Source organism: Hyalella azteca, unplaced genomic scaffold, assembly GCF_000764305.2.
Source record: "Hyalella azteca isolate HAZT.00-mixed unplaced genomic scaffold, Hazt_2.0.2 contig13120, whole genome shotgun sequence".
In the NCBI taxonomy this organism is placed as follows: Eukaryota; Metazoa; Arthropoda; class Malacostraca; order Amphipoda; family Hyalellidae; genus Hyalella; species Hyalella azteca.
The window spans coordinates 134,744-206,832 of NW_025943054.1; the positions used below are offsets into that span (position 1 = coordinate 134,744).

The 72,089-nt window shown below is 37.3% G+C and overlaps 4 protein-coding genes across 4 annotated transcripts in view; 1 reads left to right on the forward strand and 3 right to left on the reverse strand.

Moving 5' to 3' along the window:
• Positions 1-6,614, reverse strand: part of LOC108670286 (midnolin homolog) — a 42,934-nt gene extending 36,320 nt beyond the window's left edge. The window contains exons 1-2 of the mRNA XM_018157745.2: positions 5,810-6,614; positions 941-1,028 (exon numbers count right to left, since the gene is read on the reverse strand). Of these exons, the coding sequence (XP_018013234.1) occupies positions 941-1,028; positions 5,810-6,024 (303 nt within the window). The 5' untranslated portion in view covers positions 6,025-6,614. The remainder of the gene's footprint in view (positions 1-940; positions 1,029-5,809) is intronic.
• An 11,314-nt stretch (positions 6,615-17,928) lies between these two features.
• LOC108670281 lies at positions 17,929-24,576 on the reverse strand. Its single transcript, XM_018157741.1, has 6 exons — positions 22,084-24,576; positions 21,468-21,905; positions 20,983-21,137; positions 20,369-20,525; positions 18,610-18,750; positions 17,929-18,188 (listed from the first exon to the last, which is right to left on the reverse strand). Exons 1-6 carry the CDS (start codon positions 24,357-24,359, stop codon positions 18,140-18,142), a joined length of 3,216 nt encoding a protein of 1,071 aa, XP_018013230.1. The 5' UTR covers positions 24,360-24,576; the 3' UTR covers positions 17,929-18,139.
• Positions 24,577-25,218: 642 nt separating this feature from the next.
• LOC108670293 lies at positions 25,219-38,262 on the reverse strand. Its single transcript, XM_018157753.2, has 10 exons — positions 38,109-38,262; positions 35,860-37,740; positions 34,697-34,779; positions 34,132-34,242; positions 33,542-33,681; positions 31,321-31,577; positions 30,269-30,535; positions 29,882-30,007; positions 29,017-29,150; positions 25,219-28,588 (listed from the first exon to the last, which is right to left on the reverse strand). Exons 2-10 carry the CDS (start codon positions 37,565-37,567, stop codon positions 27,458-27,460), a joined length of 3,957 nt encoding a protein of 1,318 aa, XP_018013242.1. The 5' UTR covers positions 37,568-37,740; positions 38,109-38,262; the 3' UTR covers positions 25,219-27,457.
• Positions 38,263-48,229: 9,967 nt separating this feature from the next.
• On the forward strand, positions 48,230-56,206 carry LOC108670283 (3-hydroxybutyrate dehydrogenase type 2). The gene is made up of 9 exons (XM_018157742.2): positions 48,230-48,253; positions 49,891-49,954; positions 50,668-50,769; positions 51,734-51,830; positions 51,997-52,105; positions 52,596-52,750; positions 53,278-53,356; positions 55,318-55,410; positions 55,820-56,206. Exons 2-9 carry the CDS (start codon positions 49,891-49,893, stop codon positions 55,877-55,879), a joined length of 759 nt encoding a protein of 252 aa, XP_018013231.1. The 5' UTR covers positions 48,230-48,253; the 3' UTR covers positions 55,880-56,206.
• The last annotated feature ends 15,883 nt before the right edge of the window (positions 56,207-72,089 follow it).

Consider the following 72,089-nt stretch of genomic DNA (forward strand, 5'->3'; position numbering starts at 1 on the left):
AACAATGTCAGTGGCAGAAGCAACTTCAGTGGCAATGACAAAAATGACAACAGAACGCTTTAGACGTGGTGCCCTGTGGCTCTAACACAGGCCCATGAGGCATGCCAGGCTGCCACCTGCTGCTGCTGAGGCGTTCTCCGCGTTAGCACTAAACAATTCGAAACCGTCTCATTACGGCAACCCTCGAGCCGTTGCACAAAATAAAAATTACAAACTGGGGGCAACAGACTACAACAAAGAAGACAGATGTAATTCACCTATATAGTTGCGCGCACTTCGTATTCAGTTCAAGCTTACTTTCGCATAACTTATTTTTAAGAAAATTATTAACGATACGAAGATTACTTAGAATGTGGAAAATAAATCCATTTGAGATACAAACAAAACTCCAGGATGAGACACCTAAGAGTCCAAGAGCGAACAAACCAGGAGGGTCCAAGAAAGGACAGGCAGGGCAGAGATCTGCTACGCTCGAGAACAGTACAAAAAAGAGAGGTCAAAGAAGCGTAGTCGGCGCCTGTAACATTAGCTGTAGGCCTACCCATCGTCCGGAGCGTCATGCCCGCCATCTTCACGTCCATGGCTCACTAAATTATGCTAATTCAAGAATTCGTTGGAAAGAAACTCATTTCATAAGTGATCCTAAAATTAGTCTATGTTCAAGCTGAGTGTAGTGTCAACGTAACGAGCATCAGAGCTTGCTGCTGTGTTTAGAGATAATCGTTGATGTGGCTACAATTTTTCATTGCCCCTAATTGAATTAGGTAAAGGCTAATATTATTAAGTTATTTCACGATGAAACTAGTTAAGTTTAAGGTGCATATCGTTAGGCTCAATATAATTTAAAATAAATGCACACAAAATAAGAATCGTACGCGGAATTGTTTCCAACAAAAGCGGAAAAGTAAATGATTCATACTAGGCAGGATTAAATACTCACCAAGAGGCCAGTCTCCACTGAAGGAACGAGATGGAGCTTCGCCCCATCTCTAACGTTGTGTTCTTCAAGGCTGCCGTCCCGTAATTGTCTGCAAAACATAACAAGTAATATAACCGCTAATAATTTATTCATTTCCAGATACATTAAATTGAAAATTTGACCGTTATTATTTATCAGAATTTTAATATGACGGAATGATAACAGGAATAACAAAAACAGAGACACAACAATTTTAGATGACACATGCCATAGATTAATTGCTAAATCAAGTGAAAATTATGCTCAGAAACCATAGGCGGGAGGGTTCTGAGAAGACACTATCTCGTCCGGATACCCAAGACTCATCGGATATCCCGACGAAGCAGAAATTCCCAAAAGCCTCAAGTAAAGGCTTGGATCAGCAGACGCCCCAACCGCAACGCCCATGCGCGACGCCGCGTATAACTGTGACGTCATAGGAATACTGCGGCGGTGCCAAATTTCAGGTGCATCACCACACTTTACATCGCCTCAAGACTCTAAGGAACTTTGCGATTTGCTTCAGACTGGGAATAAAGAATTTATAAAATTGATTCGTGCCGAAATAAACGAATCCAATATTGCAGCTGGATGCAAAATTTCTTAAAATACCATCGAACCATACCTTATTGAGAAGATTTTAACCTGCTCTGAAGATCTTAACTTATGGCACAGATTGAAGTTCAAGTAACGCAGAATACATGCTTTTAAAACCTTTATCCAGGATACGCGTGAACCATAAGAAATTTATCACACTGAAAAAGACGAAGAACCTGAAAGACGAGTAAGGTTTGAATCGAATTCTGTATTGTGCTTTTCGTGCGGCAGCTACTTAGCAACTTTGATCCTATGAACAAGGAGAAACCGATTGGTTGTGGTTGAGAGGTTTGAAAGTAAACCTCAGCACGCGGCTACACGGAGTCCGGAATGTTCAGATGTCCCTTTATGCTCAAACCTGACAGGTTGAACAATGAACTATGTCGAATATTTCAGTATCGTTAGAGGCTAGTCATCGCAGTTGGAATTTGAAGGTTCTAGATAATTTAATGCTCGTTACGCGATGAAATTAAAAATGCAAGTATAGAAATCCTCCTTACACAGCTGTTTATAAATCTCCTGTTCATTAATATTTTCTGCTAAACGTTAAACAAAAGGAAGCAAATTTCAAAGTTATGGAGCTTATATACTGACGTCATGTTAATAGTGCCAATATTTTAACCACGTATTCTAAAGAATAAATGCTTGACTTCTTGGCACCTAATAGACTAAAATTTAAACACTAACACGAAGAAAATGTAAAATTTTCAACTCGTGAACTTACCGTTTGACAGAATTACAATCCCGAAAAGCAGGCCTGTCTTGGGCCAGTGTTGATAAGCAACGGTCAAGAAGGAGATTTCTGGTTGATACGACCTACCACGCAAATGAGACAACCTCCGAAAGGACATTTCTGGTGGTTACGACCTACCACGCAAATGAGACAACTTTCGAAAGGGCATTTCTGGTTGACAAGACCTACAAATTTTTTGGTTGTTACGACCAACCACGCAACTCCCGAAAGGTGGTTCGTGAGTTAATGTGACTGACGGTAGACAAAGATGACGCGCGGTGTCGGCAGAGAACGCAGGAAACGCCAGTGTTAAACTGAGATAAGCAACGCGAGAAATGGAGCGCACATGGCTTACTGGCATTTTATCTGTAAACTGAAACGTCTAGCACGGCACGTGAGTTTCCTAGGACTGAACATGTTAAATGCTCTCGTCTTTAGGGCATAGATTTTAATGGCCGGCATACGCATGATATACCTTTTATAAAATCGTGAAAAAAATTAGTGCATGGCAGATAGAGATAAAAACTAGATAGTTGACCAAGAATTTCATGAAATAACAGAGAAAGCGTACATTTATGAAAGCAAAAGGACCACGATATGTCAGGTTCTAATCTTCTATCAAATAAACTTATCTGTTGCAGCAACATACTATATCTGTGCAAGTTGTAATTGTATTGGCAAATCTGCCTCGCTTACGATTCGTGAGAACCACGTCATCTTTTTATTATAATTGTTAAGAAATCGAACGGAAAGTACGTAATAAATTATCAACTTCTTCAGTGAATGAGAACAGTGTTACCTGCAAAACACGCTGCAAATGATAAAATACAATAAATATTAATAAATAAGACAATTTTCCGAGAGAATAAATTCAGATATTCGCAGTGATAAGTGGCAAAGAAAGACTATGTCGTGAATCAGGAGCTAGAAGCAAGAGCGAGTAACTGGTGAAACGAAACAACAGTGCTGCAGCGATAGCTAGTCGCCGTAGTCGGAGCTCGGCCAACGAACTCTCCTGCCAGCGGAGCCTGCCACGCACAACGCTTTGGGCCTCTGCGACCACTACGTTCGTATCATACATACCGTACATGCTCAGCTCTAAACTTGATTTTATTGTCTATCGAGTGAAATATGCCTTCAAACTATGAAATGGGGATAACAGTACAGGATGGCAACATTTCTTCCTTTAAACGAGTTTGATTGATGACCAGAGAATGAGTTTTATTTATCAACTTCCAACTGGCTTTCTCAATAAGTCAAATTATTTTTCTCATATGTGAAGGTACGGTACATTAAAAATTATTCTTTGACCTTCAATAAAACTTATTTAACATAATAAACACGAACTCTACCTATTTTTCAGATGTCGACATAGATATAAGCTGACAGACATAGATATATGCTGACAAGTATCGTACGAAGATATGATATCTGTGCCAGCTGTGGTTCTAACTATTGATATCATTTAAACCAGCACGCGATTTCTTTTTTATAATTTTATCAGAGTTTGAATGACATGTTAATTCGAGAAACTTCATGAACGAAAGCCATGTCTTTCACAGGAAGAGTGATGACGAGGCCAACATAAAGAGCCAGGTTTAGTTATGCGTGGTCGTTTGAGGCAGCGGCGGAAATAGAATGACGTAAAAGATAAGATTTTGAGACATAGAAGTGAAAACATCCATGTTTATTAATGATGAAATATTTGGACAGATTTACTTTCATTGGAAAGTTATATACTACAGTAACTATATAGAGAAGACTGCTACCAATACCGAGGTTGCGTGTTCATAAAATTTCATCATATTTCTACATCTTTAATGAGTTTGAGTGTCGAGTAAATAACAAAATTACACAAACCAAGGTCCAGTGGACTTTGGAGCCCTGGGAAAGTTAAACTTATAAGTACATACAATTTGGTTATAAGCTATCGGTTATTACTCAATATCACCAAAATGATTATCAAGATTAAATTTCTGTTTACATTGAAAATTAAAATTTATTTAGCAGCAATAAATCCACGAAAATAAAAAAATCACCTGAAAATAAAAAAATCACCGTCTTCTCAATGAAAACATTTTGAAGACAAACTCTCTCACCCATTTAAAAACCACACCTCCAAGCTCACCTGGAAGCTGGACAACAAAAATGTCTTGGAATTAATGTTTTTAGATGGCCTAAAAGCTCAGCTTGGTCTGAAATAGAGCTAGTTCCATGTCCAATTTGTATCATGCAAATCAGGAAACCTTATCAATACCTAGTGGATATGGTTGACTCTCAGTTTCTTTCGAATGCTATGAAATGGTTCAGCTACTCAATTGAAATATGTGGAGTTGCCAGTGAGTGCCCAACTGGTGGAAAGTGGCACTGATGCAACATCATATATACTGAAGACAGTGTAAAAACAAAGGTTATTCATAACAAGTCAACATAAGGTTCATTCGAACCTCCAAAATAGTTTGGTTTGCACAGTACCTATACACAATCTAGATGGTACAAATGGTTAGAAAGGTATCTTTCTCAAACATCCAATACAATTTGATCACAAAATATTTATCTAGTTTTAAATTAAATTACATTTCATTTCAATGGTATTGACTAATGTTGAAAATTTGCTTGAAAAAATCCTAACTGTGGAGGATGTGTTGTGGGCTAACACCTTGCAATTTCAGCTCATACATAAATAAGGGTGAAGTCAAAAGCTCGTGTCATCAGCTCTCCAATAGAAACAATATTCTTGTCATTGGGACTGAAATAGAACTTTCTTGAAATATTTAAGATTTTGTAAATTTTAAATAAGGAGCTTTTGCTTGAGCTATTGGGGTAACCACTTCACCCAGAAGAAAAAATGAAGCTTGAAAAAATTCATTTGTACAATTCAAACATTAGTATTTCATACTAATTTTATAGGATTATGTGGTTTTTGTTAGAGGGGGGCAAGTTTACTGAGGTAGAATTGCTGGGGCAACTACCTAATGTGTTGTTGACGGTAGACGCATACAAAAATTTTCGCGCGATAATACCTATATGTATCCTGCTATTCACAATGCCAAACTGAACAAGACGCATTATTATTCTTGCTACTGATGAAATGTTGATATATAATTCATCCTAGTACACATTATACACATTATTTGAGTATATATAATACAAACGTGAAAGGTAACAAAGTGATTTCCCCAATTAATTAGATCCCTTTCTTGAAAATCTTGACTTTCTAAAATGAAGTAATTTGTCGAAATTTAATTAATACATTACGGTGCGAACGTCTCTGGCTTTGAATAAGTTATAAAGAGTTCAAAACAAAGAATAATACTAAACGCTCGCAAGATCAATGTTCAACACTAGTTTTCATGTCTCCAAAATCGTTAAGGCAGACTGTTCAAAACGAAATGTACATCCTAGGTATTAGCGTCTAACATCAATAACATATAAACATGAACAAAACGAAAAACCATACACAATTTTACCGGCAAAAATCGGTCGAAAGTTCATAAAGGCTGACGATTCTTTATAATTACCTGTCTTTATACAGAAGCAGAATTCGCTCTTTCGAGAGTTTGGTCTTCTTGGCTATAATTCTTCGAATGTAGTCTACAGTGTCGGAGTGCGCGACTCTGAGATTGTAGATGTTGCCCGTTGTGGCTTGCACTTGCACACTCAGCATGCTCAACGGCAGCCCGCACACACATATCGACGGCGAGACTAGCACATTGCTTGGGTCACACGAGCTCATTTTGTACGTTGTACGATCAACAACGCTGCGAATTTGTTAGGCCTCCGTACCGAAAACAAATGAACGGCTGAAAAAATGAATGTCAATTTTTCGGATGATAAATTTGATATCACTTTGGATGAAGAGAGATTAAAGATGACTGTAAAATTGGAGCCATATAGTAGACCAAGTGCAAGTTATACTTGGTTGCCAGAACTCTCAAGTGAAAACACTTGTAAAGTGGCACAGAAACTCACGTTCTGAATTAGTTTTAAAAAAACGGAGATACATTAGTCAGGGATCCTATTCTAAGCATTGAGGTAACCGTTTCTAAAAAAAAAATATTGTACTGTTGAAACTTGAAAAGCTATTGAAAGAAAAGTTCACCTTCCCAGGAAAACTGAAGCACAAAAAGCCCGGAGCTATTTCTTTGCCACATTGATTAATACTGAAGCTATACTTTCCTATTCGATAGATCAATTTAGATTTTCGAATCCGTTACACTGGTGTAGATATTTTTAGTTCACAGTAAACCTAGCATACTTTCATGAGACCATTTCACAATACTAGTGTATGACAGAGCTTGAACGCACCACCCTACCTCTGCACAGGCCAAACGCCGACTGGAGGCTCAGACCAGTGTTGCCAGGTTTTTTCTTGGCGAGAATACCAGATTGCCTAGCTCAAAATACCAGAAATATACCAGAAATTCTATCGTTCAAAAACAGACTAATACCTCCAAATTTAATAAAACTATTCGTCAGAAACGTTGGTTAGAAAAAAATTATCTTATGTACTGTGCAGTTATCTGGCTTGACGATAATTAACCAAATTGAACACATTATATTTTTTCCCCTCTGTTTGGAACATTTTGACACTTTTCTTTTCCTGTGTTTGATTACATTGACACCTTTTCCTTTTTTTATCAGTGAGTGTTATTGTGGCACTTTTTCCTCTTCGCTCAACATGAGCAAGCCACGGAAACAGGTCATCTTCATTTTCGTACATGCTTGCATATTGCATTAATCTAACATTTCGGGTGTGATCACTTGTTGCGGTTGAGCAGGTAGCTTTTGGTCCGAATAAGAGACTCCAGTACGGTACCGTAGTTGAAATTTTATTCCGTAGGTTGTTTTTCACATAGGTGACTAGTGAAAACACTTGCATCACGAATGCTTTGGAGACAGGTCAAAGTAGACAAGTGATGCAGTAGGCAGCCAGTTCCCTGAATGGATGATAATTGTCAAGATCAGTGCAATATTGAATGGCACCCCAGAATTCAAGTGGCACCCCAATAAGTGGCACTCTAGAATTCAAAACCACCAAACAAAAATGGTGGAGCTTGCGTCGCAGATCGGTTCGACAACCTCACTCGTCCAAGGCCATATCATCAGTTTATCACTGATCAGTAATCAATCGAGGATGGATCATCACTCTCATGCTCATATTGCACTAAGCACTTTTGTTAAATGATAACAATTAAATTGGGGTTATTTTATCAAGCGGTAAACTTGCGGTTCCAAAAATGGCGGGAAACCTCTAGTCGCGCCACTCTGATGGTAATCTATATAATCCACGCCTACGTTGGAGGAAATTCAAACTTCTGAGGTGGAACTTAATGCAGTAAATTTGCAATAAGTCAGAAAATACCAGAAAAATACCAGATTTAGGCAATATACCAGATCTAAAATGTTCATACCAGACACCTTCTGAAAATACCAGATTTGTGAAATCTGGTATAGAAATATACCATCTGGCAACGCTGGCTCAGACTTGAGACTTAAAGCGAGGCTTTTAAGCACTTTAATTATCAGTGTTGTCCAATATCCTCTGTGGTATTTATCTACTAAACAAAGAAAAATACATTAAAAATGTGCAAAAATCGTTCGGTGAGAATCATTGACAACTTTCCGATGCGAGAAAAATATCCTTTTTCTCAATAAAGTTTAAAGAATCTTGCGATATCTACGAACATGTGTGATTTGCGTTCACAAAATGTTAAAATAATTTCAAATGATTTGTTTTCTCAAAGAGTTAGTGGAATAAAAATTAGGAATTTAAATCAAAATCGAATCATTTGACTTAGATATCTATATATATTCAGGAAAGAATTTACTGACATACTCAACAAAGGCCGCTAAATAAAAAAAAGCTGACGCAGACACGTGACATTCTGTGATAAATACCAAATAACTTACCTAAAAATACCAAATCCTACTGGTAAATGAACCTGGATAAAAATATAACATTGTGGAAACGGGAAAACTCTTAAATCGTAAATGACTCCTCGTCATCATGTGATGAACGAAAGAAGAGATAATTTCACTTACGAAAGGCGCCGGCAGAGTTTCGTCTATCGCGTTGATTATATTAAAAAAATTAAGGAAGGCACAAAAATCGCAACTAAAAAGTTTATCAGACGATCGCAAAAGCTTGCGAGTATATATTTCAATTTTTAATCGCATGGCAGGAGCTCTAGATTTAAGATTTACCATTACATCGAATTAAATAATATGATACAGATGACTACTTGTTATGGTTAGTTGAAGTTCCAGCATTTTATTTGCTACGCATACGTATTTGTCGAACAACTTACGTGACGCGCGCCTGGCAGAGATCTTATTGCGGTCGTGATAAACCAGCGCATGTGGCGTTGGAGTTCAGTGATGCACCAGCGCATGTGGCGTTGGAGTTCAGTGATGCACCAGCGCATGCGGCGTTGAAGCTCAGTGATGCAGTGATGCACCAGCGCATGTGGCGTTGGAGCTGTCTCTTATACACATCTAGATGTGTATAAGAGACAGGTTCAGTGATGCAGTGATGCACCAGCGCATGTGGCGTTGGAGTTCAGTGATGCACCAGCGCATGTGGCGTTGGAGTTCAGTGATGCACCAGCGCATGCGGCGTTGGAGTTCAGTGATGCACCAGCGCATGTGGCGTTGGAGTTCAGTGATGCACCAGCGCATGCGGCGTTGGAGTTCAGTGATGCAGTGATGCACCAGCGCACGTGGCGTTAGAGTTCAGTGATGCAGTGATGCACCAACGCATGTGGCGTTGGAGTTCAGTAATGCAGTGATGCACCAGCGCATGTGGCGTTGGAGTTCAGTAATGCAGTGATGCACCAGCGCATGCTGCGTTGGAGCTGTCTCTTATACACATCTAGATGTGTATAAGAGACAGGCGTTGGAGTTCAGTGATGCAGTGATGCACCAGCGCATGCGGCGTTGGAGTTCAGTGATGCACCAGTGGCGTTAGAGTTCAGTGATGCAGTGATGCACCAGCGCATGCGGCGTTGGAGTTCAGTGATGCACCCAGCGCATGTGGCGTTGGAGTTCAGTGATGCACCAGCGTATGTGGCGTTAGAGTTCAGTGATGCAGTGATGCACCAGCGCATGCGGCGGCGTTGGAGTTCAGTGATGCACCAGCGCATGCGGCGTTGGAGTTCAGTGATGCAGTGATGCACCAGCGCATGTGGCGTTGGAGTTCAGTGATGCAGTGATGCACCAGCGCATGTGGCGTTCACATTAACCGATACAGTTACCTGCTAACACTTGTGTTCATGTTCAGTGCTACAAAAACGCACCAGCTCATGTAGTGATAGAGTTAAGCTTCAGCGCACTTGGCGTTCGCTATCATTGATACAGAAGAGAAACAGCGTACGTAACGTTAGCAGGTAGGTAGCATTCGCGTAGAAAACAGGGACCAAATTTCGTTCATTTATTTTACAGCGCATCATTTGTAATAAATGGTTCATATTATTTCTTAATTTCCTAGAAATTTCACGCTATAAGAAATCATTGAAAAACATGAGGAAGGAAAAACTTTCTTTTGATTTCCGGTGACGTGTTTGGGAAGCTGACTTTTGCCTCATGCCAACCTCAGCTTTCCACGTTTTGATTCTTGCATCACTTCCATCCCGTCGCTTGCTTCTCCCATGTACTGGAATCTCAGATCAACGCTTCCCAGAAAAAGTCGCATGAGTCGATCCTGGCCACTCGTGTCTCACTGAGGGCACCGAAGCTGGAACAGGTTTCTGGAGGCTGGATTCTCATAAATGGGTAAGAAATGGCAAGCTCAGCGATGATCTAATTCCTGTTCATGCGGTCAACGGTGATCGTGAATTCGAAATAATGGCTGTTGGCGCTTGACTTTCGCTACCCGATTGATGAGAATTGGTAAATTCATGTTTGGTATTTGTAGGTTGATCGACCATCGTGAATCGTTGTGACATGATCGATGATCGAAGATTCAAGTTTCATGTTCATGACCTAATTGATAATAAATAGGTTTGCAACGACTCCTGAAAAACAGTAAAGGCTGTATATAATAATGTATGTACCAGAGTATATCAAAACGTACTAAATATATTAAAATTGGGAAATTGTAATAAAGGAAATAATGCGAATGTCAGGAGAATAAATCAATTCTGTGGTAGCAGTAAGACATAGATTTCTTCCTAAATCTGTCCTTGTATGCCAAAGCCCAATTCCATCCAAAGCGGAAAATTGTGCAAAAGTCACCCATGAATCAGAGAAAAATGCGGGTGAATCCTACAAATTTCTCCTGTTGCTATGGCCTTTTACCAATTCCATCACTGCATCATAATAAAAATGACATATTTTCACCTGCAATTTTAAAAAATTACCTGTGAAATAATTATTTTTACTTTTTACAATGAAATGACCATTTGGCTGATCTGTGTTCGAAACTGCAAACATTTTGCTTTTTCCAACCAACTTATCAACTACCTCGAATCGCAACTGCTGGCCGGAGCCAAATCACAGTCTTAGGTGAAAAATACTCAGCGATTTAAATCAATATAATAGTGATCCGACTTCGAAATTCGCAGGTAAAGTTTCAGCCTAAATTTTTAGCAAGCCCAACGAAAATATATCCTTGAGACTGCGATGTATCATAAACGTCAAACACGTTGTGTATGTTTCGTTTTCGTGTGGTGCATCTCATCTTGCATATAGGGATTAGGATGAAGCACTTTAATATTCTGTCATTAGAAACGTAAAAAGGAAGTGAACAAATTTAAGGTCGAGCAATTTTTCATCGTTTTCGGTCAATTGGAGGGACTTGAACTGGAATGCATGAATTCAGCAATTATCGCCATGCATTCCTACGGTTTTCGATTAATTTTGAACAATGAAACTATATTCTTAATTTACAAACAGGATCACATATGAACACAATATAACATACCTTCAAGTTGGTTCTGGAAAAAATGATGAAACTTGTTATTATGATCTGTATTTTTAAAGATCACATGTATAGAGCGGTGGCTGCGCAGGGAACAATGCTTGGATGAGTTACGAAATTTCTTTTATTCAGTCGTTATGGTGACGCGAAGGTCTACATTAGCTGCCATGAGTGGGCCAGGATCTCAATAATGCATTGCATTTACATGGTACGGAGAGAGTCTGGAATATAGCACGCGGACATTATTCCTATTTTTTCTTTAAACTGGACGAAATAGTGAAAATATTCAAACAGTGAATCCAGTTATTTATCGCGTTTTCATCACAATCATGGAAAGTAAATCAAAACTGGTAAAAAATGAGGTTAGTGAACGAGTAAGATGAACATGATGCTTCTTTCAATCATGAGGCTTTATAAACAGGGAAAGAAAAAGAGAGAGCTGCTAGTGATTTGTGGAAGTATGAACACTTATGTAAGTAGACTATAGAGTTGAATAAATGGTTTGCGAATGGGCAGCAGATTCACATCCATATGCAGCGGTGCATTCGTCGTGCCTGTCGTTCATCCCATGAGTTGGCCGTTAACATCATTAGCATACAGAGCTTATATCAGAAGACGAAAGTCATTGTGTTACAAATAACATTTCATCGATAATAGTATGTAGTTTGTTACATTATTTTATTTAAATAAATTTAGTAATAATCTGATGTGCGAGTTTCCTTGACCGAATACGAGAGCTGAGGGACACACTAGCTTCGAGCACCTGTCGTTCATACTAACGTCCGGCAATTATGATACATATAATTAATTTCAGACATTGCATTCTAAACTAATGGTTCTTATCACGAATGGAAAAAAATCAACCGAAAAATTACTCTTAATTAGTGCAAAATCGACTAATTGACCTGGTAAATGAGCGTGTAATTATCTGAACTGTCGTTCACCGAAACTGCTAGTGAGTGATCAGGCTACAGGTTCATTATGACTATCGTGTCAGACTAGGTTTTTTAGATTCGTGCCAGATCAGACTATTCAGGTTAGATCAAAATGCTGAAATTGTACTCGAAGCCCGATAAAATTTTAATGGATGAATAATATTAATTTTAAGATTCATTGATAAAATACTCACCAAAGGGATTTATTTTCACTAATAAAAAAATTTCAAACGGATGCATTTTAAAATTGCATTATGGTTATACTTATGGTATAATGATCAACTGAAGAATTTGAATTATCGCATCAAAAATTTTCTAATACTTTTCCCCGATAAAATGTTTTCATGGAGATATCTTATTCTATAACAGCTGACTAGAAACATTTTAAATGAACGAAATTTCGTCATCTAATCGACATATCTCCGAACTCACAGGCACCGATTCGACACTTTTACGAACTCGCCTTCGCACTCGAACGCAAAACCTAACTTAACGCTCAACTCGCCCAGTCATAACTCCTTCAATACTGAACGGATTTCATTCAAATTTGAAATATAAGTAGGTACTACCAATGCGCTGTGATAGAAATTATTACAGATTTTTACATCAATTTGTTTTTTATTAATATGGAAAAACTCAGTGTTGGGGCTGTTCGCCCAGTCCTAATTTTTTAAATAACGAATGAATCCAATTGAAATTTGGAATATGAGTAGGTATTATCAATGCGCTGTGATCGAAATTATTACAGATTTTTTTATCAATTTGTTTTTTATTAATATGGAAAAATTCAATGTTGGGGTTGCTCGCCCAGTCATAATTTTTTTAATATCGAACGAATTTGCTTGAATTTAGAAACTTATGTAGGTATTACCAATGTGCTGCGATAGGAATTATTGCAGGTTTTTACATAAATTAGTTTTTGATTAATACGGAAAAACAAAATGTTGGATTAACTCACCCATTCATAATTCTTTCAATACTAACGGATCGCCTTGTTTATAGGAATATAAGTACCACTTGCTGTAAGCATTTACAGTAAGTACTTATATTCCTGCTGTAAATGCTTACAGCAAGTACCTCTATTCCTGCTGTAAATGCTTACAGCAAGTACTTATATTCCTGCTGTAAATGCTTACAGCAAGTACTTACATATTCCTAAAAACAAGGCGATCCGTTCAGGATTGAAAGAATTATGAATGGGTGAGTTACTCACACATTTCGTTTTTCCGTATAACCAAAAACGACTTAATGTAAAAATCTGCAATAATTCCTATCGCAGAAAATTGGTAACACCTAGTTAAGTTTCATGTTTGAAACAAATTCGTTCTATATTAAAAAAATTCTGACTGGGCGAGCAGCCTCAACATCGAGTGTTTCCATTTTAATAAAAAAAAATTGATGTAAAAAACTGCAATAATTCCCATCACAGCGCATTAGTAATGCTTAGTAATATTCCAAATTTCAATTGGATTCATTTGTTATAAAAAAAATTATGACTGGGCGAGCTGCCCCAACATTGAGTTATTCCATATTAATAAGAAACAAATTAATGTAAAAATCTATAATAATTTCTATCACAGCGCATTGGTAATACCCTTAATTCAACCATGGGTAATACCTACTACCTTTCACAGGCCAACTCATTTCTTACAATTGATCAATGAAACTCCATGAAAAATTCATTAACCTAATTTCCTCGAAATATGGTAGCTGTTTGGCTCAATGAAAACGGATTTACTTCGAGGCAAATGCGACTCGTGGAATACAGACGAAGATTTCCATTGATAAGGAAATATGCGAGTTATAATTCTTCATTTGCTAGGTGCAAAGTTGGGCCAACATTAGGCTTAGATTTGTTTTCAAAATATTTTAAAAAATGGGAGATTTATCCGGCGACCGAAATTACTTTATGTATATTAATCGTTAAGGACATTTATCTTGGTCACTATACCTGAATTGAATTTAAATGAAACGGTCGTGTTTTAGATGAAATAGAAAAGTTTTGCATGTAAATTTCTTCCGGGAAAGGAATAAGAAAAATTTATTGCAGTAACTTCCATATTTTGTAGCGCCTTAATTATTTTCGCGCAATTATAAGTCTGGATCCATTTTGTTTATATACTCATATTTTTACGAACAATTAACTGAATAATGTAGCTATTTATAGTCAAGCAGTGAATCCCAACCCGAACAACTGAGCGGTGGGCAGTAGCTAGCTACATTTTCAGTAGCGGTAGCGGTAGCGGCGCTACATTTAAGCAATTGTTGCGGTAGCGGTAGCGCCCGCTACATATTTAAGTAGCGATACGAGGTTTTGCCGCTACAGCGCTACCGCTACATTTATAGATAAAGCCTTTTGATTTTACTTAATAGTATTAAATATTATTTAAAAACCAGCATGATACATATATAATATAAATTACAGAATAAAACTGTACGAAAGATTTCGGTGTAATGTTGTCAACCTCAGCCTAGCTGTTAATACTGTCAACATGTTAGTTGTTATTTGTTAAGTTGTTACCAGTTACCACTTACAGGTATTTTTTCATGTTTCAGTTTGCTTAGTTATTTTTACACAGTTATTTTTATGTTCACCTTCCCTACATGGATGACTACTTTAATCTACCATTCTCAAAAATAATCCACATATACAGGGTGACTCCCAAAAAATTTGCTGAAGGTAAAGGCTTATGACTCGAAAAGTATTAAACATAGAAACATTAAATAAAAAAAACACATGAAAGAGTAGGTATACCTTCAAGTTTTATTCAGATTACTATAAATGTTCAAAATGCCCACGCCCAGTGGTTAAAGTTCAGAGTACCAAGATTGACGCACTAGAGAGGCGCGGGTTCGATCCCAGCTCTGTGCGCCAGTTTCTGATCAGAATCGGCAAGGAGGCCGGGCGGGCAAAGCAGAATTGTAGCAGTGCGTTGCGAGTTCGAGACCTCAAAATGCTGTGAATGTTCTGCGATGTTAAGAATCGGCGACAGGCCTACGGCCTAATAAACGCTGAAACCGCTATTATTATTATTATTATTATTATGACCTCGCTGTTGAATACGCAGGTTAATACGTTTTTCAAAATTTACGGTTACTGTAGACAAGGTATCCTGGTCAATAAGTGCCAGAGCTTCACGAATTGCTATCTTCAGATTGTCGATGCTGCTTGGCCTTGTACTGAATACTTTTTCTTTCACGTAACTCCATAGGAAGAAATCCAAAGGCGATTCATTAATTCTTTCTTCAATCATGGCAATGTTTTCTTCTGATTTTCCAGTTCTTTGCTGTCCAGAATGACCTTTATTTTGATTCAGGATCGTTCCTTTATCTTTCCACTGACGTATCCAATTCTTGATTGTGTTGAGACTAACTTCTTGTCTGTATTTTGTGGAATCCCCTCTCTTTATTTTGGTTGGTGAAGTTTTCAGGTAAAATTGTTCGATAATGAATACTCGTTGCTCAGAATTTAGCTGCATTGTAGGGGAATCGTGATCTTAAAAAAATAATGAGTTTTATATATGAAATATATAGAGAACTTTGGTAACATGGATAGTATCAAATAAAACTTGAAGTTATACTCTTTCAAGTGGTTTTTCTTTCATCTTTCTACGTTTAATAATTTTCGAGTTATGAGCCTTTACCTTTAGCAACTTTTTTTGGGTCACCCTATATATACAAATAAAAGACTGATTTTTATATGTATATGTGGATAATTTTTGAGATTGGTAGATTAAAGTAGACATCCATGTAGGGAAGGTAAAACATAAAAATAACTGTAACTTTTATTTACTGTATCTAACCCGTACTAGTTCGGTTAGGTTAATTGTAATAAAGTTGCATTGATATGTTTTGAAAATGTTTTATTAGCATTAAATGTTTATGAGTAAATCCCAATAGCAGAACAATAAATATGTAGAGATTTCCAATAATTTTGGCCATTGTAGCGGCTCATGTAGCGGCGCTACATTTTACTGTAGCGGTAGCGGTAGCGCCCGCTACATTTAGAGCATGTAGCGGTAGCGGTAGCGGCGCTACATTTCAAAGTTGCGCTGCCCAGCTCTGGGTATGCCCACCACTACCGACTGGTAAGCGTGGTTTGCATGCTACTCGTAACTTTACACTACAGCGTGCCGCGGGCATTGTAGGCCAAGGCAACCATGGGCCAAGGCCCCTAGGGTTTCTTACGGCTTATGTACGATTTCTAGTTAGTTATTTCTAGCAATAAAAAAATATGTGCTTCCTAACGCATGATAATCTGGTAACCATTTACAATAGCTGCTACACGCCCCTCAACGAGTCCCAGAGGCTCAATATTTAATTCGCAAATCACACTTCATAAATGTGCCTATTATTATTCGTTCATTGAAGAAGATAAAATAGTACCATAACGTTAGCGACTTACACGCAGTGTTACTAGAGTGTGCATGAGTATACCTGGTGGCAGGCTTGCACTGTGCAGGACATGTAAATTAGCAAAATTGTTGAGCAAAAATTGTTGGGAACGACTGTATTACAACTGATTAGAACTGGTCACAAAACTTCGTGTGGTCGCGTAACTCTTGGGGGTTCCGTGCAGTCTGTTATCAAGGCGTTAGCAAATAGACCAGGTAGTTCCCAAACTTTTACAGGCTAGCTCCCCCTTTGGCTCCCCAGTGAATCTCTAGCGCCCCCCTCCCTCGACAGACACATATAAAAACAAACGCCTCTTTCTTGATATTTAGACTTTAGTACGCTGCAATTTTAAAGAGAAAGGTTAAACACAAGTGTTTATTTCACAAATAGAACCCCATTTAGTAAACCAACATATTTTTTTACAGTTTTAACTGTTTCAGCACTAGAAATTCAAGACGGCTCAGACAAATTTACGGCCGGACTCGTGGCCGGTCTCACGGCCAATCTCCAAATTTAGTGACCAAGAAATATCTCTCAAACTGAGCGCAGCTCGGTAAAACTTGGAACACCTATTAATTAGGACCTAATAACGGTGATGTTAAGCTCGTGAAAAAATTTTAAATTTCACCTTCATTCGGGAGTTATATGGCGATAAGGGCCGTAATTCGCAGTGATCAAAGAATTTCTTCTGAACTACTGAACAGATTCGAACGAAATTTTGAATATAATTCCTAACTACCAAACGGTGATTTTTAGCTCGTGAAAATTTATTCGAATTGGAGTCATGTTCTGCATGTGTTGTGTACAAATCGTCAAACAAACGTACAAACTTCTGACTTCGACTTCGCGGACTGCCGCCCCCCTACTGCCCCTTTCTTCCTCACCGGCCCCCCCAGATCTTTCCACCGCCCCCAGGGGGCGATATCGCCCACTTTGGGAACCACTGAAATAGACAGTGCCCCGTACGTTCAAATTAGATGCATCTTTTACATACTGACCACAACACGTCTACAATGTGGGAAATGTTCTCATGGATGTTGCTCATTCTTAATTACATACACATACTCCTGTATGGATGAAGTAATTAAGGTAATTTTTAGTTGTTGTTAGGCGTGCTCAAACAACTTCGGTTCGCCGCGTGCTGTTGAGACTCAGAGAGGGTAGCGGTTTTTTTTTGAGTAATGTGTTATACAAGTGAAAATCAGTAGTAAAATATTTATTGAAAAGAATGCGTATGAAACTAAGTAAGTATTTACGACTGTAAAAATATCCGTACTAATTATACTTTCTCAAATGCAGAGTGATTCATGATAACATGATACCTGTTGAATACTTAATTATTATTAATATTAAATATATTAGGATTTTAATTATTATAGATAAACCCCAAAACAATTAATGATAATAATCTGTACACTCAAATTATTTAGTGCCTCCATAGAAACCATCTGCAAGACCTTACAAGACTTTCCAAACTTAAAATAAAACTGAACCATGGGAACATTAATGAAAATAAGCACACTTTGCGGTTTCATCGAAAAATCCACACGATTCGAATGTTGCACGACATCACTGAACATCACGATTTGAATGTTGCTTCATCAGAGTCCCAGCCTCAGGTGTATATCGCGAGTGTCATCTTGGTGCAGCCTGGAAAAACATCATTGTTATTGACACGTCTACTCTATTCATATAAAAACTTGCGTTACAATAATATATTTACAGCAATTTTTTCAGTTACCAAGATCATTGTTCTCGTCCGAACAAATTTTGAACTGACGTAAATTTCCTATGACCACTGGTGCAGGAGACGCTCCACTTTTTAGCGCATTTTCTCATTTATGGAAAAAAGGCGCTATTGTGCTCGTCATGTCCGTCCGTCCGTCTGTCTGTCTGTCCGTCCGTGACCTCACGTGTTCGTCGACGAGAAAATGCGCTCTCTGTCACTCACTGCAGTGAGTACTGAGTTATATTTTTTACTAGATGTCTTCATTCACCTACCACAGGGCGGATGACACGCATATCCAGAAAGCGTTATCAAGAGGAAATACGTTGACCGGATTTAACTTACGTCTCTACCGTCCATCTGCAGGGTACGCGGATGCCCTGCTGACAGCAGACGTTCGCTCTGTTTTCGTGGGGGAACTCGTCGCTTAGGAACTGAAGCTCCTGGTCGGACAGGCCGCAGCGGAGTAGAAAAATTTCGTCCAGTCTAACATGAGACACAAGGGTGGGACAAAATGAGGGAAACTCCTTAAAAATCCACAAAATATATGATATGCAGGTTTACCTTTTGTGGCAATTGCAACCTCTATTCTCTGAAGTATATTCATACAACTTGTGAATCGCTAATTTTTGACTAGCACCTGCTATATACGAGCACCAACAATTTGACCTCTTTCCAATTTATTAAAAATACCTGTAGAAGCATAAAATATCAATTAGCAGAAATAATAAAAGATAAAACATTAAAATATGTCACTTTCTTATTGATAATAACATGTTCAAAAATTATGATCGTAAAATGTTAATTGTTTCCATAATTTTTCATAACCCCTGCATGTACTAATTCATTTAAATAAATAACTGATGAACGACATCATTGGAGATTTAGGTAACATCGAGTTTAAATTGAGACTGATGAAAAAAGTTCCTATAATTTAAGAAATTCTTTTGTTGCAAATCTCTTTAAATAATAATAATATAATAACTGCATGACCATTGTTATTAGGATTGATAAATATCAAATACGAAATTTTTTAGAATGAATATAACATTTAAAAATGCAAATAAAAGTTTAGAACAAGGACTCATTTTCAACGAAGTAAGAACGGCAAAAAAGTATTCGTAAATACCAGAGCTATGTGGTTCCTAATCGATATCTACCGTCAATGCTCTTTATCAGCATCTAGTGATAAGAAATATTGGGCTGCCCAATCACGATTATTTTCAACAAGCTTGTTGTTCCTAAATGATCAAGTCATGCAACTAAATAACAACGCAGTTGATTATAAATAATTAGGATAAAGTTCGCGATGATGTTCATATGGTAACAATATAGTATGATCTCAGGTGCTTCGTTTACATGTTACTTGACGATGACCAATACAAAATGTTCCCTACACGAAAGATAAGTAATGTGGACTCGCCCGCCACAAAGTGTGACGCATTAAATTCACAGAAAATTATAGAGCGCACTCTCAATTATGCAACGGAATTTAACAGGGCTTTTGTTATCATGTGAACAAGTTCTTGATAAACTATGATGAGAGGAGCTCACTTGAAATTATCCAGACTTTATTGCAGCTGCAGAAACCTTTTTAACATTTTTTGCGACTTTTAACATTTAATTATATTATTTTCATTTAGGCACTAATTAAAGCATTCAACGTATTTGATTAATTTGATCAGATTTTATAAATTACTACCGTCAATGCCGATAACGTTGCCACAAGTCGCCAGCCTTCAAAAGAAACAATACATTTTATAAACAAAACTGAATCTCATCTCTCTAGTACGAACAAACGATCAAAACAGCTTCGTAGTTATCTTGTGGTTATCGAATCCAACAAACCGTATTTCTGACCTGTAGTATTATAGGTTTTTAGTGACAAGCGGCGAGGTAAGTGCAGTATCTTCTGAGTGGCGTCTTATTTGTCATTAGGGGTAGTGAACTTCCATTTATAAAGAAATCTAGGCACAAGAATTAAAATGTACACAGTTTTGTGCTAATGGCATCGGCCATTGCTTTACACGCAGGTAACATTAAGGGAATCAGCATAAAAACTTGAGTATAAAACGAAGAAATGTGTTTATATTGCAGTAGTCACCCGCAAGTGGGAGGAGCGAGAGCCACCAAAGTGTTGAGTAGCCACGGTGCTGCCCCAGCGGGTAAGTCTCTAACTCCAAGGCCGAGCTCTACGTCTGGCAGCGGGTGGGGAGGCGCGTCAGGTTCTGAATCACTGCCTGGCCACTTGATGGAGACCTCTGTAACCATGAGCTCGATTGACGAAAGCAAGTATTAATCCATTCAAACTAAATCTCAAGACTTCAATCTCGGCATTCAATCAGTCATGAAGTAAAAGGCACTAACTAATTTTGCTTCGCGAATGAATATTGAAATTGTTATCGTAGATGTTGGTCATTGTGCATCACCTACTAATTTTTTCCTAAATAGGCCTCTATGACCCGACTTTATTAAATTATTAAGTAAAAAGCACTAATTCTACTTTACGGATATAAATTCAAAATTTTCACGGTACGTAGATGTTGGTCATTGTGCATTATCTATGAACTTTTCCTAGACAAGCCTTGAATATTTCGACAAAAATGTATGTAAAGGAACTCTGGATATTTGAAAGCGGCTTCAATTTGATTCAAGCTTTTTTAAAGTTCTGGAAGACAACATAGACAACGAAACGTCAATAGTCTGAAGCCAACGAACCAAGAATGGCGAGTTTGTGAGCAGGTAGGAGGTGAAGATCATGCAGGAGAGGGGGCACCAGGGCCACCACGAGGGTGCATCGTCTTGTGAGCAGAGGGGCAATGCAGGCACCTCCGCTCAGCGACACGCATCCGATCAACCGCCTTATGTAGCATCTGTTATCACGCAAATACCAAATTTTTGCGTTTGAGCGCACATTTTAAATCATGATTTCCAAATACATATAAATAAAAAAATGTTGTAAGATAAAGTGTGGCAGGTTAAGAGATATAAAGTGAGCAAGTAATAATATGTTTTGTAATAATAATGTAAATGGAATAAAAATGGTGTGAGAAATTCACGGTGATATTAGAAATATTTCATAAACTTTCTAAATTTCGAATGAAATTTGAATAATTCAAAATTAAAAACATTTATCGGAAAAAAGTCTTATATAAAAACTTTTAAATGGATATAACCATACGGTTTTTAAAATTAACACGCACTGGCTTCCGCGCAAGTTCTCGAGGAGGTCATCGATGGGCGTCATGGTGCTGTAGGACCTCCAGAGATCCAGCGTCAAGCCCCCGCTGTACTTAGAGTCCCGAATCGTAGCTAAAAACTTCTTCAGCAATTTTGGAGTTCTTTCTCCCTCACGAAATTGAACGTTGATTTGTCGCGGGTGTTTAATGGGGAGCATGTGAATAGCAGCCTCCAGAGTTCGTTTGGTGATTCTCCATTCACCAATTTCAACAACTTTTGAGGCTTGAACTACGATATTTTTATGGTAGTTACACTTAGATAAGACTTTACTCCAGAACTCCAACTCATCTTGTCCCGCTTCCTCCAAAACAAGAGCTAAATCCCTGATTTTTTTCTTCAAGATGTTTTCTTTCCTCTGGTTAACAAGATCAACGATTGCGTAGGCAAACACGTTCCCAAACCTGAAAAACACACGCAAATTATTGTTTATCGAAAAACTTTTCAATACTATAAAGTACAATAATTCAATAATGTTATACTCTATGCGCTGAGACTGGCAAGCTCAATGATAATATAGATTAATTCAGTGCCACAAACTGGCAGATGAAAGCATAATTTGAATTTGTTCTTGACACTCACTTGTGGATGTCTGAACCCTGCACCGGCTCTCCGCTAGTTTCCTCTAGAATATTCCTCACAGATTTGTTGGTTTCAAGCAGACGAAGTAAGGCTCTCGATGCCATGAATTCTTGCAGGTTTCTTTCCGGAAACTGATACGTGTAATTGTGGAACGCTTTTGGTCCCGAAATGTAGGATCCGTTGTACAAGAAGATTGTCGACAGTACGTCTTCGATTGGGAGTGGGTTTCCTGGAAATTTTTCAGAAAAAGATCTCTTAAAGTTCAAGCAGTCTTCTGCAGTTAGAAACAAGGTATTCTTATGAACGCATTTGAGTGACAAAATGCAAGTTTCGTTTATCAAGGCGTCAATTAGAACATCCAAGTTTGCAATTCTTTTCCCACAGAAGCGAACATCCAACATTTCTTTGTAAAGTTTGAGAACTTCGTTGTAGACGTCATATTCTTGAGACCATTTGCAGATTGATTCAGTAGTTGACTGATCGAAGAGGCTGCAGAAAAGAACCAAATTTGTGGGACGATTGAAAAAAGTTCTCAAGCTCCGGTCTGTTTTTTTGAATGCATTTGTCAATCCCTTCATTTTCGGATTCTTTTCACTAAGTGCATTTTCGTACAATGTTAGAAATTGCACCTGCTCCTCTTCATGCTGAATTCTTTCCATCGAGAAGGTTCTGTAGCTGAAACCAAGGATGTTCGCTCTTCGGTAGACGTGTTGAGTGAAGGAGGGGCGCATCGCAAATAAGAAAGTGCTATTCTCCTTAGCGGTTCTCAGCAGCAGATCTTGTACAATATGTATGCATTTGTCACTCAGTTCGTCGAGTCCATCGAATATGAATAAGTTGTTGCTAGAGAGAATGGCATTGAACACGTCTTCTACTCTGAACTGAGAACAAAGATCAGGATACGCTGATCGAATGAATTCATAGTGGGTGTAAATATAATTTTCCCTGCTACTGTGGTAGTACACGCAATCAAACTCATTCAGCATATCGAACTTCTGTGAGGATTCATTCAAGAAGTCGTGAATGAGCATTTTGAGGAGAGTCGTTTTTCCGGTGCCAGCCTCTCCTTCCAGGACTATTATCTTGTTCAAGGGATCGATGTCGGGTTCTTTTTCCAGCAATTTCCATGGGTCGACAATTTTCGGGTGGACCGTGAATTCTGGTCCTTTGACTGATAGTTGAACAGGAAAGAATACACTTCGTAAAGGTACTTGATAATCGCAGAGGTACAAGTTCTCATTGGTGCAGAACATTCCGCAAAGTTTATCAATAGAACGTCTGCATTCTGCCTGAAGTTGATTTTTCAGAAGGATTAAGTTCTTTTCCTTACTAGTCATTAGAGTTTCCCTCACAGTTTTCATTTTTGCAACTAAAGTTGATTTTTCATTCTCGATCTGATCTTCGGATAACGAATAAACTTGGCCAGCCAATATGATGGCTTTCTCAATAAGAGTTTCAATTTGATCAGTTAGTGTTGGACACGTTGCACCAGTTTTTAAATTATGTGATACTTCGTTTCGGATTTCTTTTAACGCCGTCAACTGACATTCTAGTTTATCTTCTCTTTCTTCCTTCCACACTAAATCTTTAGGAGGAGCGAGATGATGACAAGCCACTTTGATTAACGAATACAATACACATACATCGAAGTCCTCAGGAGTTTTCTCCACACTCAGTGTTTTCAGTTGCCAGTTCGGGAATGAACGTATGCTTAATTTCCGTCTTTCTACGTATTGGAGATAAGTCTCTTCTGGTAATTTATCGGGGCACCCCCATTCGAGTATTTTACGCAAAAAATAGGGAACCACTTCATCGACCGCTTTTTTGTTCTTGAATCTATTGATGTCACGACTGGAAAGTACAGGAAGAACAATTTTTTTTGATGCATTACTTCCCACAGACGTAGTTCGTTCTGGCGACTCTGGACTCCCTAGAGCATCGAAGGGTGAATTTACATCAACAGTGCCAGGCCCTGATTTTTGTTCGGTTGGCAAAGAGACAGAGCGAGTCTGATAATATTTATCTGCCGGAACGTCTATAAGTCCGGTACTTGAAAGCTTTCGGGGTATTACTATGCCAACGTCAGTGTCATCGAATTCGAAGTCCAAGGATTTTCTAGAAATTGCGGAACCATTCCTATTGTAGTCTGAAGTCGGCGACAACGGCAGACTGGTGGAGGAATATTTAAGGCTGTCAACCCTGTTCTCTCTAGGAGTAACTTTAGAATTTTCAGTCGACTTCAAGTGATACTTGGATTTAGATGGTTTTGTACCCATTGGAAAGTGGAGTCGATCGAAAATGACATGTAATTATATTATATTTAATTCTTATACATTTGGGTTTGAAGGACGTCAACGTTGTCGGCCAATCGGAGTTTTCACTTACAATCTTCTAGAAAATTTTATACGATAAAGCTCTTGCCTTGTGTCTCTGTCATTACTGGTCACCAAGAATTTGTCGTTGGGCAAACCTCATGCAGGTTTGTTTGTTCCTGGTCCGTTGCTGCACCTGAACTGCAGGCGGCAGAGAACTGCGCCTAACTTGAGCCTCATATCTCGATGTGCCTTCACACTCCATCAGATTAGATATACAAATCATGAATAGAATCAAGGAAAGTTCCGGGTCACCATTTGCACAGGTAATAACATTATTTTTATTCGTGGTCATTTATGTCTGAGATATCAGACCAAATTAAAGTGTTAATGATTGAATGAAAGTTTTAAACTTTTGTTAAAAACAGAATCACTTCACGCAGTTGCTTAGTCTTCAAAGATATAATTATAGCTTTGCCTGAAGATGACTGATGAAAATAAAAGTTTATGGAACTGTATAAACTCCCAACAAACTTTAATTGGTTTGCAATAAACCTGGAAAATCTAACAAAATCGAAAAATTACTACAATTAATCACCAATAAATTGCTCTATTATAGGATTATAACCCTGAATAAAATTTAATCCATGTAATTTTGTGCACCACATACTTTTATAAATATTATTAAAATCATTCCCTCCTCAAAAAATGTCATCAAATCGATTGTTGAGCGGCATAGACGTATTGTTTACTCAGAACCCTGTCATCAATAACGATCAAAAACAGTCAAGTCTAGGAGATAAAAGGACAAGACCGAAACAAATTACCATCATAAAATATCTATAATTGGGGCGGACACATTTAAATCTAAAGAGCATAATAGTGGAACATCGACTGTATATGAGTACAAGGTCGCCCACATACGTGAACACAAAACCATTATGATATCAATAATTGTTCTACATAACACAGTTAACCATTGCGATTTCCTAAGATCGTCTGGAGACGATGCGATGCAGCTACTAGGTGCCCCAACGCGTATATTTTTTTATCAATGTAATAATTTATAATATTTTCTTTTATGCTTATCGCTCAGCAAGAAATGCAAATTAGATGCCCAAACGCACAATTTTGAGTATCCTAATTGAATTTATTGATTCTATTCGTTACAATCAATAGAACTTTATTCAATACATTAATGCTCGAGAATCACGCAGTAATAATTCATTAGCATTGTGTCCAGAAAATGGATGATCAAGCAAGGCCTGTATCATTTAGTGAGTACTAGATGCTGGTGCTACAAGTGAGAAGACCGAGATTTTTCGCTTAACTCTCAATAAATATAACGGTTTCGAATGCTAAAATCTTAGGAGTCGTAAGAAAGTAACTATTTATGCGTGAGAAAATGTTCCCAATTTGAAATTGATATTAAAATTGGAAGCGCAAACGATTAGGAGACATTGCAGAAAAATATTTCAAGTTCTTCTCACCTTCACGTGAACAGCGAACACGCAACGAGAGTTTCTAGCTCTCAGAGACAGTGTTTTTCGAGCGCGTTGGTTATGCTCAAGGAACATAATTGTGGTATGTATAAACTCTGCGATTTCATGAGCAGCGGCTTGTCAAAATACGAGTACGATAACTGCAGATATTAATGATAATTATGGGGATTTGTCACATATCATAAAATTTCTACGTTTTCAATGTTGAGTTTTTCACACAAATTAAAAAAAATGAGTTAGAAATTTCATTAAGTTTAAAAAAACATAAATAACGATTTTTCGAGATCGAAGACAAGTTTGGCTTCGCAAGATTAGGTAATGTTATCGCAGCAGCTTCTCTTTGCATGGAGAAGATTCGCTTGGAAGCAGTGTTGGATTACGACTACACTGATAACTATCAATACACATACAAATAATCTACAAAGCTACATTGCAGTAAAACACATACAGCGTCAATTGAATAACACTCTTATCATCAGTACAAAATAGATAGAAAGCTATCGATCCTAACTACACGCACTCATCAACTCTTTAAACAGCCAACGTTCATAAGACTGCAGTGAGGGCATTGTTGAAGAAGCGGCATCTCTGCCTTGTATTTGGGTTAAATGCGACGAAGATTCATTTCAAACAAACAAAAACCATCAACGTTCTCTAGTTTGAATATGTGTGTTGTAAACTTTATTCGATCAACGTTCACTGTGGTTAAAAGACTAATTATACCTGAATGATTCAATTATTAGGTGCCGTAATTAACTTATTTTCATAATAGTAAAATCATACAGAGAAGCAAGTTCCTCCAAAGCAATTGTACATACTAGTAATTCTAAGTACGTAGGAAAAATAATTGTTTTCATTATTTAAAAGATTCATAGCTGACTTAAAAGTATAGAACAATCTCAACAAAGCATGAAGTATAGCAAAACCAAGTTCTTGCACCGTGCATAGCAAACTAGTATAATAAAGTTCACAGCTGATGCGGTAGGACGACAGTGAATTCAGTACCGTATATTTAGATATTCTATTTCTTCCCTGTAGTTGCGGGTGGCTGAAATTTCAATAGATTAATGGGTAATAGGGCGCTCAATTAAATTTAAAAGAGTGCGTACCAAAGAGATAATTTGAGATATTATTATTTTGAGATATTCCGAGATATTTTGGTTCCACAAGTATAGCTGAAGAATTAAATGTTCTAGTAAGAAGCTGCCGTGGCTGCATTCACGAGAATATCGTTCGATTACCCATAAATTTTTTGATGATCTGGGTTTGCGGTACTGGGATGGGAAAAATTTTTTGTCGTGGTATCGACAGAATTGTAAAATTTTAATACTAAAAGGATTTTCATTCCTTGTGAGTCTTGCCATTGTGAGTTTCTTGTGTTTTCATAGATAATATAATTTATTATCTCTAATAATAGTATAGAAGATTATGCAATAGCGTGTAGTTTGCATTTTTTATCAGAAATAAAATCTCCTCTGAATCTACAACAACAGCTTAGCTTTAAGTAAAGATCAAATCACTTTTAAGGACCGCACCAACTGTTTATATAATAGCCCACTGTTATAGATTTACGCTTGGAATGCTTCCAAAATTAATTCTGTTCAAGTTTTCACTAACGCTTGAGTGTGGAGATTCTGGAAAATCGTTTGGTAAGGATATAGCTGTATCCTCATTGCAGTCCGGCTTTACGAAGAGAACTTCTTCAATTTCTGCTTCTTCAACCCATTCCACTCCTACAGCACCAGGTGGACGGTTGAGGAGAACACGGTCATGAGGTACTGCACCTTCAGTCTCATAAGATTCTAGTTCACTTTCGGCCCCGGCGCTATCTCGGAGAGAACGACGATGCATATTCGGAGAACTAGAGTGCCGTTTTCTAAAGAGTTTTATGCTAGATAACTTAAAATTACGTTGATGAACCTTTCCGATTCGTGCAGATACGTGCTCAGTGCTCAACAAATCGTCTTGATTTGGTTCAATACCAACCGTTTCGAGAGCATCAGCATCTTTTTTATAACTAACACTTTCAAGCCCATGAGGATATTTTTCCAGCACATCCGTCTCCTTTTTTCTCTTTGAATACAAAATTTTATAACACTTTTGTCGTAAAGTATTTTGTTGCGTTGCCTTGTTAGTAGGAAAATTCTCGTCAAGTTTTCTATGAGAAGTATTGCCAAGATCCAGTTCACCCTGACGACATTCAGAGTCTTCTGAAATTGGCTCGGGTTTTTTAGGTAATTCTAATTCATAACTGCCTCTACGGTCACTTGATTTCATTTCGTTTTCAAGCATCCTAATATCTCGGTAGTCGGGATTTGAACACATTTGCGTCCCTCTAGCGGTCCTACCATCCAAGAGCCCAGGGTCAGAGTGCTGCGTTACCGTGTATTGTTTATGGGACGAATCCTCGTCGTCTAGCTGGGACTCGCAGACGCCAGGATGGTTTGACGCTAACGCGGAATCCGAGTGATGTGCATCTTTGAAGTCCGGCTGTGACGAAGAACCTCTGGACATGCACTTGGTGCCCTGGTACACGCAGTTGGGGCACTTCGATCCTCGGTACAGGGAGTCGCCCAACAGGGACGGGGGACACGCTTGCTCGACGTCGCAGTAGTGCTCGCATATCGACCTCCTCTCTTGCCGCCAGGAGGACCGAGGACGCTTCTTTAGACGACCGCCGTAGGTGCCGTCCTTGAAATAAGCTTAAGTTGATTTACTATGTTCAACTATTTGGTACCAATCGAAATCTACCGAATAAAGAAGAAAAAAGTCAAAGCTGAGCGATGTAAACGCTCAATTTAGATATTAGAATTCGATGTATTCAATAGCCGTTTTTTGAAAAATACAATGCTAAGACATATAATTGTTGGCACGTAGTCCAATTTGTACCAACACAGACAGAAAAAATTTACCTCAGTACTCACTGCAGTGAGTGACAGAGAGCGCATTTTCTCGTTGACGAAAACTTGAGGTCACGGACAGACAGACGGACAGACAGACAGACAGACAGACAGACAGACAGACAGACGGACGGACGGACATGCGAGCACAATAGTGCATTTTTTCCATAAATGAGAAAATGCGCTAAAAGTTGAACATTAAGGCATCAATTGGCAAACCTGATTAGGTGGGAATCTGCCGTAGAGAGTGATGAGGGTGAAGAACATCGTCATGCCCAAGACGTTGGGGATGAAGGCCGTGCATTTCTCTACGGTGCTGTAGCCCATCCAGCGCGAGTACATGAACTGGTCGCCTGCACGTCACGGTGGGTAGGTGTAACATCTTTCTCATGCACTGAGTAAATTATTAATATTTAGCATAAATTAGCTTTTATAACTGCGTAATTTTTTTACGCATAAAAAATCCCAAATTGATTAAGTCAAATCTCCACACCGTTTCTCTCGTATAGTTTTAGAAGAAAAATAATACTGAAATCACAAAAACTGTCCGTTTATTGTGACGAGGGTATTCTACTCCTGATTGAATAAATGATGCACGAAAACGACAAACACAGCTGCTGAACCAACGCTCAAATGACTGTACCGTCAGATATCAGCCAAAAATATCAATACTGGTACGTATACCCAACAGCAGAGGGACTCTACGGCCGTCGGCCGGAACTAACGGCCTATGGACTCCACTTCCTGACCGAGAGGCCGTTGGATGCTACTTCCAGGTCCCAGGGATTCTTCAAACCATAATTAATTTTTATTTTTTTTTAATTAAATAGGGACTGGTGGGACGGTCCTACGCAACGGCCGATAAACTACTGCTCAGCTTAGCGGCATATAGACTTTAAATGCCTAACCAAACGGTCTACGTATGCTCGCTACAGTCAGTCCTAACAGACGGCCGTCGGCGACCCTACGACCTGGCATAACGGCTGATGAATTCTACTGCCAGACGTAACGGATACGGTATTCTACTGGCAGACCAAAATGCAAAAAATAAAAGTATGGGACTGACGTTTGGTGATTCACGTACCGTCTTGTAAAGACTTGCCAGTTTCCGGCTGTACCTGCGAACGGTACGACCACGACCACAACGTTCGGTTCCCTGTGTCCAAAATTGCTTCGTCTTCCACGATGTAAACTTTGTGTGAAACTGGGTCTGGAAAAAATCATCGGAAAATTGAAATGCTCTTCAATATTATTCTATTCTACTCAGTCAGAAGATTGGAATAAATTATAATTACTAAAACAAATTAATAGCCAAGCAGAGTTATATAAGTTGAATTGCTACTTTGGGTGAATTAAAATAATTTTGTTTGTAGCATCGTGTAAGAAAAACTTATTTTATGAAACAGTTCAATGCAACGAATTCGCAACTGTTCATGAGGAAGTTTCATAGCATGCGCTCATTGCTGCTTACCGACATACTGGCCGTAATCCTCAGGAATATAGAAGATCTGATTTTTCCACATGTTGAGGTCAAATATCATGACCATGAAGATGATGCCGTAGTTGAACCACTTGCCCGTGAACGATAACTTGGCCCAGCGCCAGTGCAGAGTGTGTGTCGAGAAGCCAGGCAAGTTAACGTCCACGGTTGAGGTAAAGTGTGGAAAATCCCAATCTTGCATCACGATCAACAGGTCCATTACTAAGATGAAAGACGCCAGGAAGGCGCGTGAAAGTTCTGCAAGGATGAAAGAGAATGAGTGATGAGAACCATACAAGACAACATAAATAGTACAAACACTACCGCGTTCGCGGCCGAACCCGAAATTGATGGATGTTCACGTCTTTTGTTTTGATCAAACATATAGAGGCTTCAGCGCAAAGTTTGATTTGTGTTTTTCCAAAGCACAAAATGAAACAATTCCCCGAAGATATCAAGCGTCTGGCGGTGTTTTTTATGGGCTGCTGGAGGGTCGATCGAACTGGTAAATGAGCCGCTCTCCCACATGTTTTTTTTCAGTGAAAAAAAAAACCTATTGTGCAAAAGCGATTCTTGAGTTTAACAATAATTAAAATTAATTTAAGAAGTTGATTAGCATGATTGTTTTGGGATATATAGCTCATCATACTTGTAGTTCATGATTAGAAGATGCACACGTACAATAACTAATTTCTTACAACTTTAATTGAAGTAGTTCATTGCAATATCGCAAAGCTACTGATGATCAAAATACCTGGATCATCTTACCAAGACAATTAAAAATGCTAGCCTACATATGGACCCATCGATCGGAAATAATAACTTTATTCTATCACAAGACAAAAATATTTGAGGCATAAAAAAAAGTTTTGCCCCCGTTTCAGATTCATCAGGAGAGCTGTAAAAGTTACTGAATTAATGTTGAAAACATTGAACACTATTTGTTTAAATATTATTGAACACTATTTATTTATTTAAATTTATATGAAATAATTTATGCAATAATAATATATTCAGGAATATTAATGATATTCTGGGCCCACCAGTGGTCTCAACAAATCCTTGATTGAGTTTATCCCAGCTGATGTAGTCAGACACGATGAGGAAGATGACCACTACAGACACGACGATGCTGCCCACCCAGAAGATGAGTATCCGGGGCACGTTTGATAGGTTGTAGAGGCGTCGGAATTTCGTGCCCCAGTGAGGGTAGAGTCTGTCTTGCAACATCATGTCGGTGACCATTAGGGCGGTGACCAGGTCTCCCAGCCATGTGCATGTTGCCGCTGCCTTCATCATGCTGCCGCGATATCGCATCATGAGATTTAGTTAATATGAAAATTGCATAGAAGATTTGAGTTAATTTTTACTAATCAAATTATATTTATATGTTGAAAAGTGTTCAAATCGTTCGTTTAGGTTCAACAATTTCCAAACATTCTGAAGAGTTTAATTAATTTCATTTAGATTAATAGAGATTTTGAGCTCAGCATGTTCAATAAATTACTAGCTTCTTATTCCATATGGATGAATTTTGTTATTTGTTATAACGAAATTTGTTTGGCTGTAATTTGAAGGTATCTACAGGAAATGTATTTAAATTATTCCATTGACTAATTTTTTTTCAATGAATATTGTCCATTCGGAACGTTCTTAATATATTATAATGTCTTCTGAAAACCTGCGTTTCAGTCTACCAGTGCCAGCGAGAAACACCGTTTGACTCATGGAAAAAACCTAACAAGAAAGTTGTTAAGAAAATGCATTACCTGGACTTCATTCAAACTTTCATTGAAAAACAACTTGGAAAAGCTTTAAAAATATTAAGGAGTGTATAATTTTACCAAACAAAGCAAATAAAACTGTACAAAAATTTAGCGCTGTAAATTCATCTCTGTGATTCTTCAGCGCGACGTACTTGTGGCTGAAAGAGATTATGAGATTTCAGCTTCCACATCCGGTACTTCTGAGTTGAGGATTTTGGAATACTAGCACATTTAAAAAAAGTCTTGTCTTAGTAACGCGTTTAGCTCATATCGGTCAGAAAATGCTAACAGAGTAATTTTAATGTAAAATCGTCGTTGATCCTTTTGGTTCTAATTAGGACCATGCAAATTTAATCATCCCTTCGATAATAATTGTTTCATTTTGAACCGCCAATGGAGCTAGATGCCATAGCACACGCAATGAAAATATGGTAATTTTTTGTTGGAAAATTTCTTCGCACTTAAATTTTTGGTTAAACTGCGATCTAAGCAAAAAAAAAAAAATTCACAATTCAGATTATTAATCAATTAATTGCAGCAAGTTTAATTTTCAAATTTTCTAGATCGTCAGTCTCTCATCTATTAGCTCTGTTGTGTACAGTTACATAAACAGACGTCAATTCAATCCGTAGAGAGTATAGAACCCCGGCTTATATATCAACCGCAAACGATCATGAAAGGAGAGCTTGTAAAATATTTGCCGCAAGATAAGCGAAACTTTTTCATGTCCCTAGCAAGCTTCATTTTAGAATTTTGCGGATAATTGAGCTATGATATAGGAGCTGCGTATTCAATTGACAGATTATAAAAATTATAAAAATCAAAGGAACTTAAATTCTACATTATACATAAACTGCAGTAGCGCAGAGGTTCGTTTGAACTTTTAAGCCCAAAAGAACGCAAGAATCTGAGGTTTTAGCTTTGAATGACAACTAATTAGGTTCACCATTGAGGTATGACAGTCAGCTCATGTGACTTAAGAGCCCTCTTAATTAATAGGGTCACGCTGAGCTTCAATATTTGAGAGGCAAACAATGAACAAACCGCTTTTCACGTTTTTTTTTCTTTGAATTATCGTCTCATGCCTGTTACTGTGAATGTGTTAAAAAATTCCTTCACATCTAACACTTGATATAAATGTTCATTTAAGGCCAAGGTCTTACGAAATCATCTGCGAGCAGTCAGACCAAAGCAAAACTTAAATTAATGATGCCATTTTCCACATGTCAATGAGATAAGTTTTAGCTAATCGATTACCGTTGCTGTAGCACGAAAGTACATATATGAATATTTTCTAGAAACAGAGAGAAGGTAAAACTGCTGTATTGAGTCGTAATTTTGGTTGCTGAGGCCCAGAGACCTCTGTTAGTAGTTATTTGTCGCTCCGTAGTAATTACCTATCAGTATAAGATAATCTAGCGAACATCCACACTCCACCTAACTTCTGTTTATTTTAATAGAAATAGAATTGATTAAATAGAATAGTATTGAGTCGTACTTTTGGTTGCTGAGGCCCATGGCCGAGGTGATTTGCCATCTGAAGTGTTGAGGATGGCCGATGAGCAGCAACAAGTTGTACACGTACGAGAACATGTACATGGAGACTATCACTGTCAGAAACATGCACATCCATGACCCCTGAACAGAACACAATTCAATTAGAAAAATATGCCACTGGAATGTACTCAGTTTCGACATTATTGTAATTGTTTCCTTAACAGCCCCCAATAAGTATACGTATGTCCTCTAACATGATTGCAATTTATCAATTAAAGAGATCGTTCATCTATGAACTCATGTTACTGTATCACACAATAATATGATTATTATCCTACATGAAAATATAACCCTAGTCTCAGATTTGATTTCAACCAAAACACTATACATACAAGCCACAATAACGTTATCAGAGGCCAATATACGACCATATGCACCAGCCAATTCAAGCATGGTAAATTTAAATAAATAAATTTTTACGCTATCGATGGAAAAAACAACCTTTGTTGTCAGACGAATAAAATCATTGAAGTTAATATTCGTGCACGTATATAATTCATTAGCTTCACATTATATACAAGGTTGGCTCACTTGCTCATGTCTGAACATCTTAAGTCTGAATATTCTTTTGCAGACAAGCCCGTGGATGAGAACCTTGCCCACGAGCATGCCGCTCATCACAGCCAACACCCACATCACAACCTGCAGGGACAGATCATCACTTACATTCATATGTATTAGAACAATTATTGCTCGATGACTGCATATTTGCACAAATAAATAATAAATTAGATAACTTTCATTGAAGTGTATTAAAAAAATTGGTTGGTGGTTGAAAATTAAGTAAAATAAATAAATATTCAGATAAATTTCCTTGATATGCATTCAACAAAAAAAATGGTGACTGGGAACTTAGACAAATAAGAAGAGTAAAAGTAACCGATGTTAAGGAAAATGTATTGATCTTTTTAGGAATTAAGATTGCTTCACATAATCGGCAAAAATGAAAAGAGAAATAAACCAGAAATCAAAGTGAAAAATAAAAATTTGTTTCAAGTTTATCAGTAATTATCGAATTCAGCCATTGCTACAGTTCGAAATGAGGTGCAGTATGCAGCCGAGGTTGATATTTTACAAGGATAAGACGAGCACTAACTTTGACGAGTTTCCAGTACCACTCCTTAGGGTACTTCGTCGCTACGAAACTAAACACGTTCCCCACCATGTTGATGTTCGACTCTGAAAAAACACATAATTTTAAGTATTAAAATATACAATGATGAGGATATGTGCACTGTCTGTCACATGTTAATTTTCGAACTTATATTTCGATATTCTTCAAATTTGAATTTTCGTGTGGTGTGAACCAGGAAAACGTTCCATTTTTGAATAAGCTTCATGTTATTAAAATGAAGTTTTATAACATTAACTTCACTATTTCGTGATTAAAAACTTGCACATCGAGTTTTTCAGATCACTAAGTTAAGCTAAAATTGGTTTAATAAGACAATTTGTTGGAAAAGATGCAGGATATTTTTGCAATAACTGCAAGACTTGCAGTGGAGGGAGAGGCAGATCGCGCGGTAGCACGAGAAACAAATGGCTATGCGAGTCCCGCGTTAAGCCATTTGCGTTCTTTTGTATGCGCTTAATTCGGTTCCCTGACATCTCATCATATGTGGCATTTCATCATTGACACATTTCATAATAATAACAATTCGTCATTGGACATATCATCGTTATAGCAATGCATTGTTACAGTATTTCATCACCATACTATTTCATCACTAAATCGGGAATCCTAACCTAACCTAACATACATAATAAATGAATTTAATAATTTATGATGAAATGTGACAATGATAAAATTTCTTACATGATGAGATATCAAGCCACCGTTGTTTATGGTTAGTGCTAACGAAAGTTTCAGCGATCGACCAGAGTTTTGTGATGAAGTTGCATCCGGGCGTGCGATGCACGAATTCTTGCCAGAACAATGGGCATTGAACTAGCGCCTCGCTTTTCATTCCTACGTCGGGAATTTGATTAGGAAATTCCTTCCGTGAAGTATTTTTTATGGGCCGTTGGAATACCCGAAATTCTCAAGGACTTCTCTGAATTACTTAGAACTGAAAATTCTACTAACATTTTTCATGGAAGGAGATTTCTTTAATAAACTGATGAAATTCGCAACTGATTCGCAAAGAAATGAAAATCTGATTTAGTAGCGACGAATGCCTTGGGAATATTTCCTGTAAAGAGTCTCGTGCAAAAATGTTTCTTAATCCTCAATGAATAAATGCAATACAAAAGACTGACCTGTGTGGCTATGTGACAGTGGATCTTCAGCGAAGAGGAGGAAGTTGCAGAATATGACTAGGTAAGCCACGAAGAGTCTGAACCATGGATGCTGGAAGTAATATCGCAGATCTTTTTCCATGTAATATTGATTCTGGTAGTAGTGGGCGCTGCGGTCCACACGACTTCTGCCAAATGGTCGTTGTTTGTCGAACGCGCGTCCTGCGTACGCCAGTGCCCTGGCACGGCAAGAAGTCTTGGACGAAGGACATTGCTCATGTCGGTGAACAGGGCAAGGCAGGAAGGAAGACTGGTGAGAGGACGTGCCTTCGTCCTGGTATCTGACATTACCGGCAGGTGAGCTGTCCAAACTGAAGTATCGCTTTAACTTTCCCCTTTTTTCCTTAGTTTCCGGTTTAACGGAAAGTGTAGTCACTTCATCGTCTTTTTCGCGAGCGATTGCACTTTCGGTGCTTGATAAATTAGGATTTCGTTCTGAACACGTATCAGGAATATCTTTCTTTCCAGCCTTAAGTGAGGCCGTAACGGTGTTGGCAGACTTCGCTGAGATGTTGGTAGAGGAGGGAGGAAGGGGTCTGGAGTGAGGAGACAAATGTCCTTTTTCATTTTCTTTAGTCGTCTCAGAAGCTTCTTGATCACCTATCTTGTCTATTTTAATTGAAATTTTGTCCCCAGTTTCTGATGTTGTTGATAGGAAGTTTTCATCATAATGCATAGATCTGATGGAGGTTAATTTTTGCCGTAACCTAGCGAAGAAACCTCTATCGGTGACATCCTTACTCGCCACAGTTTGGCAGTCGTTTTGTTCTTCAGTTTTCAGTTCTTGATAAGCGTTTGTGTCTGCGCTGCAAGGCTCATCTGATTTCTTTGAAAGCTCATGGTGATTTAACGACTTAGTACTGACTGCGTTGCTAGGCAAGTTCCAAGTTACAGATCTCTCGCTGTCCAGAGGTTGGTCCAAACGGACACCTAGTGTTTCTTGGTCTCTATAATAATTATTTATTTTCTCCTTCTGAGACTCGATCAGCAAATCGTCCTTGGAATCTCGTTCACCGTTACGTTCTCTTGGAACACTGTTACTGCTGTGAATGCTGCCGCTACGATGGCTTCCACCGTAACTGCAACTGTCAATGTAAGTGAGTTGAGGCGAAACGCGTCGCCAAAAGTCTGGAGACGCTGACAAGTGGCTTTTAGTGTCCTCTTTGTTATCTAAAACATCTTTTGGTATTGGTACTGTCTCCGAACTTTCATTCGTGTTTTTCGATTTACATAAATTAGAGAAATCTTCATCGAGATCATTATATGAGAGAGGGGCATCAGTGAGCCCAGTTAGGTTACCAAACGCTCGGTCAGAAGACTCGTCATTGGTGAAAGATTGTCGCGGGAAGAAGCAAGGAACAGGTAAGGATCTATCAGGTAACTCATTTGATTGCGGATTGGAAAGCTGGGCAGCACTTGGCAAGTGAGTTTCTGCGGTGTGAGTGATCTTTTTGTGATCACAGGAAGAAGTAAAGGAGCTATGAGGCTCCAGACTAAGACATGGCGTGGGTTCAGGAGTTGATTGACCATCAGGCTGGAAGACCAGGGACAACGGACTGGAAGTGATTAGCTCATTTGCGGCTAGAGTAGCCGTATTTTGAGACAAAGGGTACTCGGGGCTGGAGGTGATCGGGATGAGTTGCTGTCTCTCTGTCTCGTACTTGGACATAATCGAGGCACCAACAACTCCTCCGGTGACCGGACACGGTTTGACCCCATCATTTCTCGCGGTGCAACCCCTTCCCCGCGCTGCCCTCACTCCTGGCCTTATTGTGGTTGGAGGAAGGTCTGGCCTCCTCTTATGTAACCGACCGAGCTTTTTCTTTCATCGTCGTATGAAATCTGCGACAGTAACTCATTAGTTTACTGTTTTTTTATTTAAAAGTGTCAATCACGCGCGTAATTATACGAATCCCAATATCATCAATTTATTATTTTCTCATATTAATTTTAAAGGAAAACAATAGAATGAAGTTAATGTAATGTCGTCAAAGTAAAAATTTGATGTCATCAGTCATGCTTTACTACTTGGGGTCTTGAATATCATCCACAACGATCAGTATAGGCAGACAATGATGACATTTTCAAGATGCTTAAAGACGAGATTATTCTTATTGTTAGGAGGCAAAATATAGTACGCAATATGTATTGAAAGGTACGCGGTATAAACCTTATAAACAACATGTGATAAAATGTTTTCCATCGCCCACCTTCATTGAAATGAAAATAGGGAAGACACTTCAGATATCTGCCAAGCGATGAGGTCGGATGACAGTTTGGTGCTCATGCTGGACAGGGAAATCTGATAACAGCTCTTCAATGGATGAAGAACAAGTTGTTAAACTTTGATCAGGTAAAATTTTTCTGTAACAAAAATTAGATAATTGAATTTAATGATAGGATTCTAAAACTTATTTCCTTCTGTATATACAATAAAATAAAAAAATATAACTCAGTACTTACTGCAGTGAGTGACAGAGAGCGCATTTTTTCGTCGACGAAAACGTAAAGTCACGGACGGACGGACGGACATACGGACTCGGGACATGACGGGCACAATAGTGTTTTTTTCAGAAATGAGAAAATGCGCAAAAAAGATAACTCAGTACTCACTGCAGTGAGTGACAGAGAGCGCATTTTTTCGTCGACGAAAACGTAAAGTCACGGACGGACGGACGGACATACGGACTCGGGACATGACGGGCACAATAGTGTTTTTTTCAGAAATGAGAAAATGCGCAAAAAAGATAACTCAGTACTCACTGCAGTGAGTGACAGAGAGAGCATTTTCTCGTCGACGAAAACTTGAGGTCACGGACAGACGGACGGACAGACAGACGGACATGGCGAGCACAATAGTACATTTTTTCCACAAATGAGGAAATGCGCTAAAAAGAAGGAAAATACATTTTCATTAAAACATCGAACATGAAAATCCTTTGAACTGCAGGAAACAGCAAAATGACAAAAAACTAGCGTTCATCGATAAGTTTTAATCGGATAAGTCCTACTAATTACTGAAGAAAACTGCTGTGCAATAGAATAAACTACGAAAATACCACCATATGAAAACAATTTCCAGAATATTCTCATTTTCTTCAAAAATTGTACTACTAATATTCCAAAAATGATTTTTTGAATGACGCCATTTAATAAGTATAATAAATAATACTCCCAAGCTTTAACAAAAAAATGCTTCATTATTTGGATACGATACTTGCACGTCGTTGCAACGGTAGGTGATCGGAATGAGGAAGTTTTTGGGAGGCGACGCAGCTAACGCTCTTATTGACGCCGATGGATCTTAGTGTGGTTGCTGAACAGACATGTAGGCGAAGAATGCTGTAAGCAGGGGACGTATTATTGAAATTCGCTCAAGTACACGTAGCAGCCTAAGTACACGTAGCAGCCTAAGTACACGTAGCAGCCTAAGTACACGTAGCAGCCTAAGTACACGTAGCAGCCAAAGTACACGTAGCAGCCAAAGTACACGTAGCAGCCAAAGTACACGTAGCAGCCAAAGTATACGTAGCAGCCTAAGTACACGTAGCAGCCAAAGTATACGTAGCAGCCTAAGTACACGTAGCGGCCGATATCTCGTCTATGATTGATGGGTTCAGCTTGAACACCCGTCAGTGATTGGCTGACAATTACAATATTTTTGATCCACGGTTCAAGTTTTAAGCTGAGCGAGAATGCGGAGTGCTGCTTTGAGGGTTGTTGAGTGGGGAGGAAGCAATTATGAGGATCGTGCTGGTGCAACTTCACTTCGTGATACGCTGCATTATTTGTAATCAGCTCACAATCGGCCGGTGACGCCTTATTCTAAATCACGTATATATGACTACATGTTAGTGGCGGCAAAAATTAAGATAAATGAAATAAGAGAACGCAGGTAAAAAAATTTTTTTTTCATGCATCATTACATTTGCAACTAATCGAGATCCCCAATCATTCGTCAATTTCGATAGCATTTTTTCTTCAACTACCGTAAGAATTATAATGAGAAAGGTTTTAATGATTTTCTTCTATTAATGCGCTCATTCACAGCTGATAGGGCTTCGTAAATTATCTGAATTGAAAAAAATTTTGTCTCCCACTTTTTAATGACAAATGAAAAAATGCAATAATTCTACAACACATTCAACGAACATAGAATATGATTATTTTCTGTGGTATACAAGTTTGTATGATTGTGTGTAAACACAAAATACGATGGTTGTGTGTAGTAACGATGGTTTATAAGTAACTCGTTATACAGAAGAAGCCAAACAGATGCAGCGCTTACCAGTCACTCTAACATCCTCTCTTGCAGCAACAAATGACAGAAAATCGAATTCCTTTATCTTGGTTACTATTTCTTCTGCTCTAAGCTTTGTACGCTCCTTTGTCGTGTTTTGAAAGAAAAATGGACAAGTTCAAATGCACGGCATCCGAGAATAGCCAATTTTTGGGAACTTTATTTGAACAAGAATTTTTAAAATCACGAAGACTTGTATACATATTTGATAAAATTATGTTTTTGGAAGCTAAAACGATAGCTGTATTGCTCATTTGAACTTTGTAGCTGAATTACCTTCGGCCGATTACCACCCATTCTGTGGGTGATTATATTCCTGGTCAAAACCAGGAATATAATCATCCTGGTCACGAATTAAAACTGAGATAAGTGGTTTCGAATACTGACATCAACATGTTTGAAATTTCTAGTCTATGGAATTATTTGAAATCAAATTAATCTGAATTTCATCATGTTCTAAATTGTTATTTGTTAATGTTAAATGATTAAAAATTTGTTTTAGCAGAAGTGTCTGCCTATCATAGCGGCTTAGCCATTCCAGCGACACTTCCATGTTAGAATGGACGAGAAAACTTCCCGTGCCTCAGCTGGAATTTCGTAACTTAGGTCCTTTAATTTTATCGAATGTGGCTAGATTAAATTCACGAATGTACCTAAATATTACTCTGGGTAAGTGAAATGACGCGTGAGGCATAAAGCTACACATTATGCAGGTTTGTTTTGTTGCGCTGAGAGAAGTGTAAGGCGTCGCGACGATGCACAATACTTATTGCCTATCTCTTTTGCTTAGATTAAAAATGGATTCAAGCTGTTAATCAAAGTACTCGAATATGCAACGTAGTTTTCAGAAGCCCCGTGAATGTGATATCTTAAGGGTTAGGTAACTGTAAAATTTAAAATCAGGGACGGGAAGTTGCGACATATGGAAGTTGTGGTGCGGCCAGTTGTTAGAAATTAAGTAAATATTACAGCAGTAACGGAATGGAATGATGATGTTATCGCATCGCATACACATGATCATGTAAGAACTTTTTCGGAAATGAAACGGTGTCATGCGAGCCAATATCAAAGAGAATCTTGTATTAACGAAAGTCTTCCCAGAATATTCAACAAAAAGACCAATCAGTAACTGGATTGTCAGGTCTTGATTGAACGGAAATTTTTATGTCTGTCCCACAGATTAGAAAAATTGTTGTTTTGGAATTTGGAAAAATACTGGAGAGTTTCAAACTTTTTCAAGAAGAAAACGCCAAAGCTCGCTGTTAAAAGCAAACTCTCTCATTACGTCTAGGCTGACGCTCTGAAGCCACAGTTTATTTTTATACATACGGTACTCGTATACCTGCGAAAGTGCGATTGGAGGAAATAGTCTGTTGGTATCTGAATAAACTGTTTATGCCGGCTAAGAATCGACTGTCCACTATTTCTTGTTGGTAGTGCTGATATACTTGCCTATAATTACGAATATTTATGGATTTAATAGATTTCATCGATTTCTTTCTTTTCCTACACAGAACCTCGTATTATAGTACTGTCCTCTACGAATTACTGAATCGATAAGAAAATTCTTTATAGTCGATATAGTGGGCATGGCCACGACAATTTCTAAGAGTTCAATAATGATAAATTAATGTAGTGTTTGAGTCGGATTTAGACTTTGACAGCTTGTGAATCGAGAGCTGAAACTGGGTTATTAAAATTGGTAAAACATGCATATATAACGCTTGTATTAACGTTCAAGGCGTGGTTTCGTTAAGATCTCAAAGACGTGAGGTTGAAACACTTGGTCAGCCGGAATTACCTAAAGCTTAGCAAAAGGTTAATGAGTTACTTAATGAGATGAACGAGGTGATCAGATGAGTTGCAAATCGTTAATGAGGTTCATGAAGTTTATGATAAGATGTACATATGGAGACATGGGTCCAGGTAGAATTAATTGGTCAGATGTGCGAGAGATCAGATGTGAGACAGGATAAACTTCTGATAACGATGTCTTGGCCATTTAGGACGATTTGTACGACTTATATGATTAATATGACAATTTATATAACTTATGCTCACAAGGCTTGCCTGTATGGCACGTCATGCTGATTAGTGGACTGCTGATGTATCGTGTTTACATTAAAAAACTCGAATTCGTTTCATGCATAGAAACTGAAAGATTTGCACCTTAACAGCTTCTAGGCAAACTGGAAAACTTAAAATTAAATATTTATGATACGGTACTAAGAAATAATGAAATCAATCCTGAATTGTACTGATATTGTATTCATTTTGTGAAATTTGAATATTATTTGACTGACTGGGTAATCATTCCCTTGCCTTAATGATTAGTATTTACGGGCAAAGGCATAAATGCTGAAAAAAAACACAAATTCTAAAAATTTCCATGAAATTGTCATTATTGAACTGATAACGATGCTTTCCTCATCGTATCAATTACTATTGGTAAACTTTTATGGATACGCAACTGGTGTTGCCGCAATGATCGGCCAAACAGCAAGGAAAAGTCCTTTTCCATTAAAGTATTAACAAGTCGAATATGTGGGGTTTAATGTGTTTGCATGTAAGTGCAACGTAAACAGGTTGGAGGTTTAAATGTGGCTGATTAAAACTGAGTCACATATATCATGCAAAATTTATTATATTGAGAGTCAATGCAATGTATAATGCAGTATACTCGAGTCACACAAAACTATGATATATTTTTCATTGTTTTAGGTCAGTTTGATTCAGTAGAGAACCGCAATGCTGGTATAATATGCAATTAGAGTTTCAAAGTGAAGTATGGAGCTAAAACCTGGAGCCGAGCAGGGCAAGGCGAAGTAATACCTCGCTTCTAAGTGGCTTGAGTCACGCAACGAGCGCGTCCTTTAATATGTGTCTCGGTCAGTAAAGAAGCACACACCATTAATATGTCTTCTTTATGACCAAGCTGTGCAAGCTACGCAGCACCTGAATATCATTATTGTATGACTAATCCAATAACAAAAGGCGTATATTATACACACATGATACCAGCTGACTAATATTGACAGCTGTGAGCTCGGACTAGGATAATATGCATATTGAATGATGAATTTTATTGTATACGGGTTCCGTAAATTTAATTGAGTTCATAAGACCAACACCGCACAATTACGTTATTTGTGTTAAGATCAACACATACCTCATTAACGGCAAAAATTATTCATCAACTCATGTGACTTGGATTTGCTTGATTCAACTATCAAGTTGAAAAATGGCAAGGTTAAAAAATATTGAGGCTACACGATCGGGCTGTCGTAAGATCAAGAAGCTTTGAATTCTCGTGGTTGCAAATACGATCCGCGAGTTAAATACATTCTCTTGTCATAACAATCTATACGTAACATTTGTTGCCGAGTAATGAATTGAACATGTAGACCTATTGAATACACACAGATTTTATGGGGTAACTTTACTGCTGCCGTGGGGTAACTTCACTATACATCACGTCACAAGACTCATCAGAGTCACACGTCACAAGACTCATCAGAGTCACACGTCACAAGACTCATCAGAGTCACACGTCGCAAGACTCATCAGAGTCACACGTCACAAGACTCATCAGAGTCACACGTCACAAGACTCATCAGAGTCACACGTCACAAGACTCATCAGAGTCACGTCACAAGACTCATCAGAGTCACACGTCACAAGACTCATCAGAGTCACACGTCACAAGACTCATCAGAGTCACGTAACAAGACTCATCAGAGTCAAGTCACAAGACTATTGGATCTAAATATCATTAACTATATTCTCTGTTCATATTTAGCAGATACAGTAGAACCGATTAATGCATGTTACCAGGCTGGAACCCGCTGGATCAATTCTCATTGTTTGAACCACCATTCTTAGAATTCCACGCAGTAAATTAACAAAGACTTACGCGTCTTAAATAATTACCGATAGTGAATGAGGTAAGAAACTTTAAGTTTAAAGTAATTTAATACTTGCGTAAATAAGTAAGTGTCTGCTAAAGATCACAGTTTCTTTCTCATTCGTGATTCGAAAAAAACAGCTGAATTGACTTTCTTCGATGTGGAATGTCATGAATAGGAAATTTTGTTGACATTAATTTAATCATGCAAACGAAGATGAGATAATTGCATGCCTTCTCTAGAGAAATGTTTCTTGCATTAGGTAATTATGTTTCAAGCATGTATTTATATAAATAATCACGATTTATGAAATAAGAATAGAAGAGTATTGTTTAGTTACAAATTTAAGTATTTCAACGTGATCTGGAATTGTTTAATTAATGTTTGCGGAGTTTTGAGCTTGGTTTATATTTAATTGACCTTATTTAATGCTGGGTCTAAATGATTTAGAAAGACACAAAAGCAGCAACAATTGACGGCTCGGCTAGACCCCTAACTCTACGGAAATTGAGCCTAACCAAATACCAAAATACGTTATACATAATTCGAAATCGCTCTTTCTCTCTAGTATCTCTTGTACATAACCTAGAGTTTCACACTTTCGTTCCAGGAGCATCATTACGAGAGGAATACTTTGATGAATACCGTAAGAACACTGGCACATTAACCACCCTACACGACCGTCATATAGACACTGGCGGCCAGAAGGGCCAGGGTACTGGTCCAGTATGAAGAAGTCGAGAATTTACTCATTGCTGGAATATTCGCCAGTCGAAGGACTGTTAGTCGTGTAGATTACTTTTCGTTAAAGTTTGACTTTTAAAAGGTGGTGTCTTTTTTTATTTTATCTTTTAAAAGGTGGTGTTTTGGCCAATATAATTATGAAATGCATTAAAAAATTTTTAAATTATCTTATCACGGATTCCTGTGACTAGCAAGCAGACAGATGATTACAAGGCTAATTTATTAACTACTTTATATGAATGAAGCATGGAGCTGATGACAAATTTATTTGTCTTATTCAGCACCATTATTTTACTGCAATCTAATTTAATGTTATAGAAATTCTTGAAATAAAATTACGAATAATGATATTATTTCTATTCGCATATTGGATGAAATGCGTTGTTACAGTCATGTCCCTTGAACTTAAAATCTATTTTAACTTATGGTTGATTGGTACTTATATACTGTTGATAATTTTATGCTGACAATTGCATTTTTATTCTTTAATTGAAATACATTTATAAGCACTTCTATTCTGTAGTAAAAATTATTATAAAACGTAAGAGAATTAAAAAATTATCAGTTTTTAGGAGCGAGCGTAAACAGTAAATGATTGGTATTGTTTTAAGCATTAAATCTAATGCAGTACAAATGATCAAGATTTTGGGCACCAAGTGCTTGCTTTTGAAAATGCGTCTGTCGTTGATCCTGAACCTATATCATAAAGTGGTGATTTTTTATACTATGTCGGTTAATTGCAAAATATTCCGGCATGGAACAGAGATTAGGCTTAAATATTTTTTAGGTCTAAATTTAACATCCCTCGAAGCCGGATCGTTGATCCGGATCAACGATCTGCCCGATAAATTTCACTAAATAAATTTCTAGAATATGATTATCCTTCACAATAAAAAAGTAAGTTAAATGTTATCACAGCATAACTTTTAACACAGCATAACATAACAATTAACTCTTTTACAATCGGTATTCGCCGGTATAGGTAGTCAGGAAAAAAGTGAATCATGGCATTCAAAGCAGCTATCTTATTGCTGTCATCTTCCAATACAAGTCATTGATTTATATTTATCAAACGAAAAAAAACATATGTGCGGAAAAGTTGCATGCACGCGAGCCCTCATAGGCTGTCTACCACCCGGACGTATATTGATCGACGCGCTCACAGCTCGTCGCGCACCTAGACTGCAAACTCGACTTGTACGCACGACTCCGCCACCAGGGGGATCTCTGATTTTATTAGTGTAGTTGACAAACTTGTTTCCATAAAATAATGACTTATCTACTTATGTTCATGTAAAATATTACAAACTATTGTTCGAAAGAGGTCAAACACATGAGCCACAATGAAAGAGGATTGTGAATCCCTAAGTATCTTTCCGTTCTGGGAATGGCAGTCTTCTGGAACTCTCATTTCATTTACGGTTTAATTTCATTCACGAATTTCACGAAGAAATGATCAATAAAGCCGAAGATTTTTATTTATGTAAATAGATGTCTGCATTGTTTTATTTTTGATGCCTAATGAACTTCTTCTAGAGTGTGCGAAGTTCTTCGACCCAAAAAACTCAATAACCTCTAATGTGATTTTATTTATTCGGGATGTCATGCTCCCTGTAAGTGTTGAATAACATCATACATCGATTTCACTGTTGTTTCGTAGCTATGTAAATAACATAGTCAACAACATAGCTATGTAAACAAAAAAATAAACAACATATCTATGTAAATAATTTAGGTAGACAACAGAGTAAACAAAATAACCATGAAAACAACAAAGCTAGCAACATGGTTAGGTAAACAAAATACCATCATGATCACGTGAACTCTTCCGCCTTGTATAATAAATTTTGCCGTGATTAAACCAGTAAAATATCAAAAGTAAATCAGGGCTTCATCTCGTAGCTCCTCAAGGATTTTCACTTTCTTATATTCTTGGCGATCATTGAGAACTGATAATTAATTGTTCATTCTTATTCATTCATGTTAATTCCTCTTCACGAAACGCACGTGTTCCCCCTGAGTTCATCAGCTTGGGTCCAGAAACTTAATAAAAAAATATAACTCAGTACTCACTGCAGTGAGTGACAGAGAGCGCATTTTCTCGTCGACGAAAACGTGAAGTCACGGACGGACAGACAGACGGACAGACGGACATGGCGATCACAATAGTGCATTTTTTTCATATATGAGAAAATGCGCTAAAAACTCGCTCGTACATAGCAAAAGTTTACCTATGTAGGACAAAAGCCTGCTCCTAATGCTCTAGTATTGTTCTCCGTAAGTCCGGCGCGGCCGGCGCCACGTTGCCGGCGGCGGCGTCGGCGCCAGACACGGCGATCTCTTTGCCAAAATAAAGAACGCGGCTGGGGCGGAGGGGGGGGGATGGGAGGTGTTGGAGGTGGGGGAGGGGTGTGGGTGGCGGGCATTTAGTAACCTAGATACGCCTACGCTCGCGTGACTGATGAATAATATCGTTGAATTGCAATATTATCAGACATACCTATAACACGAATAATGTTGAGGAAGTGCAATATCATCGTGGCAATACTATGTATTATGATGAAGAATTGCAACATTATTTGCCGTATGGTTGCAGATTTAGACAGAGTTTTAACCCAACTCCCTCCAAAACCAATGACAATGTCTGCTATTAAAATAACATTAAAAAATAAAATGGTTAAAGTGCAAGCTGCAATCTTTTGTTGATTATTTGCGACTATTTAGCCTCATAGTTGATCGACGTATATTCTAATACAAATAAATAAATAAATTTTTTGGGGCAAAGTGCAATTTTTTGTTTATTATCTTAACTTGCGATCTATTCGGGAAAATTTGTCCGAAATTGTACTTCCCAAGAACGTGGAAAACGTACGTAAAATGCACTTGGATCGCACACTTTATTGTGCGCAATATAATAGTGACCAATTTGTGTTTTTATAGGAAATGTGCGTGATGATAATTAACCGATAACTCAAAGTAATCAAACGATAACTCATGGTAATGTTCAAATTGTGATGCATTTTGATAGAGGTGACCATATTGAAATTAAAATCTTTGAAAATTTTTTCATGCATACTGCTGGAAAAAATAGAAATACTGCTGGAAATTGTGTATTGATTCCATTACTCAAAATATATGCGACCACATCGATCACTCGAGTCAAAAAAAGCATGATGCGAGTGATGCAAACCACGGTTCATGCAAGACTCGCGCCCCAGGCCCGAGTTTCCCACGCATGAATCAATACACCTCAGTATTTATGCACACAATCCTTGAACTTCACGAGATAGCTAAAGGGTTGGCGATAAGCTAACAGGTTATCGGGCTATCAGGGCAAGCTTTGCATCATTGGCTGCTGCTTCTGCAGTATAGCACCGCTGGAGCTGCGTGTCAGCCTTCATTAAACGTAAGCTCTTGACAATATCTCGCGCTGAATAATTTTCGAACCTAAATCATTCCCAATTTTTTGATCCACAAAGTTAAGAAGTAGTTTCATATTCACACAATCAATTTCGGAGGGGAAGAGTTTATTGTTCAGCAGAAATTTCATACTTGACGCCGTGTAGCTGCTATCAGATATAGGAAAAAAATGAATGCAGCTAATATTCATTATTATTTTTATAATCACAAAATTATCTACCTTTTCTCAAGAATGCTAGATAAAGTTATCCCTGTGATGAATACTACTGAATTGAATTCTAAAAAATAAAATAAACGCCATAGTAATTATTTTTTGTTATCGCAGAATTTATCATCATTGATAACACTAATATAATATATGTTACCGGCAACCAATGGGTCAAGTTAATAGCTCACGTGTGCACTCAATTATATATATATTTCCACGAAGAAAACGATCAAACTTGTTGAAGATTATTAAAGCATAAAAATCAATAAACAAAGGAGATATTTAAATGGAATTCGGTGAATGGGTCAAGTACGTTCGCCTGATGTTGTGGAAAGAATTTATATACTCGTAAAATTAAGGGTACTCTTTCAAGGTAAGAACGCGCATAGCATCTGCATGGAGACAGATCTCAAGATAGTGAGTCTGATAATGATCCTGATGGAGGATTAGTGTGTTGGAGGGTGATAGTGAGACGGATAATGAGCGTGAAAGATGATTAGTGTTTTGGAGGGTGATAGTGAGTCGGATAATGAGCGTGAAAGATGATTAGTGTGTTACAGGGTGATAGTGAGACGGATAATGAGCGTGAAGGATGATTAGTGTTTTGGAGGGTGATAGTGAGTCTGATCATGAGCGTGAAGGATGATTAGTGTGTTGGAGGGTGATAGTGAGTCTGATGATTAGCATGATTAGCATGAATTACAAGCTAATATGAAATATTAGCTTGTAATTGACCATTATATAGACAAAGCCTAAAATTGCCTCGTGGGAGAGACAGAGACAATGAAGTGTATTCGATAATAGAAAAAAATTGGTGTGCTTTGAAATCTCTTTAAACAGATACGTTTTCATTTGTAATGATGTGATCAAAATTGGAACCTAATGTGACATGTAAGCCAACTGTTCCATGAAGTCATGATCTTAAAACATTGATTCTCCTGATCTGAAAACTTCCAAAACATTAAGAATAATTTTAAAAAGCACGCTGGAATAGAATTACTTGCATTGAAATAATTATATGGTTTGTCTCATTAAGAGACGAAGTAAACGCACGATAGAATTAATTGCAGGGCCGGTAGTCTATATCAAAGAATTCCCTTAGTTTAAATCATAAATTCTTCACAAAATATAAGAATGAAGAAGAAAAAGCACAAATGCTACATGACCAAAAATGCTACACGACCGGACGTAGCCGATTTGCATATTCCAATGTCTAATAATTAAATCAAATATTGAATAAATTCAATGGAAACTTAATATAATATGATAAATGTATAATATAATATAATATAATATAATATGATATAATATAATATAATATGATATAATATAATATAATATAATATAATATAATATAATATAATATATTAATATATAATAATATAATATAATAAATCGATGTGTTGTGCTACCAGATGTCGTCTTTCCCCCCTGGTCGACTGGCGGGCAAGCGGTGCGTGGTGACCGGCGCCGCGCAAGGTAGGGCAGCAATAATGAACAATTATAACTTTGATCTATATACTCTTCGTAGATTTATATAACAGTGGGCATAAAGAATTTGATATTACGATCATAACGTTGATATACTCTTCGTAGATTTATATAACAATGGGCATAAAAAATTTGATATTACGATCATATCGTTGATCTACTCTTCGTGAATTCGTAATCATCGTGCATAAAAAAATTTGATTTTATTAAAATTCGTTTATGTCTGTGTTACCTACGTACATGGAGCTTACGGATTTTTTGTTTGCAATAAGTTTGTGAGCTCAAAGTAATGATTATTAGACAAAATTTTGCTTAAATTTTAGTAAACGTCCACTTTTGAGTAAAAACATGTTGATGATTTAAATGAACAATTTTTGACAGCACCTTCTGAAATGTCTTACATTACCGATGGAATTTTATGATGCATTACAAAAATAAAACAAAATGCTATAAATTACTTCAAACGTTCGAATCTAATTCGGTCACTTTGATTCGATTTGCTACTATATGTGCTACGAAATCTATTTCAACACTAAGGGAAGTCGAAACTCTCCTATTATAGTTGATTTTTTTTTTGTGTTAACCTAATCAGAAAAAATTAATAGTAAATAAGTTACATTGTGTACAAGACAATTTATTCACAAATAACTAGCATCTAGCCATAGTTACGCAGCAATATTGAAGTGTGTCATGCATGACAGGCATAGCTCTGGCGGCGACCAAAGCCTTCCTCCGCGAGGGTGCTCAAGTGATGGCCGTAGATGTCAACAAAGACAAACTGGACGCGATGTCTGATGCTCCAGGTACGTTTGATGACTGAACATACTAGTATCACAAGTCTCATAGACCATGCACTATGCCAGTCTCACAAGTGTTATAGACCATGCACCATGCCAGTCTCACAAGTCTTATAGACCATGCACCATGCCAGTCTCACAAGTCTCATATACCATGCACTATGCCAGTCTCACAAGTCTTATAGACCATGCACCAAGCTAGTCTCTTAAGTCTCATAGACCACGCACCATGCCAGTCTCACTAGTCTCATGGACGATGGGCAATGCCAGACTCGAAAGTTTAAAAGATCATGTGCAGCGCCAGTCTCAAAAGTCTCATTATAGACAATAGGCCATGTCAGTCTCACAAGTCATTTTATTCCATTGAACTTTTGGAGTGCGATTAATCATCAAAGGAATACCGTGAGATTAATCATTAAAGGATTAACTCGAATAAGATTTCGTTCTCTCATAAATCCTGAACACTTTCATATGTCAGTGCTAGCGAAGCATTCATGCATCAATGTTAAATTAGTCAAAAGAATACCTAGATTTGAGCACATTAAATACTTTATGTCGTTACACTTTGTCTGTATTAGAGAATTAACTTCAATTGAAGTAGAAATTTCCAAAATCATACATGGAATTTGTTGTCAGTTTACCTTGACTTCATAAATATAGTTTAAAAATATAGAGCTATTGGTAGTTTATAATTCAGATTAGTTTGATGCGGCAGTACAGCAAACAATGACGTGAGCATAATAATTTCCATGCAAAAATTTCAGGCGTTATAAATGAATATTTAGTTTATTTGTTGGGCATGATTGGACAAATTAAAGGATTGCACAAATGGCAGGATTACAAGCCAGCCAATGATTGGTAGTTATTTGGATAAAAAAATTTCTTATATAAAGCCGCTTATAAAAGAGGATTGTATTGTCTTACTAGTTTTTATGAGTATTATTGTGGAAAGATTCGATGTGAACAACAGGCTTGACCAGACGAGTGCTGGACGTTCGGGACAGAGAAGGCGTCATGAAACTGGCCCAGGATTATCAGGGTGTGAACGTGCTCTTCAACTGTGCCGGGTATATACAATAACAGTTATTTTAATGAAGATGTAGAGTAACGCAGTTTCCTTAAATGCCTCCTATGAATATTCATGATGTTTTTACCAATTTAAACGATATTTTTAATTGCCTTCTGTACAAAAATTACGCTAAGTATGAACGTAAAAACCATGTAAATGTTTAGGTACGTTCACATCGGAACAATAATGGAATCTTCACTGGAAGACTGGGAGAAGAGCTTCGACGTGAACGTGACGTCGATGCTTCACTTCATTCATGCCTTCGTGCCTCAGGTGCGTATCTCTTCCTTATATGGTAATCTCGAGACTTAATTTATCAGGTACGACAAGAACGTTCATTTCACAGCAGCGTCTCGAACGTTCATTTCACAGCAGCGTCTCGATCGTTCATTTCGTTTTCATTGCTGATTCCTCAATTTGTTATTGTGCTCACTTTCCTGTTATGAATTTTACGCCTAAAACTTCGCTCGTAATTATTAAAAATATGGGTTTGAAGAAACCATGAAGTTATTTTGCAGCTTTAATGAGAAGTTAATTATTAGCACGCACACTAATTCAGATCCAGATTCCAATTGTTACTTGTAATAAAATAATCTTTAATTAGCGTGGAAGTTACCCGACAGTTTGCATGGATTTTTGTGACAATGAAATTCATCCCTTTTTGGTACTTAAATAAAAAATCATTTTTGATTTACTGGGAAGTTACAGTTTACATGGATTTTTGTGACCCATTTTTCCATCCTATTTTCATTCCTCCCCCCAGATGAGGGCAGCGGGGGGAGGCAGTGTGATCAACATGGCGAGCGTGGTCTCCCATTTGGGTGCTGTCCCCCAGCGAGGGGTTTACGGGGCCACAAAGGCAGCTGTCGTGGGCCTCACTAAAGGTTTGGCCACTGAGGAAATTAGAAACAATATCAGGTGAATCGCCACGTCTATATATTATATATATCATGATTACATAATGTCGCTGAAATTGAAAAGTATTGTAAAAAATTCTATTTCGATTGAATTAGCATACAAAAATTTAATATTCTAATTGTATTCATGCAATCTTGCTGCGCTTACTGCATGATGTTGAATCAGTGAGTGCCATATAATTTATGCTAGTACGAGTAAATACGATAATCTGAGTTCATTTAAGAATGGCATGTTAATTTTTCATGTACACACAAATGATTGGCGTATATTACAAAGCTCTATAGCTATGGTAACCGAGGCAAGCATGCGAGTATTTTTACAATACTTCATAGATCACCGTGTCTGTGCACTTATCCCCAATTGAACAAATACGACAAAAATACGACAAATCCACACAAATACGCCAAAAATACGATAAATCTACATAAATACGATAAAAATACGATAAATATACACAAATATGATAAAAATACGGTGAATTTACACAAAAACGACAAAAAGAATAACAGGGAATTGTTCCACGGCAGAGTGAACGCCGTGTGCCCGGGGCCTGTGGCGACCGAAGCTTTCCAAGACCGCGCGGGCAGCGAGGAGAACGTCGACACGGTGAGTTCTGAGAGGTCACGGCTTGCGGCAGTTAATCATGCACGGGTATATAAATAAGATGAAATGATGAATAGTGGTGATTAACATGAAGTTTAATAGACAGCGTAGCTATGTACGCTCCGTGATTCTGGTTCAGATTTATTTCTTCAATTGAATCTAATTCATTATTTCGAGTTGTTCGTATTATGAAAATTCGATTATGAAACAATTTATGCCGAGCCATGTTGAGAGCTGTTTACAGAAGCCCATGCCAAAATAACAACAGAAAAAAGGAGTCCACGACGAAGAAACTCAAGCGAAAATAATTGGGATCAATAGATACCAATGTAATCAGCAACATCTCTTCAAACAACCGAGCAGATTACTATTATGGGAACCTGAGTCTCACGTTGCCTTTATTTCTGTCCTGCGGTAACATTCTAATTTCAGTGGGTTCTTACATCGTTATTCTGCTTAAACCACAAGTTCACCAATAATTTAAAAGCTAAGAACACGCCAAATAAATTCACCACATCTTCACGGAAAAGTTTCGGAGACCAACTCCAGTTAGGCTCTGGGTGTGCAGATGCAGACGCGCATCCATCCTGCAGTTCTCGGCGGTCCCACAGTGAATCTGGTGCGTGCGATGCAATCACGAGAAAATCTGAAGCTTCGGCGGAGAAGTATTATTTTGTCTAAATAATAATGGAGGAGAAGCCACGTATGTTTAGTTAGTGATCATTACCTTATGACCGTATGATGAGTTTAGGCCTTCTCAGTCCATTGTCAAGCTGATGCTCCGCCTTCGCTCATGTTATCGATGCTCCAATCAGGCGGCTATCGAGAACTCCAGAGTGGTGTTGTTCAATGTTACATTAGGAGGTGGATTCATGCTTCATCCAATCTGGTTTTTTTGAAATCAGATAAAAACATTTATATATTGTACCACCGTCACAAAATAAATAAATAAAACGTTGATCAAAACTTCAGAGATGAAATAAATTTGGTGTTTCCTCGGAATGACTGCCAATAATTCAAGTCTAAAATCATGTGGAAGAAATTTTAAAGTCAATCTTCATTACGGTTCGAAATTCAATTAGTCAATTTCCAATGTTAATTATCACAAATTCCAGATTATCGTCCGTAGTGCGATAGTGATAAAAACTCGTAGACCTTTATTCTCTGATTCTTTACAGTAGAGTGATTTCTTTTTACGAATGTTTCTTCGGCACAAAAGATTAGATTTAATATGATTTTTGATATTTCGCCCCGTAATTTTCAAGGTTATACTCTTTTCAGGCACCATTAACTTCTTTCTTATCATCGTAAGAATACGATTGCTATAAGTAGAATAGTAAAGTCCCAACGCAATTTTGTGAGTGTCATCTCAGAGAATTAATTTAATTTACGTCTAGAGAATGAATAAAACCATTTTTTAAATTAAACGCTCTTTTCGTTGCAATCTCTTCATAAAACAAATCTATTCTTGTTTTAAATTTTCTTCTATGTTTTATACTCGCTTCATGTTTTAAATTAATTTCTTTTTGAAATCTTTTATTGTTTTGCACTCTCTTCTTGTTTTACACTCTATTCATGTTTACACTCTTTTCTTGTTTTAAATTCTTTTCCTGTCTTAAATAGCCTTATTGTTTTACAATCTCTATTTGTTTTAAACTCCCTTATTGTTTTACTCTCTCTTCTTGTTTTAAATTCTTTTCTTGTTTTAAATTGACTTATTGTGTTACACTATCTATTTGTTTCAAACTCCATTATTGTTTTACACTCTCTTCTTGTTTTAAATTCTTTACATATTTTAAATTGACTATTGTTTTACAATATCTATTTGTTTCAAACTCACTTATTGTTTTACACTCTCTTATTGTTTTACAATCTCTATTTGTTTTAAACTCCCTTATCGTTTCACACTCTCTTCTTATTTTGCCTTCTCTTCATATTTTAAAAGAAATGTTTCGTTCACACAGGAGGTAAGGAAGAAGGTGTGTGAGCGACTGCTTGGAAGACTGCCGACCGCGGAGGAGCTCACAGGGCTGCTGGTCTACCTCGCTTCTGATGAGGCGAGTCTTCCTGTGATAAACTATTTCCTCCTAATTAGCTTGAAAACACTCAATTAGTTTCTTTCAAGCAGATATTATTATTTATTTTATTAATAAAATTGCAAGATTTGTTGGCTTTACTGGGTCTGGCTGTAGCTTTAACTCTAGTTTTTATTGGTCCTGGTTCAGGTTCTGGATGAGTTTTTATTTATTTTTGTAATAGTGTCGTTCGACGGCCTTACCATTTAAGAATCTTTTGTGTTCATTATAGTTAGTGACGGAGTCTGATACTTTATACCAGCAATAATTTATAATTAGTAACAAAAATAATCAATAAAAATAATTATAGCATTAAGAATAATTAATAATACATTGAACCAATGCTTAAAGCAGACAATGATAAACGTTTTTGTTGCTCAATGTTTGACAGAGTTGGAACCAAACTGGTAGCGTGGTGACCTGTGATGGAGGCTTCAGCTGCGTCTTCTGATGCGTGGCTATCGAAGGAAGATCTTTTATCTGTCCAAATGCGTAATTGGCTCATTAATTTTGAAAACTTTTTGGAGGTGTAAAAGAAGTATTTTTACATTCAAAACAAAAATAGATGAAAAAATTGTTGTCTGTCCATCAATCTATATCATGGATAGTTAAAAAGAGCTTAGTAAAGAAGAGATGGAATAATAGGAAGATAGAGTATAAGGAGGATAAAAAGAAAAAAAAATCAGAGAATAACGAGCGAAGGAAAGGAAGGTAGGAAATGGAGTAAACAAGAAGAAAATAATAAATGAAGGATCGTTGGGTTTGTTAAAAAAAATTAAATTCCTTTAAAAATTTTACGGGAGTCTGATTTTTTGCCAATAACTTTCAATTAGAAATTGATTTATAACAGTGTACACTTCAAAAGCGTATAAAAATTTGCAATGAGCATATTCAGTTGTATAATTTAAAATCTTGATATCAAACTGACCAACAATAGCCTCTAAGGTTTTAATTTAGTTTACTATCCAATGCGAGTAACAGAAAACTTCCATCTGATTTGGGACAAAAAATGAATTTTACGGATAACAATGTTATAATTACAGTTGAGGTCATATTATTATCCGCACATGTACGACATAATCAAAACAGTCTTTACGAGTACATTATCTTTGATAAACTATTAAAGATTTTAATAAAATCATCTAGTTTACTACAGGATTAATGCCTGATTTCTACTGACGCCTGTTATGAAATATCTATACACCAGAACTTACATAATTATTACATTAATTTCAAATAATATTGTTGATATTTTTGGCCCCTTTCACTGACGGTCTGACCCTATGCAGAAATTGAAAAGTCACACTCAACTCAAGTTGGTTTGTACATCAAAGTTATATCATCAAAATAATAACTTGCTCTCATTTAATGGTTTCGTAGATACATTGTGAAGCTTCTGTCGTTCTGTCACTGAATAAAGCAAGTAGCTTAAACTCAATAAAGCTCAGAAAACATGATGTTAAATTTTATTTCTAATGGAGGTTCTAACTTTCTTGTATTTATGAGCACCATTTTTTACCGAGCTCTGGGAGCAGATGTGAAGAGTTTTTGTCGCTGCAATGTAACTGCATTCCAAACAGGAACAAATCTTGTAGGCCTAAGGCTGAGCCAGTCAATTTTACCACATCACTGGAGAACGCAAACCGCCACGGCATCACAGCGCCACCAGTCCAGATGCTCACCCAAACTTTCTTGCTCTGGCACCGCAGAATTTAGTCAAATAAAAATGTCAAACAAAGAAGTATTGTATAAAAATGAGAAAAATAGCTCCGTCTACTAATACAGTAGGTAATCAACAACATAAAAGAAAATTGCTGACACGTTCAAAATTGATTAATAATTATTGAATGCGTAATTTGTGGCTCCAACTTGAACACTAGTTGCATCTATTATTACGTGTTCGCTTTGACTAGGTTTGTAAGAGAAGGAAAAAGAAACTTACTTGCACAATAATGGAGTCATTGGAACCCTAATTCGATATTGTCCAATCTAATCACGATCTCGTGTCAATCCTAATGCAATTCAGGTCAAATTTTCTCCTAATTCCGAGCATTGAAGCACGTGTGACGCCTGCAATTTGGTATGGTAATGCAGACCGGAGCGACCCTCGCCACACTCGCCCCGCGGCACGCAGATATTCCCATGATGAACTGCGCGCAACTCCACGGATCACGAACGTCAGGTTTAAGTATGAAATTCTTAGGGCAATACAGAGATGTGGAACACGCGAGGAAAAAACTCGGAATTTTCCATCTTTATATCTCTTTGGGCATCAGCTCATGCAATTGATAAGTAATTAAGTAATTGATAAGTGATTAATTAAATAATAAGTAAGCCACAGAGAACTGTACACCAAGGTTAAAGTTGCATAATGTGAATTTGTTGAAGCAACGAAACTCGAATGTTGGACACCAACACAGGTGCATTCAATCAGGGGGCAGAGGAATGACGTTAAACCTGTTAGTGCAGATTGTACCGCTGAAATTATTATGGTCACATTAGTTCATCTTTAAACTTAACAGTAACTTAGAAAAATATTTTTGGACGTTGAATATACGTATTAATAAACATGACCTATCTTAATAAACTCAAATGGGCAATTTAATATGAGCGAGTAAACTTTAATAAGAAGCATATGAGTTGCTATTACTCAAAAGTAGCTTTTTAAGTAGCATTGACTCATTAACAGCCCCATACCTCACCATTGTCACGCAAGTAGCCATCACTAATAAGTAGTACTGCTCGGATGTATAGACATGCAAACGGACAACTACCACCTGAACACATCCAGCAGCAGCCAGTAACCAGCAGCAGTCAGTCCCCAGCAGCAGTCAGTCCCCAGCAGCAGTCAGTCCCCAGCAGCAGTCAGTCCCCAGCAACAGTCAGTCCCCAGCAGCAGTCAGTCCCCAGCAGCAGTCAGTCCACACGATGTCCGTGCGAGGCTCGTAGCCCCACTTCCCCTTGTCTGTATTAGCATAAGAAGAGACTCGTCTTGAGGCCGCTCTATTGGGTGTTATAGCAGCCCCATGAAAGGTTAAAGGCGACTTAGAGCCAACGCCTGGCCCGGATTAAGCCACCCCACCAGTTTAAATTCTTCTCAATTGACTTCACAGCTTTAGACATGATAATTTGCTGCATTGTTTCGTGCCTTCGACGAGCTAAGAATGAACTGGTCATTGATTTTTCTGTGATACGATAAAGTGCAGATGCGTTATATTGGCGGTAAAGAACTCACCGAACATTGAGACTATATAGTAAGAATAAACCATGGATAATCCACTAGATGTAAACCTTCAATTTCATAAGTGTATCATTTGAAGTAAACATATCTCTATGAAATTAAATTGTGATCAAATGTGAAAATTGAGAAAAATAACGAAGAAACGACAGAGGCGGGCCATGATTATTACAAATTGGCTGGGCGTAAAGAAACATTTTATCTTTATTTCAATTTCACTATATAATCGAATCAGAAACCGTCTTAGTTAAGCTATGATAAATTGTATTGCAAGTTAGAGCATTTATTTTATCATTTACGCGAACAAACTTCTGTTGTTATAATGAACTTATAAACATTCTAGCATTTCAAGCGCTGTAAAGTCCATGCAGTGTAAAGCCTCTTCCCTAATTTTACTGAACCTATGAATATGAAAACGAACGGGTGCTAGGCTGGAGCTTTTGTCATCCCCGCTGCAAAAGCGCGGTTAGATTGTAATATACTGCATATTACTCCATTAAAGTTTTTAAATTGCGAAAAGGACAGGGAGAGGGGCAGTGTGGGAGGAGTTACAAGCTAGGGGAAAATAACGTGGCTAGAAGGTCGGACAGAATGCAATACCATTTTACAACATCAGCATCTGCTTTGTATAAGTTTATGTGTTAAATTGATTCCGATATTCGTACTAGAGGTGACCATGAACACTTTTAAGTAAGTATCAGTATTTTAAAAATTTCGTAGGCAGTCACAAGTTGAGATATTCGCTGTCTCAACGAACACTACAGACAGGAATGTGGTAGCGGCAATTCGCCAGCTCTTTAGTGGTGGGAAATAACTTCGTCGAGCGCTCGGGAAGAATGAGTCTCTAGACTGCCATTAAATTTATTCAGGAATCTAAAAGCAATAATCATGGCTGAAAACTGATCTCAGCCATCCTGGTGACTGTATTTTTCGCAAAAATGTTACTTTTTTCAAAATTTTACTATTTCCTCTGTAAGACTGATTAGGCTTACGAAAAGTAAAGTTCTGAGGCAATGGAAACAGAACTCTGCCTTTGGCAAATAAATTTTTAAAATATTGATTGCCTTTGTGATTTTTCTCCGAATCGAGCTGGGAGATATCATTTAAATTAATCAAAAGCTTTCTGAAATCAAATTTACAAGGTTACTGTAACTATATATGCGCTAAAACTGCTAACAATTGTAACGTTAATTACGCTCGGTAGACAAAAGTTTTGACGAAAAACGCAGCATCGATATTTTTAGTGTAAAAATGTAATCAGAAACGATCGATGATCGAGCAGTTGTTTCTGCAATAACGAATTCTCTTCAAATTTTTATTGAATAAATTTTATTTCAGTCAGCATTCATCACTTAAATTAACTATTTGTATTTAGATCCATGAGAATTAAGTGTCCGGAAATTGTGTTTTGGGGGGTGTTAAACTCGTAAATTGATGCGACGAAACGCTTCCATTGTAAATTTTACAATAAATTTTAAGTTTCGGAAGAATCACGAGTTTACAGGTTGAAATAACCCAAGTAATAGCAATGAAACGGTTAAAAACATCACGACATACTATTTAATTCAAGTCAATCGAATATTTTCCAGCATAGAAATAATCATCCAGAATGCAACTTTGATCAGACCCGACAGCTAAATTCGTCGTACGCCAGCGCTCAGTTTTGGGCAGATCGTTCATTCGCCGCGATGTGTGATTTCCTGGCCCGTCCTGACTAGACGGATCGCAGCGCCCGCCTCCTGCCGACTAAACAGCTATTTCCGTTGTGCATAACGGGCGAAGTGTTCGAGTCTTACAAACTAGTTACAGCGAATTACAATAACGGCTGCTTGGTATTAAACACGTCTTGCAAAGCTGTGAAACACGGTGCTATTCCTCCATCAAAACTTTTTTTAACTTTAGCCTAAATTCCTCTTACTTTTAATAATCAGAGCTCATATATCAGTATTTATTGCATATTTATCAGTATTGCAAACCTTTCACCACTAAATGCTTACCGCCCACTCGGTGTTGATTATTCTTGGCATTCATTTACTGCAACTCATCCTTGCTTCTCATATCACAATTATCACTGCTTCATATGCATTCGTATCATATAACTTTGTAAGCCTCGTTTTTCACCCTTAATACAGCCTTTCTTGCAATTGAATCTGTTAATAACCTCAGAATAATTACGTATTTTTCTCAGTTGTAAACAGTCTGGCATAGGGTAGAAACAGACCTCCTCGAACCCACGACCTAAAGAAATATACTAATCTTGTGCGGTGAAGTGCGACATATTTTTACGGTAGGAAAATGTTTATCGTATCTTACTCTTGAAGAAATGAAAAACGTTAAAGTTTCATACGTATTACGAGCTGCGGGACCGGAAGAAAAATTTCCAGGTTACTGATGATACTCAGTTTATTTAACGAATTATTGACAGAAATTAAGTTAATTTTCGTTAAAATTAAATTATTATTTCAGGACCCGGACATGTTATGTCTCAACGCATTCACTACTTCCATAATTAAAGTGATGGACTAATGCAATGAATGCATTACTTCTTTCAATGCATCATTTGTTTCATTTAATCACTATATCGCAGAATCACTAATCAATTGGTCTCATTCACGAATAAATGAAGTGATAATTTAGTAAGTATTTGCTTTACGTTGAATTGTATAAAGACATTTATTTATTCATATATTTTCTTCATTTATTTCATTTATTTATTTAAATTTTATTTAGGAAACCGTTCAACAAAAAAAAAATGAAGTAAAGCAGAATCTGAGACGAACTCAATTCGATCTCGTGATGAAGCAGAAGCTCGTTCACCATTACTCATCATCTGGCGGCTGCGGTGCGAGAGCCGCTCCCCTCGCCAATATTTTACAACCTCATTCAAAAACATTACGCCCTCAATCCTTTTATTGCGCAGATTTATTGTTCAAACAGCGTGCTGAAATTGATGCAAGAAATCATATGTTGCCGTCATGTCCATGTCGTTATGCCATGTCCATGATACTGTCAATAGTGGCATATGTTCCCATGTGTTCAGTGACAACTAAAATAGAAAAAAAGCATCATCAAATCAATAATAAAAATAGGGGAAAAAATTTCAAACTAAGCGTAGGCTTCAATTTTTTTTTGTATTTATCACGAAAATTCTCTAGTTCTGTTGTTGTCATTGATAGTTTTAAAATTCAGTAAGCGTTTGTAATTGATTGAAAATAGTTTTGACCTGAATTCCCAGTAATAAATCGACGACGCCTTCCTTAGCTCAGAATAATCCTTATCTAAGTCATTCACATAATTATAAAACTATAGTTATTTGAGAAAAAAGTCAATAAACTAGCCTAAAATGAGGCAGGGCAAGTTTGGATAATCGGGAGAAAATTAAGATTTGACTTTATAAATTTGACAAGGAGTCAATAATAATTTGCATAGAACTTAAAATATAAAAAGAGACGTGAAATGAACAAATTCCAAAGATTGGAGCCATGCATTAACTATACTTACGCTTCCCTATAACTATGACGGCCGGCGAACGGATCGAATGTCATTAGGAATTGCACATCTCATCCAAACTCAGATTCAACTTGAAATTGTCGATGTTCGTTCGCATAGAAAGTAAATTTGGTCCAAACTTCTTAGCTAGTGTTAAGTAAACTAATGTAGCAACCGCCGTATACGGAATGTAAAATCCTCATGACTAGCTACGGACCAAACCGCAGGTTTAGTAATTCCCAAATTTTTTTCAATCTCGAGAAACAAAAATAGATACAATAATATGCGTTTAAAAATTACTTTGTAAAGACAACACTTCTGAACAATCCAATGTCTTGGATGTTACACATTTACAATGAATTTCTAATTTTATTTTCAAATATTTAAAAGAAAAATTATGTTTCAAAATTTTTTAAGGATATAAAAATTTTGTAAATTTTCAAAATTATTTATTCTGTCAATTGATTCATGCATTGTCTCTGACTTTGCAATTGTGCCAAATTTCATATCAATTGGACAGTTCAAATTGTGTCATATATGAATTTTAAGATTTGTAGCAGACGAAATTATTTTTTATTTTTTTTATAATGAAAAAAAATATATTTTTTTTATTTATAAAATTATTTATTCTGTCAATTGAATTATGCATTGTCTCCAACTTTACGCAAGTGTACCAAATTTCAGATCGATTGGACAGGTAGAAGTGTGTTACATATCGATTATAAGATTTGTAGCAGACAGACAGACAGACAGACAAACAAGAAGTGAAGTTAAAGAGCAGTCATGTAAGAAAGTTACTGAGCTTATTACTATAATCTTAAACAACACAAGCGATACCTTCTAGTTAACGCAATNAGAAGTGAAGTTAAAGAGAAGTGTTGTAATAAAAATGAAAAAAAATCCATCCAGTAAAAGCTCTCGCATGAGATTCAATCTAGTCTCCATCGACGGTGACTTATTAGAGACTGTTGATGATGTCTCCTGCATGATGAGCCTAAAGTCGAGCGCCGAGCGCTGAAGCACTCAAATGTTTGTTCTTAATACACACTAGATCTGAATTTGAGCGCCGAGCGCTGAAGCACTCAAATGTTTGTTCTTAATACACAAAGGATCTGAATTTGAGCGCCGAGCGCTGAAGCACTCAAATGTTTGTTCTTAATACACAAAGGATCTGAATTTGAGAGCCGAGCGCTGAAGCACTCAAATGTTTGTTCTTAATACACAAAGGATCTGAATTCGAGCGCCGAGCGCTGAAGCACTCAAATGTTTATTATTAATACACACAGTATATGAATTAGAGAGCCGAGCGCTGAAGCACTCAAATGTTTGTTCTTAATACACAATGGATCGGAATTCGAGCGCCGAGCGCTGAAGCACTCAAATGTTGGTTCTTAATACGTACTGGATCTGAATTCGAGCGCCGAGCGCTGAAGCACTAAAATGTTTGTTCTTAATACATAAAGGATCTGAATTCGAGCGCCGAGCGCTGAAGCACTCAAATGTTTATTATTAATACACACAGTATATGAATTAGAGAGCCGAGCGCTGAAGCACACAAATGTTTGTTCTTCTAATACATCCAAGCCTAGTTTGCGGATGCACCTCACACTTCATAAGCGAAGCTCTAAAAAGAGGCAAGAATTACGTGCCTGGCATAAATGCGATTAACAAAAGGAAAATAATTACGATACTACTGAATTAAATGAATTTAATGAATGTAACTGCCGAGGTAATTGTGCCCGATGTAAATACAGTGAAAATTGCTCTTGGTTGTGTCGTCGCATCGTCAAGGACCTTAGTGTTCCAGACGACGCACCTATCCTATAACTTATTATATATAAGTTATTTATAAAGACTTAAAATCGTGTTTTATTATTATGTTGAAAATAATTGCATTATCATCGGCAGCTCCTGATCGAAGCTGTTGACCATTGGTGTTCAAAGATTGACTGCAAGGTTATGTTTAACTCAAGGACTACTACACACAGGACATGCATAGCCTATGTCCAGCCTCTGCTAGCAGAGGCGATCGCCTACACTATGAAAATGCTGGTGTTTTAGTGGCATCAACAAATGATATGCCCATAATTGTTTCATACAATAGTATTACAATGTGTGTAGTAGTCCTTNGTATGAAACAATTATGGGCATATCATTTGTTGATGCCACTAAAACACCAGCATTTTCATAGTGTAGGCGATCGCCTCTGCTAGCAGAGGCTGGACATAGGCTATGCATGTCCTGTGTGTAGTAGTCCTTGGTTTAACTCTATTTTTCCCGTAAGGAGAGAAGTAAGTGTCTCTTTTTATTAAAAAGAGGCGGAATTAAAATTGCTAGTAAAAAATTGATGAGGTTATGAGCGCCGTTTTAATCCAATATTAAAGCCAAAGCCAAAACTCGGTTAAAATAAATAAGCAGTATTTATTTTATTTAATACATACGCTGTATGTATTAAATTCGAGACAATATAAAATTTGAGACTCAAAAAATTCGCGACAATATGAAATTGACATTCAGTATAAATGTGATCAGACGCTCACATTTTAGGCTTCGTTAAAAATGCAAGCACTAGTCAATCAGGCCCAGACATATTCCTAATTTTTCCTTAACCATACGAAGAATGGGAGCTTTACAGCAAGCGAAAAGATAAAACTCATAATGCTTTTGATGAGGACAAAATTACATAATATTAGGGATAATTTTCAGCCATTTTCACCTTACAAAAAGTCCTAACCTAGAGAACATAGGAAGCCTCGAGGCTGAAACTGTTAGTGCAAAAGCGACGCTGGGAAGCTATGAAAAATATCACTGGACTCTGAGCCTCAGATGGTTCACTTCCTATGAACTCAGGTAAGGTTAATATGCCTTTATTAGTGCATAAATACACGTACCTTCTCATGAGACTTCCCTTAACATGAAAATAAACAATGTGTTTCCAGCCCTATTTTCATTACGAAGCTTGTTTAATTTTAGTTTATTGTTTAGTTTTTTTGTGTACGTACAAGAAAAAGTTCAAATATATTTTACTGATTGATAGCATCAGATCATTTTAACGCATTAAATTCACTAGTTAATAAAATGATCAGTTAATTGAGGAAAGACTCACTTAATATGAACTTACCGCACTCATGAATAATAATCTTCCATATAATTGTAGAACATCAGAAGACGACAGTGATGGATGCTTCCCGTAATTGTACCTGAGCAGTAGACGATATTAAACTCCATAATATATCTACCTCTGAACTTGAATCTCGAAGTTGAGTAGATGACAGGTAAATATAACACAAAATTAGGTTGGATTCATTGAATAAAGAGCTATAATAATCCAAAATTCTATATGATAATCGGGAGTTCTGCAATGAACGTGTTTAAAACCATCTTAAATTCTACAACGAACGAGAGTATACTATGATAATCATGAGTTATGTGATCGTGCTAAGTGCTACAGTATATTCATACTATATGATCTACGATAAACGCAAGTTCGATGATATATAGCAGGCTTCATAATAATCTTAAGCTTCATGTTTACAATAAAATTTGATAATCCGTATCGTAACATTCTTTATGATACTGTAAGTTAAACGATGAATGAATGACGGTAAGTTATACGATAAATGCAAGATAAAGGATGATCAAAAGTTCTTTTATGGTCATCGCTGCTCTACAAGAATTAGCAATCTTGCATTGAGGATCGAATGCTCCCTGGCACTGATCTTGCAACATATAGTGATAAGTTACAACAAAGAAGACAAATATTAAAGGAAGGCACAATGAATTTTCCTAAGAAATGCATCGAGGAATGTAGTGAGCTCACACAATAGTTTCTGATCGTTTTACTCAACTCAAGTTCCTCAAAATATTTAACATAAACACCCGGTGATCAAGTGTCGCAAGTATAGGAAGAGAATGCCTATATTTATTCACATCACGCGCTGTGCTCTGCAAACTGAAACTCGCAAATTGCAGACTAAACTATACTGTCATCGTCCACTACGTCCCTACAAATATTTGGTATTTTGTAATCGTCTCTCTGTGTTATTATTAATATTAAACGATATTGTTTAGGAGCGTACAGAACAGATTTGAGGAATCGGGGCGACTCTGGCACCACAGGCAGTACTGGTCTCAATTGCTCGCTATTAAAATAATTCGCTTGCTACCTCATTTAAAATTAGATACGTTTGTGGTAAATTTATGGATAAAAAAAAAACAACCTAAAATTTTATTTAAAAAAGTCTTTGTACAGAACATGAATCTGATAATATATTAAAAAAAATCTATAAATGTGGAGCATGAAATTGAATTAAGTTGGTGCTACCGCCATTATAAAGTCAACTAAATCCCGAGTCTATCGTCGAAAAGAGGATGATTAATGCGTTGTATAAAACTTTGATAAAGAACATCAGTTTACTAGTAGAGACGGAAATTACCGAGCGACGATCCATGTGACCGTCTCTGAGAGTCGACGTCTGTAGCATCAATGATGAGCTGTGCACTCCATTTCCACTCACATATGTAGGCAAGTGACCTCTACGAAGCAGATATTCTTCGATTTTTAGACTTCAATCTAAACCTTATTACTAAACCTTCACCTAAACTAAATTTCTTAAGATTGATAAACCAGAAAATAATTTCCTACAAGAGACTAAATTATGAAACCTTGTGTTTCTTCTATTGGTGCGCTTAGAAGGACTTGGTCTAAGTTTCATTTCCTAACCTTATGAAAACCAAATCTCATTAACTTTGATGTCGCTTCTGGTAGCTTTTATAATGGAAAATATTGCAGTTAATTCCGCTACGTTTCTATTCTTCTCATAAATTCAGTGCATGATGTGAAATTGTGATTTTGATTTTGAAGACAATAATTGAGTTGGTGCATTTCATTTGCAAATAAATGTGGCCACCGATTTTCGATTACCATGCATTACCTGGCAGTTTTCAAGTCAGTTCATTGGAACTGACAGTATGATATGTGTCATAGTTTCAGTATAACTCGTTTGATTTATTTTGCAACATTGGAATTAATTTCAAAACATTGAAATTTTTGAAATATTTGTTAATTTTGAAATAAAATTCGCTTACTTATTTGTATAACCGTGAAGATGTATCGTTCAAGTTTAGTTTATCTGTTTTTAAATTATTATTTGAAACAAATACGGTTCACTAAGCAGGAAATTTTACTATCTATTCGCCAAATGTCGCCAAAAATGCACCATTTAGGTTTTATCTTCACAATCGATTTTGAGAAATTCTTTGCTAACAATAACTTTTGTTTCGAGTTCGTTTGCATACTTCTACAATACAACAACTTTTAGAGTGTCTGAGATCATAAAAGTGCACACAACAATAAATGTATTAATGAAAATTATTGCGAACGTAATTTGTTTTCAACACTCATGAGCGGATTCTGGGTGGAAATTGTTTGACCTGGTGCGTGCGATGCGCTATGTAACTTTCTCCGTTAGTTATTTTCTTGCGAAATTAATTATGATGGAAGCTTCGGAAAAAATAAAAAAATTATAATCAAGACTCCACGACACAGCCGCGACTTCTCTTCTTATGTTACACCATCGCCATCTATAGGCAGACCTATTTGCGCAGCACCTCAGGTTTCGTCGTGCGTCCTCTACATTTTCGTCGGGCGTCCACTACATTTTCGTCGGGCGTCCACTACATTCTTGTGCGTTCCGCTAATTTGGCATCTCTTTGATCTATCCGGCCTTGACACTCACGGATGCTAGGATCAGCTTGAGAGCTGCGCGGTGTAAAGTAGCTCACTCTCAGTGTCGGAGGATTCGGGATCCTACGAGAGATAAAAGAATATCACACTGATAGCCTCATTAGGCGAGATCACGCATTGGTGGCCTGGGTGCTGTCTTCCAAAGTAGTGGTTGATTTATTTTGTACATCTGGTAAATGTTGCTATAATTCAAATGTTGTATATCCCTTAACATTTTTTCTCTCCGTCACTGGAGCATTAATATTGGTTTTTGATTTTAGCTGCGTCATACCTCAGTCATTCTCTTTATTTTGTATAATCCGTAAGGGGAAGGCATCGCAAGTCTTTTTCCGGCTACAGCCGTGAAGGTTGCGCCTAGTAGAAGTCGGGGATGAGTCATGAATGTTCATGATGAATATATTCATGAAGTGGCTGGCACTTAGTAGTCCTACACATAACTTAATGCGCCATGACACAGTGAGGTGCTTCGTGTGTTACTTTGACATTTTTAACGTCGATTGTATTGTATTTAAAAGATTAAGTCACAAGGCAAGATATTCATAATAAACATTTCAAAAAATAGTTGCAGTACAAACGATTAATGTGTATTTGCATCAAACTTGTACGCTTGTTCAGTTGATATAAAGCCTATACGGTGACTGGCTGATCAATACATATTCGATGTCGCAACCATTTCTTAGAGGCAACTCGTGCCGTAAGGACGAGTCACTGCAGCTTCTGTTGAAAGAAAATGTGCTGGCAGAACCCGGAATACCTGTAACATTATTATTCGTGATGATTAATTATGAGTAATGAATACTTGCGGTGATTTCCTGTTTCGAAATCTACAAAATAGGGAGAAACTACTGAGATATGACGCAGTTTAGATCAAAAGCTTATATTGCCATTCCGGTTAAGCTGTGAAAATGCTTGAATTGAGGTAAAACTTTTCAACTATTAGAACGTCTCTGAAGAGCAGAATAAAATATTAGAATAAATACTGTGAACTGCTTGATAATTTATGTTAGTTAGCAGTCATTATTTAATTTAAGTTACACAGTATAGCTATCAGCTGTTGGGTGTTTATAGCCCTCTGTGGTGTGTTAGATTGTAGATTGTATAGGAAGGTTGGAACTGCCATTTTCTTGTCATCAAGGGTAGTGGAGTCGTTTACGATCTTGACATTTATTCTGGCGTAGAGTTTTTCAGGTTCTAATAATGAACGGCGGCAGTGAATGAATTAGTTAAGCTAGATTATAATTATTCTAGGTTACATACAGGGCACTGGTTTATTGTATTAGGATTGTCATTAATAATGTCGAAAGGAAAGGATTGTCGAAAAATATTCAGCATTCGCCCGTGGTGATCTTGCTGCGATTTGTCAGTTGAAATGGACGAAATAATTAATTCTTTATTGCCTCTTTTTCATTAAGCCTTAAGATACGAAGGGCTTCGACGACGATTAACCTATCCACGGACTGTGGTTTTATCGTACTACTGTAATATAATGGATTAGAAAAAAAAATATTTTAGAAAAAATAAGAGTGTTCACAATCCTTAAGAATTTGGAGGGATAAGAGTGGCAGTCAGATTCACCGCTCTCGTTTTATTGCAATAACATGTTCGAAAAATTCACCCGCAAATTATCATAACTGTGCAAAGATAATTATTTAAGTGTGTTTTCTGAATTTAATTGTTAGAGTCTCAAGAAGATTTTCGAAAATTTCTGGAAGGCCAATATGCCAGGAGCATTACATTGTTTTGAAAAACTTTTAAATGTTTAACAAATCATATTTGTAAAGCTCGAAAGACCGAGCCATGATCAGAGCCAATGAGGATCTCCTAAAGCTACACTCATGAAAATTACTGTATCATATTGGCCAAATGGTCGTTTACTTCCACACCCTCAGAATGAACATACTTCATTTTGTCGTTTAAAACTGGGTTCGGGTGACCCACACAGAAGCAAAATGTGCGTCACTATTTGGCCAAAGTCTGAATTCCTCCGAGTTGAAAAGACTATTCGTCATCGCTGGAAGACGAAGGAGTCATTCCAATTCTTGCAAGGCTTGGAATGCCGCCTCCGGCAACCGCTTTGTTACAAAGCGCAATTCCAGACGGAAAATTGTGCTCTTCCCCCTGGAAGAGTGGATGGAAAGTTGCGTATTAGCATATAATTAGATAAGAAACACGGGATGACATGACCAGCACTGGCAGAAATGTCCTCGGAGAATTATGGCTCGCGAGGGAACCATCTGAAGCGCTTGAATTAAGTTTCTTCCATTTCTTATGAAGGAATCTTAGTGGCCAGGCTAAGGCAGCTATCCGAATAGAAACTACAGAAGAATAATTGGTTGCCTTGGACAACCGAGTGTCTGCTATAGCTTGGTCAAAATTTCGAACTATTCCTGTCGTTGTAAATAAAAAAAATCTGTCACATGCAGTTTCTGCATGATATAAATGACAAAATTTAACATAATTATGATTTTGGGGTTCATTTTCAGGGCCGAAATATTTCGATCGAAGAGCAACCAATCCAAATTGCCAAGGCACCAAATCACATAATAAATTTTTAGATTATCGTCCTATAATTTTTTTGTAAACGATGTTATAGTAAAATTTTGCAGTTTTATCCACACGCCCATTTTACCGGGACTTCTCACCAACTCCGTTGACTATATTTCTATAGGAGAAATTTATTTGTAATTGCGTCTCTGTAATATTTATTTCAGGCGTTAAGTAATGAAGTAAAAAATTGACAGAAACGTTATAGTTCGTAACAATTTTTGTATTGAAATATTACATGCATGACGACTGCGTTATATCCTCCGCCTGTAAAGTAAAGTAAAAATAATACTAATAATGAATGCAAGCACGGTCAGAAACTGCTTCTCACATTCACAAACCGCAATCTAACTTTAATTGAAACTAAGAAGAAAATTAAAAATATTGATTTATTTGTCAATAAGCCTAAGTAATGTTGTTCCGGCATTCAGAGTAGGTCAAATTTGAGAACATCAGAGCACTAAATATCAAGTACCAAACAATATTCATATTATAACACGGTTCAAATGTGATTGCTATTTGTATGTATGCAGGTCTAACTCTCACAATGGTGAAACTTTGTGTCAGCATCAGCAATGTGATAAGAAAACTGGGATGAAATGCAAAAATACGCAATTTACTTAAGTTCCCAATAGAAAGAAATTTCCTTTTTCCAAAAAAGATTGTCCACAATCAAAACTAGATTGACTCCAAGGCACGGTCTGTAACTGATCGCTTGACTCAAACATAAGTTGGCTCTTAAAAGCTGACTTTTGATGACCTCATCCCCTATCAAAAAGAAAAGAATCTCAGATAAAAAATCATAAATGTGGTGAATTACCAAGCTCCTGCCCCGGGCTTCTGGGTCCAGACCGACACGTGACCACTCCAACGTCCACCCGAGCACGGCAGGCGCGGTGGGGGAGAGTCTTGTGTTGCTGACACCTCATGTCGTCGTCGTTTTACTGAACAATATTATTAAATGAGCAGAGCAGTGGAGTGAAGTAGGCTAGAAAATACTTGTTGTGACTGATGAAATCGAGTGTGTGGGACTAAAAGGTTATCACGAGTGCACTGGTGAGTGATGAATTCGTGTGGCAACCATAAATTTGCAATCGTTTTAACTTGATTTTTTATCGACGAGCTCAAATGTTTTTAAACTTTGGATGGCACAGTTTTTTTGAGGTTCGAGTAGAGAAAAGCGGTGGTTTGCTAACAATAATTGCATTTTTAATTTATGATTCTCAAGAAAAGACTGTGAAAAGCATTAAATAATCATTAGGGACTGACGTTGATTTTATTTAATATGGATAGATACACAATTCATCCAGAACTCTGCTTGTTCACGAATCAGCTTAATGACACCGAACATTGCCTTGGTTATGAATAAGTTCCTACGAATTTACAAATAGTAGGAGATTCTGTTGGGTAAGAGTAATTCTTATAAACAATTTCCTTATTGCTTACTACTTACTATACCAATCAATATTCATATTCATGACCCGGCAGTGAAAGACAAATCAATTACTGTGAGATTCAGAATCCAACTAATTGAATGAGCGTAGCTTAACCTTCACTCATCTAATTCACTAATTTGAGAAAATAGGAATATTGTTAAGTAAAATTAGTTTCGAATTTTCAACACGTCCACTTGGCGTGTGACGG

Bases quoted from the DNA above. Each gene is read 5' to 3' on its own strand.
- LOC108670293 (XM_018157753.2), bottom strand. From the start codon at position 37,567: ATGTCCAAGTACGAGACAGAGAGACAGCAACTCATCCCGATCACCTCC. The intron at 34,780-35,859 runs GTCAGTCTTTTG...GTGTTTTTTCAG, and splicing joins ACTGTCACATAGCCACACAG to AGTCGAACATCAACATGGTG. The intron at 34,243-34,696 runs GTTAGTGCTCGT...CTGTCCCTGCAG, and splicing joins GGTACTGGAAACTCGTCAAA to GTTGTGATGTGGGTGTTGGC.
- LOC108670283 (XM_018157742.2), top strand. From the start codon at position 49,891: ATGTCGTCTTTCCCCCCTGGTCGACTGGCGGGCAAGCGGTGCGTGGTG. The intron at 52,106-52,595 runs GTGCGTATCTCT...TCCTCCCCCCAG, and splicing joins TTCATGCCTTCGTGCCTCAG to ATGAGGGCAGCGGGGGGAGG. The intron at 52,751-53,277 runs GTGAATCGCCAC...GTTCCACGGCAG, and splicing joins GAAATTAGAAACAATATCAG to AGTGAACGCCGTGTGCCCGG.
- LOC108670281 (XM_018157741.1), bottom strand. From the start codon at position 24,359: ATGGGTACAAAACCATCTAAATCCAAGTATCACTTGAAGTCGACTGAA. The intron at 21,906-22,083 runs GTGAGTGTCAAG...TGTGTTTTTCAG, and splicing joins CAGGGTTCAGACATCCACAA to GTTTGGGAACGTGTTTGCCT. The intron at 18,189-18,609 runs GTAAGTTAAATC...ATGTTTTTCCAG, and splicing joins TGCAGATGGACGGTAGAGAC to GCTGCACCAAGATGACACTC.